The 72089-nt window shown below is 45.2% G+C and overlaps 1 protein-coding gene, 1 long non-coding RNA gene and 2 pseudogenes across 3 annotated transcripts; all 4 read left to right on the forward strand.

Annotated features, from left to right (window-relative positions):
- LOC120653480 overlaps window positions 1–3622 on the forward strand; it is a 4010-nt pseudogene extending 388 nt beyond the window's left edge.
- Window positions 3623–29328: 25706 nt separating this feature from the next.
- Window positions 29329–34722, forward strand: LOC120655718 (MACPF domain-containing protein At4g24290-like). Its single transcript, XM_039933678.1, has 7 exons — window positions 29329–29802; window positions 31862–32100; window positions 32586–32778; window positions 32866–32946; window positions 33036–33219; window positions 33354–33520; window positions 33718–34722. Exons 1-7 carry the CDS (start codon window positions 29563–29565, stop codon window positions 34456–34458), a joined length of 1845 nt encoding a protein of 614 aa, XP_039789612.1. The 5' UTR covers window positions 29329–29562; the 3' UTR covers window positions 34459–34722.
- A 316-nt stretch (window positions 34723–35038) lies between these two features.
- On the forward strand, window positions 35039–38482 carry LOC120655719. The gene is made up of 4 exons (XR_005667700.1): window positions 35039–35634; window positions 35967–36413; window positions 36639–36692; window positions 38295–38482. It is a non-coding gene; the product is annotated as an uncharacterized LOC120655719 (long non-coding RNA).
- A 5352-nt stretch (window positions 38483–43834) lies between these two features.
- LOC120653482 lies at window positions 43835–48109 on the forward strand (annotated as a pseudogene). Its single transcript, XR_005666839.1, has 6 exons — window positions 43835–44160; window positions 45889–46311; window positions 46408–46503; window positions 46634–46941; window positions 47053–47300; window positions 47415–48109. The product of XR_005666839.1 is annotated as a probable sodium/metabolite cotransporter BASS3, chloroplastic (transcript).
- Window positions 48110–72089: the final 23980 nt, after the last annotated feature.

The following is a 72089-nucleotide window of genomic DNA, read 5'->3' on the forward strand; positions in this document are numbered from 1 at the left end:
AATCCGACGACATATCATCTGGGCACCCATCGTGGGTCAACAGGAATAAACTCCGCTGGTCGACGTGGACGCAGCACGTTAACTTTCACGCGCTGAACCACTGAAAGGAAGGACCAGTGCGACGAGTCTATGACTCCGTCAAGTAGAACTGACGTATCTTCGGCCATACCTAACACAAAAAAAATAATAAATTTTCTGCATTTTCTACAATTTATCTGAAATTTTCATAAACTTTTCTAGCATTTTCTAGCATTTCCTACAATTTTTGTACAATACTTTTTTATAAATATATTTTTCTAACATTTTCTAAATTTTTCTGCATTTTCTACAATTTATCTTAATGTTTCATATATACTTTTCTAGCATTTTCTACAATTTCTGACTATTTTTCCAATTTTTTCTCGTATTAAACAACTAATCAATACCACAAAATTGGTTGGTAAACCTAATTGGTTTTTCTAAAAACTAATCTTAATTCTACCTAAATTATATTAAAAACATTACCTAAATCGCTAAAATATCATTAATGATGCATACACTAATTATAGAATTAAACATACAAAAAATATAGATTGAGAAAGTTGAGAAATATTTATTACCTGCGGTTCGGATCCCAAATCCGGCAGGGTTTCGCCATTACAACTCCCTCCCTCACCCCACCTCTCTTCATCCCCCTCTCTGGATGTCGTGGGAAAAATGAGGGGGGAGGGGGAGAGAAGCCTTTTATACTGTGCGGGGGAGCCTGCCGCCCCCTGCCGGGCGGCAGGGGGGCTGCCGCCCATCAGGGGGGCGGCAGGCTCCCGCCAAGGGCCTCCGCGCAAATAAAAATTATTTTTATTTACATATAAGTCCGGGCGGCAGGCCCCCTGCCGGGCGGTAGGGTATAAAACTGTAAATTGTGAAATCGAAAATATATTTCTGTAAAAATTATTTTTGAAAAAAATAAAAATAAAAAAGACACGTGCACGGGCTGCTACTTCCGGGCCGCAAGGGGCATGGGGCTGTTCTAGCCTTCTTCACCCCAAATATGTAAATCTATATCGCTGGAAGAAAGCGAGAGCATCCAGCGCCTCTGCGCTGCAAGCTCGCCGTGTGGCTTCCGCGCCGTCGTGGCCGCGTATCCGGCCGTTCTACAGGCACGTCAGTCGTACGCCGCTGGTGGCAGAAGAGAGGCCCACACGTCAGACCTGCGCGTCGTCCTTGTGCGTGGACCAAATCATGTCCACCTCATTCATCGCATCTTAGCCTCGCCTCGCTGCTGTCGCCTCGCACGCCGTCGCCTCCTCCATCTGGCAGTCGCAGCGCCGTCGCCGGCCCTTCGGCACGATCCCGGGCCCCTCCTCCCCTGTTGGCACAGCAAGCCGGAGGACGCCCCCAACGCCGCAGCCGAGGGCACCCAGCCCGCGCCCCCCGAGGGATCCGCCGACACCGCCCCGCCGGCCTCAGGCACGAAGGCCGCGGAGGCGCTGCTCCCATCGCTCACCATCTGGCCGCCGTCGCAGCGCACGCGCGACGCCATCGTGCGCCACATCGTGCAAACGCTCGCAGCGCCCAGCGTCCTCTCCCAGCGCTACGGAGCCGTCCCGGAGGCCGAGGCCAAGCGCACCGCCGCCGCCGTCCAGGCCGAGGCCTTCGCCGTCGCCTCTGAGTCCGCCGCCGGCGCGTCCCCAGCCTCTGTCAAGGAGGGGATAGAGGTCCTCCAGGCGTAGTACTCCAAGGAGGTCAGCCGCCGCCTCCTCGAGCTCGCCAAGTCCCGGTCCGCCGCCGCCGCCGCGCCGACCGCCGAGGCCAGCGCGCAGGGGACGGAGGAATCGTCGGCGACCGTCTCCGGCGCCTGACCGTCGCCTAAAGGTGACGGCTGACGGCGCCGACTCGCGCATGGGCAGCGGCGGCTGCGATGGCCTCCAAGGCGGCGCATTCGTGCAGCCGTGGGGAGGCCCTCCTATGCGCGAGCCAGCTGGCGCGGCGCCTCCTCTTCCGTTTTGATCCCGTCGTACTTACCACGCCCGAGGACATCTAGCGCTTCCTGCCTCGACGTGGCGATGCTGACGACGCCAAAATGACATCCGCGAGGGCCATCATCAAGGTCGTTGAGGCATCCTGCCAGCTGCTGGCAGGCAGGAGGAAGTTGCCGCTGCCCTGCTTCCTGCTCTGTGCTTGCCGCACGTCAATCTGGCCACGCTTGCGGCTGGCCACGCCAGAGGTAGCACTTTGCCTTCCACCAGTGCTGCCACTCAAGGTATTTGATGAAATGCCAGTTCAAGTTCAAGCTAATAAATTCAGTGCACCTTCTTCCAGTATGTACCATATCGCTGAACCAAAAGTATATTGTAGATTGCTTTACTGAATAATCCTTTTCCAAGGATCAAATTATATTTTGTTTCAGGTGAACACATACCAATAGGGAATTGTAGAATTTGCTTTGCTTTTATCAGCGTTCACCCAGTCACCCATACCGCTATCGTTGGATCAGCTAGGTTAGATAAAAAAAAACTCTCATTATCTCATAGTTTGTATTCTCATGCCCAGAACATGGATACCTCTGCAGTTTGTATTCATAACTTAATTCACTTCAGGTATTTATCAGTTGATAAGAATTTACCATTCTGTTTACTTGTGTTCAACGGCACTGCAAAAAAGATTGGAAGAGTTGTTTCAAACCCTTGCACTCTTACAGGTCTCTTAAAGATGAATTTCATTCTATTTCCGTGACCATCAAAAAAAAAATTCCGTGAGCATTTTCTTTTGTCATTGCTCGGAAATTGGGAGATTGGTAAGAGGAATGAGCTGCTAGCTACTACAAGGCAAAATCTGTTCTTTCACATGAAGGCACACGATGTACAGATGAGAGATATAGGATCATTCAGAATATGTTTCAACGTATCAAAAATACATGTTCAGGTTCGAAATGTACTAATGTTACTGCATAGATTTATATATTAATTTGGCTCAAGATCTATGCTAGGTTCTATGAATTCAAACTTACATGCGGACATGCTTGGTAAAATATGCTAATATATTAATCTTAGACTATATATAATCGAACACAAATATAATTGATCACTCATGCCAGTTCCTTCAATTTACATGTATAGGAAAGTTGAGTCTATAAGCATTTACACTACTGTTTTTATGGTATGCCAAACCTGAACTTCTTGAGGCTGCTGCCCTGTAGGATGGGCATGTTCCATTTGGTTGCTTTCCATGGCCAACGCCTACTTACGCTCCCTTATAAATCATTGGTCTGACCTCTTTGAGACTTCTTTTCTACATTATCAGTTGTGTTGCGAGAGTAGCTAATCCAGCATGGTATGGTCCAATGCCACCACAAAATGATGTGATTTCCAAGTTGCAGACCTACCTAAACTTGACAACCCACATAGGTAACTGACATCTCTATACCTGAAGACCAATGAACAGGTGGGAGGTGTTTGCGTTTGCATGGCTTGGTCTCAAACTGCCTGATGTGGTTAACTTTTTGTGATGAAGACTCATACTGATCTACTGTGCTACCCGGTCCTTTCTCTACCACACCAATATGCCAGCAATTGCCCGAGGACACTTCTAATATGTAAATTGTATATCACATATAAAATATGTTGTCAGTATGTCTTGATTGCTATGACAGTCAGATCCGGTTCATGCTTTCACTGACTGCGATTTGCACTACGCTATTACCAATTTGCTTCGTTGTCCGAGGCTGCAAGCCAACGTTAGAAGCGCAAAAGCAGCCACTTCGGCAGCATATTGTGGTCTGCTGCGTTCCCCAACTGCTCGCGCAGCGAAGCGCGCCAATCATCCTAGTGTTTCAGTGCATGGAAGGGAACTGAAAGTGCTGCAGAGTAAACGAACTGTTCCGTGTTGCTTTTCGCCTCGAATAAAACTTCCCTTCAAATCTCTTGCTGCCCTTTCGGGAAAAAAAAAAGACATGGAGACACCTCTGGAACTCTGCACCGGCCGGTGGGCAGCTGAAATTTCTCGACGGCCAGTTTAGCATCCAAACGCTGCACACTAGTCCCCCCCTGGTCGGCTGGTCCTGCAGGTTGATCATGGTCACCGTACACTTCTGGTTCATAAAGAAAAAAAAGCAAGAGGAAAAAAAACGTACTCTCCGTTCCAAAATGTATTCGTTATAGATTGCTCATAATCATAAAATTTACTTCATATACAACAAAGTCTTTCGAACATGAATATAATAATGGTACTAAATTTGTACACTAAATAGCTGTTCAACGGATGCAAATAAAGAAGTTTGGAAGGAGTATGGTATTCCGAAATGAAGGATGGTACTAAATCATAATAATGATTTATTTAACAAGAGATTGGATGGAAAAGATGATAAATAAAATAGTCGTCAAAGCTGTACTGTAGATATGTTACTCTGTTCCTCGATCTTCTAGTTATTGACAGTCAGGTCCCCGTTGTCTTATCTGGGAGATATTTAGAGATATTTTTCCCAACGTCCTAAGTGATTGCTAGTCCACGTTCCATCTCTGTCAGGCTACTGTCACATTTTGACTCGGTCAGGTTGCATCGGGGTTTCTGTCTCTACGCCGGCGCCCGAGTGGCAATGGGCCAATGGTGTTGGGAGAAAAAAAAATGTTCAAAAGGCCGGATGTAAAGAAAACGGAATTTTTATGAGCAAAATGTTTTTTTCACGCTTTGATCGGAGGTGCAACCAACTCATTGTTTCGGCCCTAGATTGGCTAATACCACAATAAAAAAAGATTGTTCCGGCTTCTTTTGGATCTACCAAAACCTTAATCAAAACTACCACGCAACCCACATCGTCACTCGATTTCTAGCAGCGCTGGAGCCATCTTAAGAGGCTCGCTGTTTCAGCGTCACTGTCCCTGGGCAAACAAAGTGGAGGCCCGAACAATGTTGTATTCATCTACAACACCGACGATGGTCCCCTGCTCCAAGCCTCCAACTTAGATGGTCGGATATGGATCTGCAATCTCCGCTAGTTGTTATTTCATTCCATTTCTAAGCTATGCTTCCGTTTTAGATGTTAAGATCCAGTTTATTTTAAGTTTTTACAATGTTTAATAATACTAGCATATGTCCATATGAGTAATATAAATTTTGCTTAGATATACATGACATCGTCAATTTTGTGCTCCTTCACTCCGTGTGCAAACTGTGTTGCGACCGTACAAGATATTGATTGTCCAAATTAATATTGAAATTTCGATTGTCCGGGTTCCTTTAATTTATGTTTAAAGGATTAAAAAGATTTGAGTCATATCTTGTGTACGTGTCTGGACGGAGGGACTGTGGCCTGTGAGGGTACGTCCTCATTTTAATTTTTTTCTAGCCTTACACTCTCCAAGTCCCGTGAAACTTCATTCCTTTGGTACCCACAATTAGTCTAAATATAGATTGGAATTTGGCTTATAGATGGAAATAGCCTGTGGGATCGATGGTACATCCTGTTTTCCACGTGTCCCAATTAAAGAAGAAATAAGGCCACTGTACTTTACATTCAATTAACCACAACATTTTGTATTTGGATAAATCAGAATATGTATGGATAATCAATATAGAACACATGAGCACCATACAGAACACATGTCATGTTTAGAGAATTTTAAAGCCGTTTAGCCAATTAAAACGGAGAAGTGAATTGGAAATAAGGAAATTAAATAACAAGAGAGAGATAAAAACCTCTGATTGACACTACACTATTTTCTCTTTCCTCTGTTTTGCTCCCGCATGCCGGCAGTTGCACAAGCTTCCTGACGCGTGGCTTGTGGCGTGTCAGCTCATCATCTTCCCTTTCCACTGTAACTATCTCTTTGACTTTATCCCTTTATTTTCTTGTTCCATTGACTGAGCTGGCCCCTCCTATTTATCAGTCACTCCTTTTTATTTGCGAACGGAATGGGATTATATTGCATAAAAATACACAGTACAAACCCAGTTTACAGAAACACCCCTTAGCTTAAAGGAAAAAACAAACAGCACACACAGGAGAGCTTCCGCTTCTGTCTTCTAAAGCTCCGGCATCGACCGCCGCCGCACATTGCGTCGTCCACGGAAGACGACGAGATGAGAAGCAGCAGACCCGGACCAAGATCCACAAGTCACATCTGAACCGCAGCTCCAGTCGACTCCCTCACGAACGCTGAACGACCGTCGGCGCTGCCGGTCCAGAGATGACAAGGGATAGAGGAAGCCAGCACCACCATCAACGAAGAAAGTTTGCCGTTCCCCAATCCGCCGTCGACTCCAATGAAGAAGACAACCCGGAAGAAAAGTTCCCATCCGAACGCAAATCGAAAGGGAAATACAGAGCAGCAACTGGCTGGGAAACAGCTCCGCCAACCAGATTCCTCCATTAATAGTGGAACAGAGTTATCCCTCTCATTCCTCTAGATCCATTTGGATCATTCTTGCTGCAAAACTTTCCACAGGGTTGGCTTGATTGGAGCCACAATTTTTGTAGTGCGAACACAAGGTTGATATGTGCCTTTAGTTTGAGCCTGATGCTGAGTGATTGTCAACGGACTGGCGTTTCGGGTTGAGTTTGAGAACTAACAGTGGCGTGAGTCGTGTTGTGCGACGTGAGTCGTGTTGTGCGACGTGGCTCTTGGCTTGTGGTGCGCAGGTGTGGAAGTCGGAGGCGGTGGTCGACGGAGAAGGTGAAGGTCAGGCTCGTCCGTGCTAACGGACTGGGAGCAGTTTAGGACGGATGCTGGGCTTGTACCAAGAGACCAGGAGGCCGGACAACTAGTTGCGATGACTGACATCTGGGGACATCGACATGCGCAAGAGTACACGGAGTGATCGTGTTGACCAAGTCAAGACAGAAGTTGACGGTGGGTGAGTACCGCTAGCAATGATTCGTTGGAACCCCCGTTTAAAGATTCGGCAGGGGTGTAACACGCAGCAAAAGCTTTCTTGCGGAAGGGTTGAGACAGTGGCTTGTAGACTGGTTCAGGCTTCCCTGGGGCGTAACACCCTACGTCCTGTGAGTTGTGATTGGTTCGCTTATCGGTGTTCTGGATCCAATCCCCTTACAAGTCATGTGATCTTTCTATTTATAGACTACAAATCTCTTCTCTGCTTCCCTCTAACTGTGTGCATGCCCCCCTCGCGTGGTGGGCGTCGTCTTTTCCATATTATCCTGTCCCTTGTCAGTCAAGCAGGCGGCTTGTTGGCCCCATCATAGCATGCTCGGAGGGAGCCCGACGACGTCCCGGGGCACACCGATGTAAGCCCTGGGGCATCCCGGGGTGTCCTGGGGTGGCCTCGGGTGCGCCCTGTAGGCCCCCATGACCCGGGGTGATCCCGGGGGCACACCCTGGGGTGTCCCGAGGTGGTTTCGAGGTGGACTTGGATGCATCCTGCGGGCCTCTATAACCCGGGGTGACCTCGGGATAATCCCGGGAAGACGGCTCGGGCTACCCTGGATTTACCTCGACGGGGCGTGCATGACGTGGGTCCTGGCCATCGCCCATTTACAGTCCGACGGGACGTAGCTCAGAGGTAAGCTATCCAGCCGCGCATCCTCTTATCATCTGAGTGCACGGCTCTCCCGTAATCATGATGTTTTACAGGGAAGACACGCTCCTCCTCAGGATCCGTACCGAGCTCGGCGGTGTGGCGCCGTGGTCCCCTAGGATTCTCGCCCGGTAAAAATCGTTTTACTGGGCGGGTATCTTCGTGGGGAAGGAAAAGGACTTCCCCGGGCTTCCTGCGGCAGGTCGAGCCCCAGCCTGCTCTTGTGGGCGTCCATTCCCATGGGTGGGTAGTCCGGGCTAGTGCCCCCAGATCCGCTCCGGCTGACGTCGCTGGCTGGTGGGCCATCTACCCTTAATCAAACTTTTGTTCGAGGTTATGGGTACCCATGTTCCCATTACGCTGAAAGTAGCCCCCGGGCCCACCGTCAACCCAAGAGGTGGGTTGGTGGTGGGGCCAAGAGCTTCTTCAATGGCCGTTTTCCCACGTCGCCATTGTGGGAGGTCGTGCCAAATCCGTCGGGGTAGACGAGGCATTGCCGTAGCTGATCCCCTTATCGATTTGCCTCTTCCCCTCCCATAGGTATATAAGCAGAGGGGGGCACAGCTGGCCGCCACGCTCCCTTGTTGCCCTCAGCCCTCTTCTCTCATCTTCATCACCGGCTTCCTCCTTCCTCTTTTCTCCCGCCATGGCTCGTCGGGGCGCGCAGGTGAGCGGCCCCCATGTTCTGGACTTCGGGCCATCCGTCGTCGTCGACGGTGTGTGGAGGTGGCCCGGAAGATGGTGCCGATGGGCACCGTGCTGCGCTAGGGCGGAGACATCCCCGCGCCCCGTAATGCCCGGGAGGTGGTGGTCTTCCTCTCCTTCCTGGTGGTGGGGCTAGCTCCGCCATTCTCGCCGTTCATGGTGGCAGTGCTGGAGGAGTTCGCCCTCCACCTGATGCACCTCACCCCCAACGCTGTCCTCATGCTGGCACTGTTCTCACACACCTACGAGATGTTCATGGGGGTGCAGTCGTTGGTGGAGCTATTTCGGCATTTCTTCGCTCCCTGCTGGTCTAGCTCCCTCTCTCCAGGCCCCGGCGCCGTCTGCCAACTCCGCACCGTCGGTGGGGTCTTCTTTAGGTGGCGTGGTGCTGGCATCCTTCCCATGGCTCGGCGGGATAAGTGGGAGAACTGGGAGCTGCATTGGTTGTACCTCGAGGTGGAAAACCCTTCCCCTCTTCTTCGTCTTCCTCAAGGTCCTCCGGCGGGAAACTCCCGGTGGACCGAAGCGCCGGCGCTGGGTGCGGTGTGGGCGCCGGTGCTGGGGCGATTCGACTCGCTCCGGCAGGTGGACCTTACTGCAACCATGGTGGCCGCCGACTTCTTCTGCCGATGCTTGGCTCCACTGCAGGCCCACCCTTACCCGGCGTCGTTTTACACTAGTGATGATGACGTAGGTCGTCTGGCGCGCTGCCCGGAGTTCAGCCCCAATGCCACAACGGTGGCGCAGCGGCTATATTTGGCGATGGAGGAGAAGAATCCCGCGGTGGCCTTCCTCCCCGAGGGGGTGACCCACCCTGTGCGAGGTTCGGGAGGTGGAGGCCATGCTCCGCCGTTACCCGGTGGTGGACGAGCAGGGTCTGGCCCAGCTACCGCCACCCCCTCCTCCCGGCGGCGATGGTCGTAGCCAGGTGCTCGGAGGAGGCGTCCTTCCCGGAGCGGGGGTGGACGCGCCGGAGTCGAGCCAGGGGGGATCAAGCGTCCGCGCTCAGTTTCCCCCATCCTGGTGGACTCCCCGTCGGCATCGCCCTCGCCCCCGCCGCTGGCAGGAAGCGTGCTTCTGGGGTGCCTTTCTTCCACCACCACCCCTCCGGCCGCCTCGGGGCAAGCGCCTGCACTGAAGCGGCCGACGATCATATCTCCGCGGTGGCGGCAGAGACCTTTCTCGAGCGCCAAGTACGTCCCCGGGTTCATGCTTCCTTTTTGTCTGTTTTCCTTTTCGTGGGTCGACATCTAAATTGTCTTCCCTGGTGGTGCCCGGGCGGTCGAGAACAGTGGTGACACGCATCGAGGATCGGAAGATCGGTGGTCTGCAGTAAGTTTCGTCAACGCCCATCAAGTGTTTGTAGAAATGCTGCACATGGTCTTCCTCTACCAAAGTTAGCATCTTTGTTAATGTTTAATTTTATTTAGTGTTTAGACTAGCTTGTCTTTGTGCCCTGTCAGTAGTTCTTTCTCTTGATCTAGTTAGTTTTGCTTTTTAGCGCCTTGTGTTAATTAGCACTTGTTAGGCCTAAGTAAAAATAAAATAAAATTTGTTTATTTTGTGTTAGTGCTAATTAGATTTATTTTTGGTTTTTCTAGCTATTTGTTTTACATGTGCTCTAACCCTTTTGCTCGAGCTCTTAAAGGTGTTTTCTCTTCGATGGCTTTTCTCTTAAGGTAGCAACATTCTATATCATCTCTCTCCCTTTTTCAGATTTGAGAATAAAAATCCACACCCGATCCCAGATACTTGCCATGCCATTTTAGAACTGGACCTTCATCTTTCAAGATCGTGGAGCATATTTTTCATAATATGTCAAGTATCAAACAATAGTATATCCATGTATACGGGAAGTACCGTGGCGACATGAGAATAGGGGGAGAAGTAATATTAGGATGACCCTCTACTTAAGGATATAAAAAGTCAGGGACTAGGATTTGGACTAGGATTTGAGAATTCTTTTATAGATGCTTTTATTTTCTATTTTTAGATACATATACATGTTATATACTATGTGTATAGTTTTTTTGCTAAAAAATTTAGGTATTCAAATGAACACCCATAAATACATTACAGGCCCACCCCTAACCACCACCAGCCACGAAGATGAGGGACGGCCGCCGCCATCACCGCTCGCCAAGCTCGGTGGCCATGCTGGCGCGAATGGTTACCTAGCGCTAGGTAGCGCTAGGAACTGTAGCTAACTTTGACCGCTAATTACGGTGTCAAACTAAATTAGTTTACAAAACTAACTCTTATTGACGCAAATCTCGGTCAACACACGATAGCACTCAAGCGTGCGAGTCGCAAACAGACCGAAGGGCAGCGAGGCCGCATAGACCGGTTAAACCAGTTGAGCAAACCGGTCGGACCGGTTTCTAGGGTTTTGCCGGAATCGGTCGTAACGAGGGATAACTATCACACTTGCGTGGTGAAGAATGGCAAGGTTTACGAGCAAACCAGTAAAGGATAACCAACGTGCTTACATGACGAAGAGCGACTAGTTTACGAGCAAACTAGCAAAGGCCGTTGAAGCTCTCGCCTGGGAGGGACCCCGTCGGGGCGTGAACGTCGCCAGATGTGCCCTAGGTTGACCAGCAAGCCTTAGAACGCCATCTCTGGTCATGAAGATCAGAAGATGAACAACATGGAGAGGTTGGAAGAGGATTAGGGTTTGGAAAAGTAAAGAATAGTAAACTGATTCGATTGGATGTGTATCAATCGGTTGTAACCCTTTATATTTATAGGGTGGGGTGGTCTGTACCTATTAGGAGTCGAAACACTTACAAATTCCGTATCAAAATACAACTCCTAACTCGGATTGGACTTTTCGGACCGGTCTGACCGGTCTCCGAACCGATCTGACCGCCCTGGACCGGTCAGACCGGGTTGCAGATCTTCCGGGAGGCATAATTTTCTCATCTGGAGTCCAAATTGGACGTTCTATATATGCATTTCGATGAGATCTACGCAATGGTGAATTCCAATTGACAATTTGATAAGGTTGTCCCGACCGGTCTGATCGGTTTATACAACAGGTCTGACTGGTCTGCTCAGAATGTCCAGCAAATCTTAATTGTGGCAATTTTGGGTGCCAACATATGCCCCCCTGTTTCTTGGTAAAGCTTGCATATCAAGAAACATTTTCCAAAGCCAAAATTACACTAAAAAATGAAAAGCACCTGTGCACCAATCATATCTTGTCTTCGACGATGAAGGAATTCAATCAGCCATATACCTTGATATGGCTCAACAATAGTTTCACCTTGCTGCTCATGTTCCTGCATCTTCAGTAAGATGAAAAGCATGAGTACACATCACCTCCGCTGTAAGTATTTGAAATATTGTTTAATATCATTCTCACATCCTCAAATGACCATGGATGCACAAATTGACCAATTTATGATCAATAGTAATTTGATCCTTTCAATGTCTTCCAGAATTAAGATTGGGATCATATAAGGACTAAAGATAGTATCCACCAATCTCACATCCATGAATCAAAAAACTCTAGCCAAAATAAAAGAAACTTGTTCGGCTTGCTTATTAGTGCAAAATATTGCAATCGGTCTTATAAATGAATATGCCACAATGACAGTATAAATGACCAAGATTGGCAAGAAATGCAGGAAAAACGGTTAGACCAGTCTTACAAGCGGTCAGACTGGTCTTGGAATCCAGTCAGACTGGTCTCCTGAGCCGGTTGGACCGGTCTATCCAGAGAACATACTTTGGCATCCACAAACATCGACCTTTTGATATGAACTTGATCTTTTCTAATCATATAGCCAGATGTTTGATTTGCCAAAATATAAGCTCCATTATTGACATGTCCAGATGTATTATAAATGATGAATTCATCAAAGTAAGATATCACATCTAGACAGTCTCATAATAAGAATTTAGTGATCCAAATAAGCATTACTTTAACTTAGGTACTTGCTGAACCTATTAATATTGAACCACAAAATATTTTTGGATATTTCACACCTATGGATCTCAAGATTTCTAGCTCGAACACAAAATTTCATATTCGGCCTAATTATTGGTGTAAAAGTATTTAAATCGGCTATGCTTCTCAAATAGCATCACTCGACGAAATAAAACAGAACTAATGCCTTGAGATTTCTTTCAAGCTGATTCAGCAAAGTATAAAATCCATAGGAAAAAATACACAACTTAGAAACATCTTACCGCCCGAGCATCAAAGCAACTAAGTAATCTCTGATCAAGAAGCTTACTGCTTTAGGACGATGATAAAAGACATTCATCGGCCGTATATGTTGCCAAAGACGATATAAATTATCGCCCGTAGTGAATTCATCCATAATAAATATATATATATATATAGCCGAAATAAAGTGTAGAGAGATATATGAATTCAAGAATTAAAATCATCTCTAGGAACTAAATATTTCGGCTTTTGAAATTAATCAATATGCATAACAGTTTGGTGATAACCCTCCATGATATAAAGACCCATATGGCATCCGAGGACCAAAATTAAAACATAAGGGGTAACCAAACATATTATAGGATGAATTCCAAGACATAGGCGCATATGACACTTGTAGATCAGATGGATGATGCACTAACCAATAATTTTGACAATTTGGTGCAAACCTCATATTTGAAGATCGTCTCTTGAACCTTCTTTTTTCCTTCAATTGTGTTGCACCCTTTATGTGAACATCATCCTTGTCTTGAGTTTGAATACTCCCTTTAGGAACCCACGCCATATCTTTTTCTTTCAGCTCTTAGGCACTAAGTCTCTGGAGTTTCTTCTTTTGCCATCTTGATGAACTGAGTAAGCACCTCGGTTGTACTTCAATTTTTGACAGTGGCACCTCATTCTTGATTTTTGGCCCTTTCAACTTACTTTGTTCAGATTCGACACTAGGGATATCAACACTCAATTTTTTCTTCCCTTGGCCACCAATTGCCGAAGTATTTAACACATTAATCAGCTTTTCATCAATTGCATTCAGATCTGAACACTTATCTTTGCGGCCATCCTTTTTCACCACATAAATCTGCTTGACAACCTTTTTCTTGTTCTGAACTCTAGACCAATCCTTAGGCTTGAAACGGTCATTATCAACATATGGTTTACCTGCACGTATTGATTTTCTTGGAGCTGCATACTCTACATGATATGTCCTAAGATACAAAGGAGTATGTGCCCATGAATCGTCCCACCCCGAAGATGAATATGGATGAAGACTAGTGGGATGTGGAGCATATGGAATTGGCATTGATGGTCCCAAAGGAAAATATGATGCTGCTGGATGGAAGTTTTTCCTTTGCGAATTCCAACTCCTGGAATTATGTTTAGGAGGCACTCTTGATGATTTAACATCATTTGACCGATTAGCACGTTTGGCCACATTCCCTTTTAGATTTTTATCCAGAAGTTCATCAAAACTGAGCTTCGGCTTTCTGCTCTAGTGTTTATTATGGTCTCCACCTCCATTTATCTTAGGACTCTCTAATTTCAATTTTCCTGAGTGTCCTTGATCAGAACCAGTCTGACCGATTTGGGCAACCGGTCTGACCTGTTTGGTACCGGTTTGATCGGTTGAGCAAACCGGTATGACCAGTTCTGCCGGTACAGCAGGAGTAACCAGTTCTTGTTTCGATTGTGAATATCCTGGTTGCCCCCCAGTGCCCCCTAGAATTTTACTAAGCTCATCGTGCTTGAGAATATCCTCAACTTGCAACTCATGGACGATGTTCTCATTATTCAAGAAGTTAGAATCCTCCTCTTCACCAATATTTTCATTGTTACATGAACTGGCCGATGCTGGCCAATTTTGTAACTTCTTGTCATCAAGACCAATTGATTTCAACTGGTCATTCTCTTGTGCATGAGCAAATTTCAATCGTCCAGAATTAATGGCCAATTGTATAATTTGGCGAAATATATTGCAATTCTGAGTACTATGATTAAATGAATCATGCAACTTGCAATAATCTTGCTCCTTTGCATCAAGAGATGACATCAAGTCTTTGTGATCAAAAGGTTTAATAAAATTCTGTTCAAGCAAGATATCAAATAATTCATCACACAAAATCAAATCAAAAGTATATTTTATTTTCTCTAACCGATGCTTTTGTGGAGAAGGTTTTAAGGCTGAGCAAATGAACGGTTCAGATTTCTCGTTGATCCATTCGGCTATACCTTTCTTTGTGCTTCTCATATCCGATGCTTTAGAGCTTACCACTATATCACCATCGGATTTCACAATGCTTTTCGGTCTTGGTTTCTTGCTTTTAATTCCAGAATGACCGCAAGTAAACCACTTAGAGAAAAATCTCGGCAATGATGATGGAGCAAATTTAAATGCCAAAATATTACTATTATCGGCCTTTCTAATTTTCACAATGCATTGGCCAATACTACCTGAAATTATTTTACTGTCTGCAAGTAAATTACCTTCCTCAATCGATCTTCTAGGATTGCTCACAATCATATCACTAGTAGATGTATTGACTGAAACCATATGACCTGATTTGGAATTGAGTAAATTACTTGCAGAGCATACCTTGTCGAATATATTGGAGAGGCGTGGAACTTTGATGTGGATGATATCATGCTTCTCCTCTTGATGGCAGCCCGCAGTCGTATCCTCCATTGACCGGCCAGAACGGTTTATAGAGCCAGTCAGACTGGTCTTTCCAGAATTACTGGAAATTACCTTCTGTTCACATGCCAATGTTCCTTTCTTGCCTCCATTGTCATATTCTTCGACAATACAATGTTCTTCACTGCTCATACTTTTCTCATCCAGAACATGTTGCTCAATAGCGTGATAATCACTATTAAAATGCACAACACATTCGGCTTTAGAAAAATTAAGTATAGCTATTTTGCTGGATTTGCCATCATTTTGTACAGCTAGACTTGTTTCTTGTGATACGGTTAATTAGGAACAATCTTTATTTGATTCGGTTTCCAACATAACCGAATTATTATACATATCCAAATTATTTCTTTTTTTTCTCATCATCCAATGTATTAGATTCACACTCAACATGTGTACTGGACTCATGAATTTTATAACATTCTTTGGCTCTCTTAAATTTGTTCTCTTGGAGCAAAGCTCGAATGTGAAGTTGACTAATGTAAGGATCATCATAACCTTCAAATTTTTCTTTAAAATGAGAACATAAACCGCCTATAGCCAATCTAGCCAAGTCTCTTTCATAAATTGACAAATTAAAACATTGGTCTTTAACATCTTTAAATCTTATGAAGTAATCATCAACAGACTCATCTCTGCCTTGCTTAACCGGTGTTAAAACTGTCAAGGTAGCTTTGTTACCTCCACTATAAAAGTGATTGTTATATCTATGTTCTAATTCATTTCAAGTGTGGACCAAATTTGGAGGCAAAATATTTGCTGCACTAGCGAATGAAGGTGCATGTGAGGTTGCTGAATTTTCATTAATTCGGCTTGGGTTAAAAATAACACTTGATGCCGAATCATTAGAATTCAAACCTGCATGTGGTTCTGAAATTGTAGATGCAACTTCTGCTCTAGTAACATGTTGTGCAGCATATGAAGTTTGAGAATAATTGGCCGGATAGCTAAAATCAGCTTGGCCAATTTTCTCATTCATCGGCATACTCTGAGATAGAGGCAAATATTGTGAATTTGTTGCCGATGAATTAATATATGAAACACCTTGCTGAATTGTACTAAAATTATTAGCATATGGTGCCTCATAAAGATTGGCCGAACTCACCACATTAGCTTGGCCTCGATAATTGCTCATAGGCATATGAACTTGTTCCCCTGCCGATGTATGAAAAGGTGTATGTTGTATGTTGCTAGTAGCATGAAAATTCAAAGTGTGCATATTATTTGTCATGGGCTGTTGCACGTAATTTTCAGAATTATAACCAGCATAATTAAACTCATCTGAATAATTACTAGCCGATGCAATATGCACACTGTTATTATATCTAGCAACATCAACATGAGAATTTGTGATACTAGCACAATAATTATTATGTGATGTATTTGTATGTTGTACCTCAGGCGTGGTGTGGGGCATAAGAATAACCCGCCATTTATGCTTCTTAGTAGGTCTTGATGCTTCTAGTCTTGTGATCAATAAATCAAGATATTCTTGATAATCCAAGCAATCAATGACTAACCCTTTGCTTCTCTTTTGATCTTCGATGTGCAACAGTAAGCAAAGTAGAATGCAATCGACTTGAGCAGCCTGATGCAATACCACAAGTATGTAGATGCGATCGGTCTAAAAGACCAGATGCAAAATAATGGCAAACCAAAAATAGTGGATCAATTCGGTAATTGGCTAGGGCAAGATAGAACGGTTAGACCAACCAGATCATTCTTCCCCAGCGGAGTCGCCAAAATTGTGTTGACGCAAATCTCGGTCAACACACGAGAGCACTCGAGCGTGCGAGTCGCAAACGGACCGAAGGGCAGCGAGGCCGCACAGACCGGTTAAACCGGTTGAGCAAACCAGTCGGACCAGTTTCTAGGGTTTTGCCGGAATCAGTCGTCACGAGGGATAACTATCACACTTGCATGCTTATGTGACGAAGAACGACTAGCTTACGAGCAAACTAGCAAAGGCCGTCGAAACTCTCGCCCGGGAGGGACCTCGTCGGGGCGTGAACGTTGCCAGACGTGTCCTAGATTGACCAGCAAGCCTTAGAACGCCATCTCTGGTCGTGGAGATCAGAAGACGAACAGCATGGAGAGGTTGGAAGAGGATTAGGGTTTGGAAAAGTAAAGAATAGTAGATTGATTCGATTGGATGTGTATCAATCAGCCGTAACCATTTCTATTTATAGAGTGGGGTGGTGTGTATCCATTAGGAGTCGAAACCCTTACAAATTCCGCATCCAAATACAACTCCAAACTCGAATTGAACTTTCGGACTGGTCTGACCGGTCTCTGAACCGGTCTGACCGCCCTGGACCGATCTGACCAGTCTGCTCAGAATGTCCAGCAAATCTTAAGTGTGGCAATTTTGGGTGCCAACAACTCCAGAACCCCTGCGCTAGGAACCCTGAAGAATCTAATGAGACCTTTGACCATGTGATTAGATAATGGTTACTGTAGCATCATTATAGTCAATCATTGATTAATTACCGTCATTAGATTCGTCGTGAAAAGTTACACACATTTTTGAAGAGATTTTGCAAATAGACTTTATTTAGTACTCAATACATGCGAGATTTTTTTCATGGCTTGTGGGCGTTAAGAAATAGTGCAAAACATGGCCAAATCGAGAAAGGGAGAGGGATGGCGGAGCGGTGGGGGGTGGACACGATGGACGATGCAGGCGCAGCACTGACAAGAAGAAGCGGAACAGATGTGGAAAAGAAGCTCCGAGTTTGACGGACCAGGTCCACTTGTACTTGACCCAAGCCAAACCAAATCAAAAAATATGGTCGAAATCTTATTCACTTTAGGAATAAAACTAAACTATAATACCCATGTATTACAATGGATAAAGTTGGTATAAGTATCAGATACATATAGTCGTTTGTGTATTAATTTATAGAGGTCTACATGATCGAGTCGTGGATAAAGGATTTATCTGACTCGCATATGAGATGGACTAAGACCTACATATAATGACACAAGACAGACCAAATAAAAAATTTAGGTGAAAATTTTACTCGTTTCAGAAATAAGTAATAGATAAATAAATATATACACACACTAGGAAATTACAATCGGGTGTTGCTACGGACAAAGTCAGTATAAGTATTAGATACGTATTGGTGCCGTGCATTAATTTATAGGGATCTACGTGATCGGATTGTGAATGGAGGGGTGGTCCAACTCGCATACGCGATGGACTAAGACCTACTCATCAATAATATGAGTTGGATCAAATCAAAAGTTTAGATAAAAATATTAATCGCTTTAGAAATAGATACAAATATAAATATAGATTCCTACAAATGGCATCACCCGTCGTCGCCGCCGCCGCCAGCGGTGGTCGCAGATCCGTTTGGAGTCCTCGCACGCACACAATTACAGACATGGCACGCGCTCGTCGTCACTGCCGTTTCGGTCAACATGTGCCGAAGATCGATAGCGCCCTGGCCTCCTTGACCTGCTAGCAGCCGTGACAGATGACAGAATGCGACTTGGGGTGTGTTTAGTTCCACCCCGTAAATGTAAAAAAGTCGTAAACGCATTAAAGTGAAAAGGAATTTTGCTAATTTGAAGTACTAAATGAAATCTATTTATAAAAATTATTGCATGGATGGACTGTAAATCGCGAGACGAATCTAATGAGCCTACTTAATTCATAATTTGCAACAGCGGTGCTACAGTAACCATCCGCTGATTATTGATTAATCATAAATTAATTAGCATCATTAGGTTCGTCTCGCGATTTATAACTCATCTGTGCAAAAAGTTTTGTAAATAGACTTCATTTAGTGCTTCAAATTGGAAAGATTCGAAATGCAAATTTTTTTTACATTTCCAGCCTACCGAACTAAACACGGCCTTGCTTGTGTGTGGGTGGCTCCCATCAAGGAAAGGAACTAGGCGAACATGCAAGTAAAAGTCACCTGCTCGCTCGCTTAGCGTTTAATTCCGGCGAGGTCTTCATTGTTTTCTTTTTTTTTTGAACGAACAGGTCTTCATTGTTTTCGTACAAGTGATTGCCATCAGCATTCGGGCCGTGTTTAGTTTCACGCGAAATTTTTTTGCTTTGGAATCTTATTAATTTGAAGTACTAAATGAAGTTTATTTATAAAACTTTTTGTACATATGGGTTGTAAATCGCGAGACGAATCTAATGATGCTAATTAATCCATAATTAGTGGAAGGTTACTGTAGCATCACTGTTTCAAATCATGGATTAAGTAGGCTCATTAGATTCGTCTCGCAATTTACAGCCCATCCATGCAAAAAAAATTATAAATAGATTTTATTTAGTACTCTATACATGTGTCGAAATATTCGATGTGATGTTTTTTTCGTTTACAGAGTTTATGGGGTGTGATCTAAATAGGAGAGAGATACTAGTCATACATGAGTCCACACGGCAAGCCGATGGTCAGCGAATTGATTAGGGGTCGCTGTCATAGTTTGCTTGCGCTGCTCGAGAAGAGTGTGACCCTCACCCACACCCAAACCAACTTTGTCCGGCCTAGTCAGGACTCAGGTGCGCCGCGCCAAGCGCCATCTGACGCGATAGCATTGGAAGTCCATCCAGGCATGTTCTCCCTAGCGCTAACCGCACTCCGCCGTCAGCACCGCATCAGTTTTGTTTTTTCAGCCAACTCGGTGCTCGTCCAAACCACCACCAGTTCAGCAAATTGGGCTTTGGTTTCAGTTCAAGTCTTCCCGAGTCTACGCGTCATCGTGCAAGTCAGCTACCTAATGATCCTTCAGTCCCATCTTAGCTGAAAACTTTATTAGTGCGATTCCAGCTTAGCAGTAGATATCAATTAGCATGCCTAGCGTTCATACTGTTAATGGATGTCTGCTAGTAGATTCTATGGTAGTAGTAAATGCAGTCAATCTTCGTCTATTTTATTTAAAGGAAAAGTCCAGTTGACACCTTTAATTTGTTACAAAAGTTCGGCTTCAATTTTTAACTACAAAATCAAATAACAGAGTCCATTCAACTATCTGACACTGGGCAAATTGGACCCTTAGGGTGGTTTCAAAGATAATTTTTCGTTTCAAATTTAAACTAAAAATTTCATAAGCAATTCATTTCAAATCAGAAAAATATGAAACTAGTATTAAAACTTTTGTAAAAATATAACCAATCTATTAGCACTCTACTTCTCAGTTATTGGTATCCAATTTTCTCATATTCCTAGTATTTGTTTCTTGTAGTTATGGCTATTATTTTTAATAAACCAAATTTAAATAGATCTATAACAATAGCTAGGTTACAGTTTTAGAAAACTTTGGACACCTATTTCATATTTTTATAATTTAAAATAAATTCATTTTGATTTTTTAATCTAATTAGAATATTTAAAAAATGCAAAACCATCTTAGAAATCATCATAAGGCCAAACTTGTCCAGTTTCGACAGTTGATAGCTCTCGCTATCTGGTTTATAGTTGAAGGTTAAAATCAAATTTTTATGATAGTTTAAGAGTGAAAATTAATTTTTTTTTCTTTATTTGGTTACCTCTCTGATGATGTGCGTGTCAAGCTTCTCATAAAGTCCACCCCTTTCGTTTTCAGCAACATTCTGTGGCGCTAAAAGCCCTAGCCACTCCAGGACAGGCTCTGTTGCTCTGCTTGACCAGAGCATCTCTGCTCCTTCCGAGCGTTCATACAATTGTCCCTCAAAGTCCAACATGGTTGGTTACAACGAAGACATCCACTGTCTCGTCGCGGGCTCTAAGACATGGTTGGTTCAGACAATTTTCATCTGTCTAGAAAGTCGTTAGGACTCAACTTAATATTTTGAATCCAAATGCTAATATAAAAAAATCTAAACTTTAGCACTAGTCTATTGGAACAGAAGTGTTAATAGGAGGGCATTTTAGATAAGACTAAAAAAATAGCAAAGGTACGAGTGCTAATATGCACTAAAGCTTAGCACCCAACTTTAACCCTTTCAAATTTGGTCTTATTATGCCAGTCTCATAGGAAGTGTCATCGTAATTACCAAGACTATGAACTACGTAACCGAGTGAGAGTGTCATAGTGATGACACTCTCCTCTCACATCCCAGAACACTCCTCATTCTCTCTCTTCTGCCATATCAGCAAATTTAATGCTCATGATACTTCTATTAAAATTGGTCTTAAGCCAGTCTCAGTGGGAATTTCATGGGCACAGTTACCTGAACTGGGAACTAGGTAACTGCGCCAGATGGGTTTCATAGTGATGAAACTCTCCTCACATCCTTTGAAACTTCATCCTTCTCTCTCATTATCATATCAGCAAAATTGATGATATTTAATACTATGAAATCCTTTATAAAACTCTCATTGAAATTGACCTTAGTGTTACAGTACTGCTATCTGAAACAAAACATTTAATTTCCAGAAAGATTGCTTTAATATATATGTACCTCTTTATGCCGAAGAAAAGGGAGCAAGGCAATGACTCTACAGTTTTAACCAGTACTTTAACCATACCGGCTAAGGACACGTCACATGTGTGCCACTGTGGGCCTGACCGTCACGCGGCCAATTCACGTTTTGCTATTTTCATGGACCATCTTGGGCTTCAGTATCAGGCGTGCCGCGTGCGCTGCGTCGGTGCATCGCCAATATTTTGCCTTGCCCTCACTCGCTAGCGGATACCCCTACTAATCCGTATTATACCCAACCCCTTCTAAAGTTAATATAATTATGTATCCAACCCCACCATATACAAATATTTAATTTCTCAACCCTAATAAACCCACCCATTAGGTAACCCATAGAAACTCATAGCTTCTACTACATATCAGCATGCTAATGGTAATGGGGGCTAAACCCACCTCACCCCAATATTTGTGCAAATCAAATGCCAATCCACCCCAACCTAAAAGCTCAACTAAATAATCCTCCCTACCCCGCCCATTTGATTCTTTAAACCTTGGGTATGGCTATACCTATTAGTTAGAATCCGCAACCAATACTTAACTATATATATATATATTGGCTCTGCTCTTGATGTAGGGCCCATGTGTAGGTCTAGCCATACTGTTTTGCATTGAGTAGCTGCCAATTATATTAAATCATCTCCAACAAATTACAGTCAATTTCAATAAAATTTTATAGTGTGAATGCAAGAATTTATTTTCAAGGCCTGGCTGATGTGGGATCATATGTACTCCTAGCCATACTACACTGCACAGAGTAGCTACCAGTTATACTTAGTCATCTCCACATTTTTTTCTAGATCATCTCAAATTTCTATCAATTTTGATAAAATTTTATAGTGTAAACGCGAAGTATATTTTCAAGGTCCGGCTCTTGAAGTGGGGCCCACATATACTTCTAGCCACACTGCTTTGCGTAAAGTAGTTGTTAGTCAAACTAAGTCATTTCAACCCATCCCATCATGTATTTACATAGAACCCGCTGCACTTCGTCCCATTACCTAATACAACCTATTTTCTGCTCTCCATTATTAGATCACTGATATAAATATTATTATATCTTTTTTGTCTTGTGACTTGTGAGCAATGATTTTTTTTCTGCTCTCCATTAATCAGCGCACTCTATAAGAGAATTAGGAAAAGATTGCATATTCTGCTATAAATGAGTTCTGTCATTGTAAAGGTTAACATTTTTGGCTGCTTTTGTTTTGTTAAGAAAATAGTAGTATGTGTAAATTGCAAACCGTGGTATCTCAGTAGTCTGTGCTACGAAGAGTGTTCCTCTCTGCGCGATGACTTTGTAGGCTTAACGATCCCATCCAGCTTCCAAACTTGACATGCATTATTTATTAAACCAGGATCTTCTTTTCCTTCATTGCTAAGACGGTCTCACTTTTTGCTGCATTATTTACATTACAAAACACTTGAAATCTTAATGCATGTATAAATTGATATGCTTAAGATGCTTCCTACGCTGACCATGAGCGCCCACCCCCTTACGGGCGCGGCGAAGCGCGCTGCTCTTCCTAGTACTACTAGCTCCTGACGGATTAGTTATAATATAATCTTGTGTCTGAAACCATTGTACACGTACATATGTCAAGATTTCCTTTACTACCAACAATTCTTTACCGGCATAAAGCAGCCAAAAAAAATTGACATGTTGTGAAATCCTAGTTAATCTTCCAAAGATAAGATTTCGTGCTGTAGCAAACAAAAAATGGTAAAAATTTAATACTTACACTTTTGACAACCCTCCTAATTATTGAAAACTGAAGGGGAAGCAACTAGCAAATTGAGACAATTCACATATCTGAGTAGATTGTAAACGAAGATTAAGGAGACAACTTGTGGTATTGCTTGTACCTGCAGGAAACCTTTCTGTATTTCTATTTGATTAAAAAGTCCCTCTTCAACGAGGAAAGATCATCCTCGATCCTCCAGCTTTTAGTTTAGTATATCAACTTGTAAAGAATGGAAATGTTTACTAAGAACGTCCAGCGAATGGCCAGGATTAGTATACGAAGAATACTAATCTTTTCACAACTTGCATGATTAGTCAAACTATAAATAATATCGCATATATCAACTGAAAAGTCTACTACTCGTGTATTACCACCACATTTCTAGGTCACCAACTGTTCATTTGATCATTATTACTAACAAGCTGCATAAACCTGTCAACTAGAGTGAATATTCCAATCAAACCTCACAGAAATAGAATAGGTTAAAATGATTCGACATGATCTCAGCTGAGCTCGTAAGTAGTAATGTTTAAAATCAATACAAAAGTCAGTACACAAATCCATCTAATTCTTCCAATAGTTTAGTGAGCTTTGCGGTGCCTACCAATAAGCATTTTAGTCTACTCTTCATCCGATCGTGGGATGCACGACCTTTGAGTAATTTATTAGTGTTTAGGATTAGAAATAATTTTTTCCTTTAATACGACACAGAGACTGACTAGGATGGATGGAGGGGCCTGGGGGTGTTCGGGTTCAGCTTAGAAATAGTTGACCAGTAATAGTTCTTTAGGTTTTGGACTCGTCCGGAGACTTTGGCGATCACAACCCGTAAACCCCATAAACGAAAAAAAACATCACATCAAATGTTTGGACACATGCATGGAGTACTAAATGAAGTCTATTTATAAAACTTTTTGCATGGATGGCCTGTAAATCGCGAGACGAATCTAATGAGCCTACTTAATCCATGATTTCTAACAGTGATGCTACAGTAACCATCCGCTAATTATGAATCAATTAGCATCATTAGATTCGTCTCGCGATTTACAACCCCTCTGTGCAAAAAGTTTTGTAAATAGACTTCATTTAGTACTTCAAATTAGTAAGATTTCATCGCAAAAAAATTGTGTTTCATCTAAACACGCCCTTTGTCCAACAACTATTGCATGGAACGGTAGAATCGCTCTGGACACAGAATGGAACGGTGAAACGCCAACACCAAACATTGGACTGCAGAGTTGTAATGCAAAATTCATCACCTGTAAAACATACTAGCTGCATCCTCATTGTTCAGAAAATAGATGGATGGTGGCTGCACCTAGCTAGGTAGTAATAAGCTCCGATGGAGCTGTAGCCACTCTAGACCGGCCGGGAGCTAGCGGCTAACATTGGCTAGGTTCATGCGTCTTTTTTTCCTTTTTTTGTTGAGACCTTGCATTGAGTTTCCGTTGCTCCGTTCCAACTCCAGAGAGGCACGTGCACGTCCATGTTCATCACCAGCTGATCCGTTTCAGTTCGCCATCGGCCGTTGCCAGCAGCAGGGCCACCTCTGTGCTTTGTATCGACGAGCCCGGCGATGGTACAGTACGGTTGGTTGGTTGGATCTGCTAATCAGGGCGCGCGCGGGACAGGGCACGCACGCGCGTGCGCGCATGTGACGCGACGCGAGGCCATTGGCATGTCGACTGCGGCCACGCGTTGAAGCGGTCGCCTTTGGCGGGAGCCAGCCGGCCAGCACGCGGCGGCGGCTGCCCCGGCCGCGGCCGGCCAGCTCTCGCTCGGCCCGACGCCCCGCTGCGGCGCAGCCGTCGCGTGATTACCGTTGACCACGCCGGACCCGACGCCGACCGCCCCGTGGGGTTGGGTCAACCCGCGACGCGCGGGTCAGCCACAGCCGCCGCCCGCCCCGCCTAGTCTTCGGCGACCCGACCAGCCGGCGTCTCGCGCGGAAGCTGCTCTCCCCATCTCTCTTGAGCCATCTGACGACGATGGCAGGCAGACGCGTCGGCAGGCGGCGTCGCCCGCCGACGTGGCTAGGAATGTCGAGTGCGCCGGGCCCGTGTGGCACCGGGAGAAACTGCGTGCACTTGTGTGCTGCCGTGAGTAGTTCCGCGCACAAATCAAGACAATGCAGACATTTAGAACCTCGGATTCTCAACTTCTTGCAGCAGCTTGAGGTTGTGATGACGTGGAGATCGTTTTTTCTACCATTACTCCAAAAATCCAAATTTACAAGTCATCTAGATACTTTGGAAGTAGATTCTGATGACGTGGAGGTCATTGATTAGCGTGCGATCAGGAAACCTCTTACCAGACAGTACGATGCTCTTGATCTTCAATTGAGCTAGCTAGCTATATGTTCTGATTTTATTGACTGTTTTTATATGTATTGAAGGTCAAAGTTTTTCTTTGATTTGAATTTTGTGGAAGTTTCTATCTAAACGGTCTGATTTTTCATGTTGAAGATTCACTGTTTCGTTTTGTTGAAACTGTAATGAAGTCCCGGGGGCTAGAATATTTTACTCGAGGAAAGGAGGTAATCATTGGGTAAGAAGAACCAGCACTAGTAAACCAAAGCATATCAATTATTGGTGACGTGTTCCGGTCTAATTGGCGGCAGGTTTATCCTCCGATAGTCGTTGATCACCGTGTTAGGTTCTATCTGACATCAAGACTTGACGACTAGCAGTATCTTTTCTTGATTAATAGATGCGGGGGCATAAATGCTTTTATAAAAATCAGGAGGTGTTTGAGTTGAGGAATCGGGTAGGGGGTCATTAATTTGTCGAGAATGGTAAAAGTTGATAGAGTGCTATTTAGAGATTCATTTGTCAAAGCTGGTGCTGTTTTATGAATTGACTTGTTTGTAGTGTTATTCTCGAATACAACAAGTGCTATTATGTGAAGTACTGAAGTTCCTCTCCCTCCTAGTCCTAAGCATATGGTTAGTTCAACAATGACCAATTGGTTACCCCACCAATAAATATTGGATGATCCCCTGATAAACCATTTCATTCTAAATGAGGTAATTTTCATACCAACACACCCCACTAAAGTATTAGCACACAATTCCAAATGCTCATAGATATGCCTTTAATTTGATTAAGAGCCTATTTGGATGAGCTAAAGCAGTTTAACACGTATTAGCATTCATACACACTAGTCTATCAACCCGTGCTCCCGCACGGGCTAATTAGAATTAATATAAAAATAAGATCAATAATTATAATTATCTATCTCACGCCCTTTTCATCTATTAAATATTCTAACACATACTCTAAAATATATTTTTATCATTATTTAGTTACAATAGATTTTATTTTGTGCGCATCCATATGTATTCAATATATGTTTAGTTGAACTATGTGTGTGTGAATTGGTATTCTTATCTCTTGCATCATGCATGAATATATGGTGATATATATCGTAGGTAGTATTTTAATATAAATAATATAATAATAATGAAAGAAATAGTAATTTTAGAATTGTATATTGGTGCACTTTAATACTCCCTCCATTCTCTATTGATAGTCATATTTCACCTTGACACAATGACCAAGGAAAAATAATCTTGCTTATCATCTCATTAATGTAACACAAGACTTTTTGCTAGTCCTCCAATGTCTTTGGTAGAAGCTCCTCGTTACTGATGCTATTTATTGCCATGATCCTTATCAATAGCAAATAGAACTATCATTTGTGAATATTTGAATTTTGGAAATAAGACTATCAAAAGAGAATGGAGAGAGAGTATACTATTATAATTATATAATTTAGATTCAGATTTATGAGTATTTAACTTGTAATAATAATGACATAATTGGATAATTTATATACAAATTTAGAGGGATATTTGCATTATTTTTATAATGGCATAGGTGGGTAATTTTCACAAAGATTAGAGGGTTACTTTAGATTTTTTTTATAATGACAGAGGTGGGTAATTTAGATACATGTGTAGGGGTTACTTTAGTCTATTTTTATAATGGCAGAGGTGGGTAATTTATTAGGAAAGATAACAGATTCGATGATTATTATAATTAGAGTTGTTGAATTGATGACTGAATGTTTCTAATTTTTGTGAGAATTTATAGAATTTCTCTATTTTTCCAGAGTGTCCACCTAGAATCCTAAGTGGCTTCACGTGGAGGCTCCAATTAGTAATAGGCCCTGTTTGGTTACAAAAAGTTTGTAGGCTACTTTTAGTCCCTGGGCTAAAACGTTTAGTCCCTATCTGTTTGGTTCCATGGATTAGAGGGACTAGAAGTTATTAAATGAAGTGAACAAAGTACCCTACTACCCCTATTCTGCATGCATGCAGCCAGCCATGGTGTAGCTAGAGGAGGGGGGACCACGGGGGTAGGGAGGAATTGTAGGCTAAAAGTCCCAAAAAGCTCCTCAAGAGGGACTTCTCATTTTTTAGCCTCTAACCTACTTTTAGCTCCAAAAAGTCTCTCATGTTTGGTTCTTTAGCCCCATAAGTCCTAGGGACTTATACAAAAGTCTCATGAACCAAACAGGGTCATAGTAAGATGCTAGAATTTTTAAGTCTTAACTAAGGTTAGCAGTTAGCACCTCGTGTACACAGCCCCTCTTGACTAAAGTTGATGTCATTATAACTAGACGTTGTTTGTCTAAATCTCGAGACCCAACATGTAAATAAAAAAGAAAACTTGAAGATTAAAACATCATACCTGGTTTGGGTGTGCACATTAAGAACAATATATGTACGCAGCTCCTCTCGTTTAATTTACGCTGGATATCATCGGCGATTGAAGGTGATGCAACTGTAGCGACAACTGTTTGCATGTATGGCACACGTACCATTACTAGGAATAATACACTAGGAACATTACGTCATGCAATCATTTCACATGTCTAAATGCGCAGACTTTAGACCTCTTCCAATGGCCGGCGATGTCGTCGCGACGCCTTCCTCGCCCAGCGACAAGCCTGTTCTCCTCGCAGGCACACACTCGAGGTCTACTTACAACTATGCCGCCCCAGCGAAATTGCCCACGCTAGTTGTAACCAATGGAGGAGGCCTTATATATGGTTCCCATCAAGCACGGTGAAAAAACACTACTAATTTCGATACCTCAATCTAGACTATCGAATCTGTAAATCAAATTCTTTCGATAACAAAAGAAAACTCGAAGATTCTACCTACGAGTATATGTAAGTACAACTACAGGTAGCCCTCAACCAAGCAGGCAAATCCATCCTTTCCGCGCTGGACCGACCGCAGGAGCCGGCGAGCCGCTGACGACCTCGCGGCTGGGCGGCAAAAACAGCGCAAAGCAGCCAAACGGCGGACCACCGATCCGTCCGCCCCGCGCGTTGCCTTTTTATTTGGCAAAATCAGCGTTTTGTCCTTTGTTTAGTTCTCTTCAAAATTCTAAAATTTTATAAAAATCCACATCACATCGAATCTTTGAACGCATACATAAAGTATTAAATATAGTTAAACAAAATAATTAATTACACAGTTTGTCTATAATTTGCGAGATGAATCTTTTAAGCCTAGTTAACCCATGATCGAACAATAATTACCAAATACAAACGAAAGTGCTATAATACTTTACAGCTTTCCTTTTACGCATCTAAACAAGGGGTTGATCCGTCCGCCCCGCGTGTTGCCTTTTACTATTTGGTAAAATAAGCGTTTTGGTACATTAACTTTGATTTGAGGGTTAAATTCTTCTCTCAACTTTCAGATAGATCAATATAAACTCTTAATTTTTTTAAGTCAAACTTATACTTGTGCTATATTGTACTCCATAATAATCTGAGATTTATGCACAAGTTCTCTTTACCTTTGTCTTCTTTTCTTTTCTAAATTTCTTAACACTTTATTATTACTAAAAAAATATTTAGCTTGCAAGCAAATCATGTGTGGTGGTATGAGAATTACTGTATGTAGCAGCCGAACATCACAAGTTTTAAATTCGAAATATTTAATTTTATTTATTCATGCATCGTATTGTATTGCCTGTGTTTGAAGGTGCAAATTGAGGAGGGAAAGAAGAAACCAACGATGGAAAAACTATTTTTTATTATCTTATAATATTATGGAGTATAATTAGAGGGCATAGTCGTAAAATAAAATTTACGGAATTATATTGACCAAATAGAAAATTAAGAAATAAATTTAATTACAGTTAAAGGAGCAAAATAGCTATTTTTCCTTTTTATTTCATCCCCGGCCGAGCAGTCGAGCACAGTTGCATTGCATTGCATTCTCCCCTAGCCTTCCTTCCCGCTTCCCCACTACCCTCGCGGGCCCCACGTGCTGCATTCCCACCAAACCCCCCTTCCCTTCCTCCCGACCTTTCCATAGTCAAACCTTCCTTGTTCATCTTCTCCTCGTCCTCCTCGGCTCCTCCTCCCCTGGTCCATTGAAGAGAGGCATGCGCGCGGGCGGTGGCTGCGCGCTCCGCCACCGTCGTCCGTAGCAGCCGCGACCGCGAGGTGTTTCCTCGAAGAAGAGGAGGAGCAGGCGCGGGACGGCCGGCCGGCGGGAAGGATGGAGGTCGGAGAGGAGGCGGTGCGGGCGCTGGGCGCGGGGTTCGACCTCACGTCCGACTTCCGCCTGCGCTTCGCCAAGGCCAGCGCGGGGCGGCGCCTCGTGGAGCTCGGCGGCGAGACCCGAGACGTGCCGCTCCCGGGCGGCGCCGGGGCCACGCTCCGCGGCGTGCCGCTCGACGTCGGCGTCGACAAGGGCGACCGCATCCGCTTCCGCTCCGACGTGCTCGAGTTCAACCAGGTACGGACTAGCCACGCCCTCCTCTACCGCCTCCCCCCTGCTCGGTGTCCCGGGGGGCGACGCCGGCGGCGCCGCGGCCATCCCCTGTTCGCCGTCGACGAGGGCGATGCCGTACTGACAGGGGTTGGAATTGGATTCATGCGTTTGGTCCCTCGTTCTTGGCCCGTTGCGTCGGCGAAGACTGCGACCCTGGGGCGCGGTCGGATTGGCCAACTTGGACAAATCGTGCCGTGTCCACCTTCTCGCGGTCGCGGCTCGGCTCCGTCGGATCGCGCCCGTTTCTTGTTCTTTGTTTCATTGCTTCAGAAACTACCCGTTTTGCTGTGCAGTCCTCCAACTCTTCCGTTTCCTTTTTCTTGCAAAAGAAATTAGCATCCCATGGCCGACGACGCGGATCGAATGACAGTTCGGAGCAAGGATTCATTCCGTATCATCTTTTCTCGTCCGCGAGATCGGTCAGTCAAAACCAATCCCAGTCATTCTTGTGCTTAAAGTCGAATCACCATCACAGCAGCACAGTTGAAGAAGCGACACCTCGCTCCTTTTCCGTTGCGTGGGGGCACAAATTCGATCCCTTCTGCCGCATTCCATTTCCGACGGGGTCGCCGGTCAGTAGGTAGCTCCCACCAACCGCGTAAACTTTCCTTGCCGGCATCAGCAGGCACTGGGAGAATGTCCAGCGTCCGTCCTGGAGTGATCATCCCATCCCATCCCATCCCTTTTGCTGCGCGGCTGATGCCTACGGGCTACCGGAGTTGAGCGGGCACCTGCATCGGGGTGGATATTTGTATTGCCTTGCCTGACTGACTGACCTCCTTCATCATGGCGCCTTGATCTGGCAGCATTTAATTCCTGCGCTAATCGTTCAACGATCCGGTCTGGTGTGCGTTACATCGTGCAGATGTGCGATTAGGACTCCGGGCCGTGCCATTCCAAGGCTGAGGCTAATACTGGTACTACCCTTGGCTCCTGGTGGGGTTTTCAGCCTTTCTTGGTTGGCACAAGACCACAAGTACAACTCTGTATCATTATTGATAAATTGATATCCTGGGATTTTCAGCTGTAGGATTATGCTTTATGCGCCGCCTGCGATGTATGATGTATCAGTGAGATCTTTTGGACAAAATTTGCACAAAATATGAAAGCCACTCCTGCGAGAAATCACGTGTTCTTTTTTTTTAAAAAAAAATTGTGTTCTTTTAATTAGTGCGCTGGATAGGTTGCCCTGCTTGAAGTTCAGCAAGATAGCAAATGATGCGCTACCCCGTGGCAGAAGAAAAGTTAGCAGCCCTGTCATGGAAGCTGGTACATACTATGATATAAAAGCATCGTGGGCCTTTTGGAGGTGGTTTCAGACAACAACTGGTCTTGATGTATTTCCAATGCACTACTGCAGTACTGCAGCATGCCATTGGACCATGTGGCCCGTTAAAATGTGTAGAACCTTCTTGCTTGTCAAGGTGAAAAGCAGCTTTAGTTGACGGCTTAGTTGCCTTGCGTCATTCGCTTAAGAGTCAAGACCACAACCAGCAAAGAATCAAGATGGACATCAAACTTTGGATTGATGCGGGGGCTCGGTGTTAGGGTTGCTTAAAACGAGAATAGTAGCTAGATGGTTGGCCCCATAGGGCACTCTCTCTCTTGTGACGGTTGCTTCTTACATTGTAACCGGGATGATGTAAAAATGCTTTCTTCTTAATACAATGATACGCAGCTCTCCTGCGTATTCGAGAAAAAAAAACAACTAGGATATAATCTCTCTGCTTAGGGCTTTAACATTTGTTGCCTTTTTTCTGATAATTCTGACTCTGAAGTGTTCGTCTTGTATTTGGTGCTGTTCAACAATGTACTCTGTTTATGCTAATTTGACGTTGCCTTTTTATTTTCCCTTGTAAAAGGGTTATGGTATTGAAAATCTGCTCCTCTTAGTTTTTGGGCTCAAAAAAGGTTGACAGTGAAAGACATCTGCTGTTATTTCTACATTATGACTGCAGCTGTTGAACTCCATCTGCAAATGTTTTACAATCTATGCTGATCACATTCTAATTTTCTTGACTAGATGTCAGAACTACTTAATCAGAAATCTTCAGTCCAAGGGAAAGTTCCTTCAGGCTATTTTAATGCTCTTTATGAACTAAGTGGAGCATGGTTGACTGATGCCAGAGAAACTAAGCACCTAGCATTTGATGGATATTTCATTTCCTTGTACAACCTGCACCTAAAAGCTTCTCCGTTTGTTCTTCGGGATGAAGTCAAAAAGGCTGTTCCATCCAAGTGGGATCCTGTTGCATTAGCCTGGTAAGACAATCTGTTCGCTGACTCATAATTGATTAGATCTTTTACTAAAAGCTAATTAGATCTTCTTTGATGCATTCCAATGATATGATTGACAGATGTTCCTATCATTCCAATCTGAGATTTTCCCTTTCATTTTCATTAGTATGATAATGTACTTCTAGATCATTGTGGTACTCTTAAATTCAGTCTTATCCATTCACAGTGCTTTGATTTTTTATATATTACAAGTAAATAATTGCTACATGCTGGAGATGCTCACTTATATATAATTTCAGATCGGATTTTATTTCCTGAACTTCATGGTTCTTTGTTTAATTGCATTGTATTGTCTGTTGTTATGATTTGGTTACACCAACCATGGACCATGGGCCACATACTGACTGATACAGGTTACTTTTATATAATTTCAGATCGGATTTAACTATAGATTACTTTTATGGCACCTTTTGCTTTCTAACAATTTAGCGCGATCTGGTAAATGTCAGGTTCATCAAAACTTATGGGACACATATAATTGTTGAAATGGCAATCGGAGGTCAGGATGTTATATGTGTTAAACAAAATCATTCTTCAACCGTTTCAGCTGCTGATTTAAAGCTGCATATGGAGGATCTTGGTGATTTTTTATTTTCTGATGGGAAGAGCCATTCCCCAATACATCGCAAAACAAAGAGCAAGGTACAAATGCTTCTACCTTGAGTCCATGTTGACGTGTTCTTATGTATTGGAAAAAAAAAATAGCTAATCTGATTCATTTCAATACAGGTGCCTGATGTTTTTGTCAGGATAGTGCAACAACCTAATAACCTGCACCTTTCTACCTACTCTGAAACATCAACCAAGGATGTAAGTATTTCTTATAACTTAGTGTCAATTTGCTGCCTCTTGATATCGAGACTGAGACATAAGTTATATATATCTGATATTCCAAACAGGGCCTGACAGTTACATGTTCTAAGAGGGGAGGAGAAGTATACATACAAAACCACTCCAAATGGCTGCAAACAGTTCCAAGGAAACCTGATGCTATTATGTTCAAATTTGTCCCTATCACTTCTCTTCTTACTGGTATTCCTGGTAGTGGTTACCTCAGCCATGCCATCAATTTATATCTTCGCTGTAAGTCCTGAAAACAAATCTTTTTCATAGAACTATGTTACACGCTGTTTACTTTCTTAACTGTCTTTTAAACGGAACATCTTGGTTAGGATGCTATTTAGCTGATCAAGTTATTTTGCGGCTTGTTCTCCCAGATAAACCTGATCTTCAAGACTTGCAGTATTTCTTGGAGTTTCAAGTGCCTCTACAATGGGCACCTATGTTCAATGAGCTTGTCCTTGGACCTCAAAAGAGAAAAGGTTCCTACCCTTCCATGCAGTTCAGATTTCTCGGTCCCAAACTCCATGTTAGCACCTCCCAGGTATCGGCAATGTTATTATGCATTTCAGATTTAAAGGTCTCTTTATGATTGATCTTTTATTCATCGTTGCTAATTAAACTGAAAAATTTCATCTGAGGAATAACCATTTTTCTTGCAAAAGAATTTCTTCTGTTCAGTGACGTCACAGTTTCCATCTATTGACATGCATGTTTCTACTCTCTTTTGTTTCATTCAAGGTATCTAGTTCTCAGAAACCCATAGTTGGCCTACGGCTATACCTGGAAGGCAGGAAGTGCAACCGGCTGGCCATCCATGTCCAGCACCTGTCAAGTGCCCCAAGCATGCTGGCTGACTCCATGGCGTCCTCAATGTCCGAGTGGCGCGAGTCCGAAGACACCGACCCGGGCTACATCGAGGCCATCCAGTGGAAGAACTACTCGTGCGTCTGCACCTCCGCCGTCAAGTACAACCCCGAGTGGCACAAGCGAGCCCCGGGCGGCGTCTTCGTCGTCACCGGCGCCCAGCTGGTGACCAAGGGGACCTGGTCCAAGAAGGTCCTCCACCTCCGCCTCCTCTACACCCACATCCCCAACTGCAGCATCCAGAGGACCGAGTGGACGAGCGCTCCCGCGGCGTCCCAGAAGGGGAGCTTCCTGACGGCCATCAGCACGACGCTGAGCTCCCCCTTCACGCAGCGCGACGCCCACCAGCAGCACGCGCCGAGGCACGAGCCGGCGCAGCTCAACTCCGGCGTCTACCCCGACGGGCCGCCGGTGCCGCTCCGGTCCCGGAAGCTCCTCAAGTTCGTGGACATGTCGGAGGTGGTCAAGGGGCCGCACGACGTCCCGGGCCACTGGCTGGTGATCGCCGCGAAGCTCGTCAAGGAGGGAGGGAAGATAGGGCTCCACGTCAAGTTCGCGCTGCTGGGCTACGATGGGCAGCAGTCGCAGGGTGACAGTGACAGCTTCGCAAGCTGAGCTGAGCTGATGATCTGATCTTCGTACATAACAACAGTGGCTGATCATTGTACATTGCAGGGTTTTGGGAGAAGCCAGCAGCATTAGGACAATGGATTTTTTGTTGATTTTTTCCCCATTTTGGTCGATAGGAAGTGTACAGAGGCAGATAATAAACCAATCAGCGCTGTGTTGACAAGCTCCATGGATTTTCGTGCTTTGTAACTAGGGTCGGTAGTTGTAAATTACTATGAGAGAAAAAATCAATACCTGTTGAGCCATGCATGTGCCCTCTTTGTTACAATCACTACTACAGAATACATCATTGCCAACGCTCCATCACCGCCGGTTTGTTTCGAACCGGTGGTGATAGTCTATCACCGCCGGTTCCAAATAGACCCAGCGGTGATGCTTACGTATCACCGCTGGTTCGTAATACGACCCGGCGGTGATGCTCTCGACAACATCACCGCCGGGTCGTATTACGAATCGGCGGTGATACGTAAGCATCACCGCCGGATTGTAATATAACCCGGCGGTGATGTGTTCTCCACCTATTTTTTTTTCATTCTCCCCTCCCTCTCTCTCTCCGGTATTTTTTTCCTCCACCCCTTGGTGTCCGCCTACAGCCCTCCCTCCCTCGTGGCGCCGCCCTCCGCCCATTCCTCCTCCCGCGCCCTCCCATGGCGGCGGCGCCCTAGCAGCTCCATCCTCCTCCCCTCCCTTCAGCCTCTCAGATCCACTCGGGCGGCGCAGCCCTCCTGCAGGGAATTTTTTTCCCGGCGCAGCCAGTCGTCGCAGCACCCTCCCACCCCAACGGTGCTGAGGGCGAGCTCCGACGGGCGGGTGCCGGGGCCAAGTTCCAGCGGCGCGCCCAAGGGCGGGCATTGAGGGCGAGCTTCGGGCGGGTGCCGGGGTCAAGCTCCGGCGGCGCACCCAAGGGCGGGCATTGACGACGAGCTCCGACGGGCAGGTGCTGGGGTCAAGCTCCGGCGGCGCGCCCAAGGGTCGTGCAGTCTGTTAAGATCCAGCAGGTGTGCCCCCGGCGGCTTCAGCTGCGGCCTCTCCTTGGGACTGCGAGGGCTCAAGGCCTGCGGGTGTGCAGGTGCTCTCACCCTCCGCGTCAGGCAGCACGCGAGGCTCCGAGAATGGAGATCTCCTCTTCTGGATCTAGCGCCCCACCCTCAACGAGTCCAGGTACTTGTGTTTTCAGTGCCTCGAGAATGGCTAGCATGCATGAATGTTCCTATTAGTTCAAGATCTCCCATAATCAAGACGAAATGTTCAGAATAAACTTGAAGTGCTGGCTTAAATGTTTTTATCAATATTGACATGGATTTGAGAGAAAGGGAAATACCAATGGAAAGATTAATCTATGGAGATGTGAGGTTTGGCAAACGGAAGTCACAATGTCACTAGAGTAGCAAAGAAATAATTCAGCGTATAGTAGACTTGCTTATTCTAACAACCGGATACATGCTTATTCAAGACATGGTGGTAAACTTTTTTTTTCCTGCAAGCACCAACAGTTTCTGTCCATCGATGTCAAGTCTGAAGCGTGCTCATCAGACTGCAGGTTCCAGTTCGAATCCATATAAGGAGTGTTGATTAGGTCAGGCATCAGTTACTCTTTAGTCCTTATCTATTTTGAATTAGAAAAGAATGTTTGGATGATGCAGAAGAGATGAACGATTCCTGACCAAAGATGGTAATTCTATCTCTCTTGGTTTCTCTGTCAACTACCTTTCCTCTGAGTTTGTGAGTGATAAATTATATCTTCAACCTTAAGTGATAAACTACATTTCCTCTTGCTGTCTTTTCAGTATCATATTGACACTGATCTCACAATCTTCTTTAATTTTGCTTTCAGATGTAGTAGTAGATTTATGAGTTCTGAAGATCAATTCAGGCTATGGTTGTGCTGGGACCAACGTCCTTGGAGGGGGCTTTGGCCATACTGCTAAACCTTTTGCAAGGTGAGAATTGTCATCCATGGCTTCAAGGCAAAGAGGATCAACACGATGTCCAGATACTTTGAGCTCTTTTCCTTCATTGTCAAATGATGCAACACTACTTTTATTTGAAACATAGCTATCGTCCTTCAATGTATAGACTATTTTCGTGACAGTTTTAGCTATTTTTGTGACTATTTCTAGCTCTCATGAAATCTCTGTTTTCTGGTAACACGTTGCAAACTGCAGTTCTTCTCCGGCTAGCTACATCAAATATCTGTGGATCTTCTTCAAGCCTCAAAGGTTAATAACTCAATTCTCCCGCGCCCTCCGCCCATGTGTGGGATTAGTAATGTTTACTGTTCAACTGCCATGTTTGCAAGCAGCACCTAGTGTTTTTGCGTGTAATAGGACCAAATGCCTTGTCCAAAGTAGAGTTTGCTCAGTGTAAGGAACATGGCACCATTTATGCCATTTCAAGTGATTTTGGTGATCAAATGACAACACAACACTTGGACTAATATGATTGTTAAGATGACCATTCTCAGGCTTTTAGGTTCAAGTGATGACAAAGAGAAAGAGAAGATAGGCATAGCAAGGCCCGAAGGGCTGCCCCTACGCCAGGGCATCGGAGTATCCGGTGGTAATCGGAAGAACCGACGCCATGACACTTTGGTGCAGAAGGGAATCGAAGCCAAGTCAGCCTTTAGGCACCGGTTGAACCGACGGTCCAAGAAAAGGGCATCGGTGCATTGGCAGTCCTTTGTACCAGAGACGATGTCAAGTGCCCAGAAGAAGTTACTTCAGCACCGGTTCAACCGACGGTGCATCGGTGCATACCACCGGTGTAATAACGCCAGCGTCCAGGAGAAGATTCCTTCAGCACCGGTTGAACCGGTGAAGCATCGGTGCAAAGCATCGGTTCAACCGGTGGTCACTGCGTCAGCCGTCAGGAGTCCAACGGCTACTTCGTGTTATGAGTGACCGGATGAACCGACGCTACCCCGCCAAGAGGCATCGGTTCTTCCGGTGGTACGCAGATTTTCAGCTAACCGTTGGAGCAACGGCTACAAGACTTGGTGGCCTATATATACACCTCACCCCGGCCATTTGAAGTGTGCTGGAGTTGCTGGACATCCCACACACACCCAAGAACATCTCCAACCACCATAGAGCTTCATTGTACATCATATAGGCTTAAGCACACTTGTGAGAGTGCTTAGTGCTTGTAATAGGGATTAGTTCTTGCGAGAGCTCCCTTGAGAGAAGTCTTGCTGCGGCAAGCAACTTGTGATCCGTCGTGTGACCCTCCGTCTTGGTGTGGAGTGGCAACGACACTTTGTGCGGGGGAAGAGGAGGCCCCCCTCCTTGGTGGAGAAGCTCCGTAGTGGATTACGGCCGGGTGACCGAGAGAGACGGTGGCGGTGCACGAGACTTGGTGTCTTAGGGGCACTTGCCTTTGCTTGCCGGCATCGCCTTGGCGGCGTAGTGCAAGACGGTGATCGGAAGAGCCTCGGTGTCCCGTGGACGTAGGCGTTTGTGCCGAACCACGTTACATGACCGTGTCTACTCGGGAGTTTGCATCCCTCTTGCACTTACCTCTTTACTTACCGCTTTACGTTTCCGCATTTACTCTATCTTGCGTACCTTTACTTTCCTAGTTAGTTTGATTAGGATTGACTAGGTTGCAAGTCCTTTAGGGGTAAGTAGAGAGTAGCATAGATAAACTTTAGTCATAACTAGCATGTATAGGACGTGTTAGGTTTATCTTATGCAAGTAGTTTGAGCCCTAGGTTAAAAAGCGATTAGCGACCCTATTCACCCCCTCCCCCTCTAGGGTCGGACACCCCGGTGATCCTTACACTCAGGCGTGTAACTAAGTGGACTTCCCCTGTTATTGAACAGCTGATGCGCTGGTGTCGACAGGACTGGCTGAATTGGGCTACAACTATTTAAATATTGGTATACCACTTGGCTCAATTCAGCAGATTGTTGCATCAAGGCAAGGGACTTTTGTCTAGAAAAAAATAATCATACTCTTGTTTATTGCTCGCTTCCACAATGATGCAATATTATTATATGAAAATATTTTTTTGATGGGAAAAAGGTCTTCACCGCCGGTTCGTGTCTTCAACCGGCGGTGTTGATGTCCCCATCACCAACGGTTCCAGATACGAACCGGCGGTGTTGATGTCCCCATCACCAACGACTTAAATCCAACGGTACCCAAAACCGTTGGTGGTGTACTTTTAGAACCGGCGGTGATAGGGGTGGCTGTAGTAGTGAATGTCAAGAGCTTCGTCATCCAATCAAGGAAAATGACCATCTCCAAGAGGGCACTTTTACTCTCGTATACTCGTATAGCACATTTGTTCCATATTAAATCTTGGCTTGTTAGAAATGCTATATAGGAGCAGGGGAAAACAACATAGAATGCAATAATCTTTCTTAACTCAATGCACGTTTATGAAAGTTTTTTCTTAGAAAATGGAAATAATTCTGGCCTTTGAAAACGGCGCACACCCAAAAAAATTTAGCACAGTTTGAAATTATAATGATATTCATAGAGATCGTCCGCGATACATAAATTAGGATTACATATTCTTGATAGTCCCTGTATTTCAAGAGCTATCAGCCATCTAACTTTCTCATTTGCCACCTATATTTTCCTCATTTTTGGCCTCTAAACTTCCTCATTTGGCATATCTTTCCTTCTCGCATAAGTGACAACATGGTCCAACAACTTGCCAACGCCGTTGGCTCGCCGAGATGTGGGCCTGAATTTAAGGTGCGTACAACTTACACTTTAAATTTAACCTAGCAACGTTGATGGCCTGGCCCGGCAATGCCAAAAATGTTATTCCCTCCATCAATTGTAGTTATTAGCTCCCCTCTCAAAAAAAAAATCAATTGTAGTTAGCTTTAGATTTGTTAACTAGTCAAACTTCTCTAAGAGCATGGCTAATAAATTTCGCCGGCTCCCGGCCGTAAACCGGGCACGTGGGTGGCGGATCCTGCAGCTATTTAATGTGTTGCTTGTTGTTGAGCCAATAGCACGACGCCAGCCTGAGCGGGCGTTTTGCGAGCCGCCGGCTTCCTCTCTCTTCTGCTCCCGTCGAACTCCGCCCGCTCCGCGCTGGCCATTATACTTGGTCCAACTAGGACTAAATTTTTGGGAAAATATATTAATATCTATAATACAAAATAAATATACTATACATATATTTCATACTGGATCTAAGTATCTAATTGGATATTTCTATCAACTGTTCGTCAAAGTTAGAAAATTTTGACATGGGGTAAATCTAAAAAAATATAATTTAGAACAGGAAGTAGAGAACAATAGTATATCAGAAGAGTCGAGCTCAAGATGGATGTTAAGATCTTTGCTTTCCACCTTACAGACAAAACAATGGACTGGGATGCCAGTGGGCACCCATCCCCTCTCCTCGACAGATATCAATCGGCTAGGGGACTTTCTCACCCTATAGAGATAAACAGGAGGCTCCAGAGCAAGGCTTCGCCTCCTATGTTTCTTTAATATAAGAATTTCTATATAGAGTATTTTTTTTTGCGAAATAGGGAAGGATTGTGTCGTGGTGCTGCAAACCACAGCCGGGTGGCGGAAGGCACCCGCCCTAGCCCAGAGGGTGTGTACTCGGGGGTTAGCTAGTCTTAGATCGATCTCACACAAGAACACGATGAACACAGCAAGATTTAGAGTGGTTCGGGCCGCCGGAGCGTAATACCCTACGTCCACTGTGTGTTGTATTGCCTTCCCACGAGAGTGAGAAGGTGCGAGAGCTTGAGTCTGGATTGTGGAGATGATGTGTGAACCTGTGTTCTAGCGGGCGTGCTCTCCCTTTTATATGTCCAAGGGGAGCACGTACACTGAGCGGGGCCCCGACATGTGGACCCGACGATGTATTATAAACTACACTTTGGCCTTCAATGGCTCAGATCCGGAGATCTTGTCGTCGGCTTCTGTGCGTAGTTTCTGACCAGGGATGGTCTTGAGTTGTCCTGTCAGAGTAGAGTCTAGCCTTTGCAGTCGCGCGTCGAGGTCACGATGAAGCGCCGAACTACTGACTCAGTCCACTGTAGCAGCGTGCACTGTTGCTTCAGTCAGTAGCTGGTCATCATGACTCGTCGCTCATGCGCGCAGCGCTGAGTCTTTAATGCTTGTCTCGGTATCTGGCGATCCACAGTGTGGACTGACAAAAGCTGCCCCGTGCCCAGAGGCAGCAGATCCCGCCTCAACCACTCGCACTTAATGCGGGTGGGTGAGGGAGTTTCCAGCGGAAGGCTGGCGCCCGCGCCCGCGTCTGCGTGACACGTGGCGGCTCCGGACCCCACCCGAGCAGCTTGCTGAGCCGAGAGCTCACGGGGGTCCGGATAGGCACGTGGAGGTCCCGGACCCGCCTGCGGGAGTCCGGATGGCACGTGGAAGTCCCGGACCCGCCTGCGGGGGTCCGGGTCCGCGGCCACAGGTGCTGAGCATTTCCACCTCTGGGACACGTGGTGACACCGGACCCGTCCCCAAACAGGAAGCGGGTCCGGGACCGTTGGTCCGGTGAGATGGAGTCGGAACCTAGGAGTCCGGCTGCTCAGCTCCTTAGGGCGTAGTTACGGATAACTACGCGAGTCTTGGCACAGTAGGAGTGGGTACCCCAGTTGTAGGGTACCGACAGTGGCCCCCGGGCCCGCCTCGGGAGAGGCAACGAACCCGCAGGTGGGGCCACTACTGTGAGCAACTTGGCTGCTTCTGGCACCCAGCGGTGCGCGCCGCAAGGGTCTTGCCCTGCATCGTCCATCCTTTGGGTCACCTGCTGCATCATCACGTTTGGACCTGCACATGACTCAAGGTAGATGCTTAGTAGCGTGCCCACGGGTCCCAAATCCTGTTGGCTGTAATCCTTTGAGATGGATAGCTAGGTTCAGTGAACGAAGCTCAAGGGGCCGGCCTTTAGGTTAAGAGAAAGTCCGGACCTCCAGGTTCCCAGTCCTAGGTACTACGGCACTCATTCACAGGAGGTGGTGCGTGCAGGCTTAGGGTACGGAACCAGGCTAAGCGGCTACACGGCTCCGGACCTCCCCGGAGAATGAGTGCGCTTCCCTGAACCTGCAGGTTCCCAGGGGTCCGAACCCCTCTCTTCCATGAGGGGTCTCGAGCTAAGTCACTAACTAGCCAACTCAATTCGGACCACAATCACCGCACAAGAGTAAGAAGCCACGTGGGGGTTAGCGCAAACAGAATGCGTAGATTGAAATTGGAATCTAACATCCTTAGAGGCGAACTAAGAATAAACTTTTCCTTTATAACTAGATGTACATGAGATGTGCGATGTAAGCCAGAACACGGGTTTATGAGGCCGGAGCTGTTCGGACCACCGGGCCCCCAGTCTTAGGTACTACGGTACTCGTCCTAGGGAGGTAGAGCATGCAGGCTTAGGGTACGGAACCAGGCTAAGCGGCTACATGGCTCCGGACCTCCCCGGAGGGTGAGTACGCTTCCCTGAACCTGGTTCGCAGAGGTCCGGACCCCTCCACGGGGGAGGCTCACCGGACTGGACCACACGGAAGTACTACCTAGTTACAAAGGAAAATGTTTTATTCCCTGCTGGGCCTCTAAGTGCAGGACTTACAGAGATGTAGAGTCGGGGGTGCGACCGGAGTCGGCTTTCCGCCGGAGAGAGCCACCAGAGTCGGCTTTCCGCCGGAGCGGGCTTGGTGCGACCGGAGTCGGCTTTCCGCCGGAGCGGGCTTGGTGCGACTGGAGTCGGCTTTCCGCCGGAGCGGGCTTGGTGCGACCGGAGTCGGCAGTCCGCCGGAGCGGGCTTGGTGCTACCGGAGTCGGCTTTCCGCCGGAGCGGCTTCCTCTCATGAGTGAGGTATGCTGTGAGCTGGGATTTGTCGCTCCGCCGCTCGCAGCTTGTGAGGGGGCCCTTGACGGGTGCCCTGACTCTTGCCGGCGGGCGGCGCGCGCCGCCGCCAACGGTGGCTGCTCCACAGGCACAGTTGCCCCTGGAGCAGGAACGCGAGAGGCATGTGGCGTGGAGGACGCCACCCCCTCCGTCATCTCCACGTCGTCCACGCGAACCATGGGGACGAAGAAGATGATGAAATGCGACCAGCTAGCCCCCCTACCTGGCGCGCCAAATGTCGTGGTGCTGCAAACCACAGCCGGGTGGCGGAAGGCACCCGCCCTAGCCCAGAGGGTGTGTACTCGGGGGTTAGCTAGTCTTAGATCGATCTCACACAAGAACACGATGAATACAGCAAGATTTAGAGTGGTTCGGGCCGCCGGAGCGTAATACCCTACGTCCACTGTGTGTTGTATTGCCTTCCCACGAGAGTGAGAAGGTGCGAGAGCTTGAGTCTGGATTGTGGAGATGATGTGTGAACCTGTGTTCTAGCGGGCGTGCTCTCCCTTTTATATGTCCAAGGGGAGCACGTACACTGAGCGGGGCCCCGACATGTGGACCCGACGATGTATTATAAACTACACTTTGGCCTTCAATGGCTCAGATCCGGAGATCTTGTCGTCGGCTTCTGTGCGTAGTTTCTGACCAGAGATGGTCTTGAGTTGTCCTGTCAGAGTAGAGTCTAGCCTTTGCAGTCGCGCGTCGAGGTCACGATGAAGCGCCGAACTACTGACTCAGTCCACTGTAGCAGCGTGCACTGTTGCTTCAGTCAGTAGCTGGTCATCATGACTCGTCGCTCATGCGCGCAGCGCTGAGTCTTTAATGCTTGTCTCGGTATCTGGCGATCCACAGTGTGGACTGACAAAAGCTGCCCCGTGCCCAGAGGCAGCAGATCCCGCCTCAACCACTCGCACTTAATGCGGGTGGGTGAGGGAGTTTCCAGCGGAAGGCTGGCGCCCGCGCCCGCGTCTGCGTGACACGTGGCGGCTCCGGACCCCACCCGAGCAGCTTGCTGAGCCGAGAGCTCACGGGGGTCCGGATAGGCACGTGGAGGTCCCGGACCCGCCTGCGGGAGTCCGGATGGCACGTGGAAGTCCCGGACCCGCCTGCGGGGGTCCGGGTCCGCGGCCACAGGTGCTGAGCATTTCCACCTCTGGGACACGTGGTGACATCGGACCCGTCCCCAAACGGGAAGCGGGTCCGGGACCGTTGGTCCGGTGAGATGGAGTCGGAACCCAGGAGTCCGGCTGCTCAGCTCCTTAGGGCGTAGTTACGGATAACTACGCGAGTCTTGGCACAGTAGGAGTGGGTACCCCAGTTGTAGGGTACCGACAGATTGTATTATAGCACAGTACAAACAGTACATCGCCCCTTGCAGAAAGGACCCCAACAGAAAAGAAAATTACAAACCGAAACACCAAGTCCCTTCTACTGTTCTTCTTCCCCATTTGCCTGAGCAACTCGCCGGACCGCGCTGTCGCGACTTGCTTTGTCGTACCGCCGACTTCCTCTTCCTTCCAGATGCAGAAGGCGACTCCAAACATTGGTATACCGCATGAAATCCGTGAGAAGAGACCATCGGCCGTCCACCCTCCAAATCTGGCCATCCTCTTACCGCACGCCCCCAAAGAGCTCAACACCGACGAAGCAAAGCACGGCAACAACAGCAACAGCAACAGCAAGAACCCCAAAGCAAGAGGAAACCAACCCACCAAACCAACATTGGCGAGACTGGAATCGAAGATCGAAACTAGAAACCCGAAAGCAAATCCGCCGCCGACATCGAAGATGCCGACCCAGAAGGGAGAGCCCACGGGGGAGCACAAAAGATCCTTCCCCAACGCAAAGTGGAAGATCACAACCAGAGTACTTTTTTGGACTAAAGGATTTGAACTCCATGAAACTCATGTGATTTCCTTTTGGGTTGCACGAATTTATAGGAGGTACTGGAGGAATTCTAACACAGAAAGATTCCTCGATGACTATAGTTCTTTTCGAGTTTCTATGGTTTTCCTGTGTTCACTTTCATCAATAGTTGCAAAAACTTTTCCTCTAAAAGGGTTGCCGTGCATGCAACTTACTCTTCTTTCTATGCCTAGGATTTGACTATCTTATATTATTTCCAGTGCATTGCTGCCGGATTTGAAGAGACTTTCCAATAAATTATTAACAAAATATGTAATAACTTTTAGATCAACTATGGAGAGCATGTAGTATTACAAAAAAGCACTTAGATTGAGCTTATTGAAAAACATGGAATTGTAGATTATTCGAATAAAAGAAAATATGTCTAGGGGGCTAATGAACACATGGAGATTTTTTTTTTGGCAGAAACACATGGAGAAATTTAATACAAAATAGAATTGGTATTCACATAAAATAGATAAAAATATTTACATAAAAAAGATAAATCTTGCTTAAGGCATATAGTGGTAGTTTTGGCTTAGAGATGTAATCATAATGGTAGCTGACACACATGCGTCAACATTCATATTGTTGTTTAGTTGCTCGTGTAAATGATGCACTTGTAGAGATTACGTTAAAAATCATATCAGCGATCTCTTGGATGAAAATAATAGAACTTTTAGATACTCTTTGGTTAATTAATGAATGGAGAAGGAAGAAACCAAAGAAACCCATCTAATTGATAGAAGATGTCCACGAAGTTAATATGACAGTTAGGATAATCAAGATGACGTGGCTGATTGAAAGAAGAGAGTGTTATATTGTGATCCAAATTCTGTACAATAAAAAGACCAACTTCCGACGGAGCGGAGCGGAGGCCCGTCGCCGGGAGGCTTGGGTCGGAGCGCAGCGGAGGAGGAAGTGGCCCATCGCAGAAGCCCAAGCCAGGGGCGCCGGGGTTGGGGGGGAGCCCCCCACGGTACGACACATATACCCTTGATTAGAGTTTGCTTCACAGTTCATTATTCCTCTTGTAAGCCGCCGCTAGGCGTTGTAAAACACACACCCGATATAGTGAAATTCTTGCTGGCTGGTGCCCATGGTTTTACCCTTCGCATTGGAGGGGTTTTCCACGTTAAATCCTCCTGTCTTTTGTGATTTGATCTTTCTGTTCTTCGTCGTTTTCTCGCCGTCGCTCCTAACAGAGAGAAGTAGAAATAAATGCTTTTTAGTGGGTGGCATCTATATAGTATATATAGATATATTAAGAGGCCTTAAAATAAAAATTGCGCCATTACTTCTCTCTATATGATTTTGAAATCATTTAGGGTTTAGGATTGTTTATAAGAAATCCCTCCAAAACATGCTAGCCTCCAAAATGACTTATAAGAAATTTGTTTTCTTTTGCTCCATTGTTGATTTTAAACATCCATGAAAAAAGAAGTATAGGCTGGAAGCAAGTGGACGCCTGCCTGATGCTTGGAAGTTGGAACCTTCCAGCCTTTCCACCTTCGATCGTTCGATGCCGACGGAGCGCTACACCTGGCCGACCTGTTTGAAAAAAAAAACCCTAAAAGTATCTGAAATATCTGTAAAGCGAAAAATAGGAACATTAACCCAAATAAAACTAATTTAAATCGAGAAACACATGTTTAATCACTCCCCATTAGTAACGGCGCCCCATTTTATCTCTTCCCATCTCCAGCTCCCCCACCGCCCATTCCCACGCGCCATCGCCGCCACGGCCACGGCCATGGCCGCCGCCGCCTCGTGCTCCCACCCGCCCTTCAGCCCCGCCGCTGCGGCTTCTCCCCGCTGCCGTGGCCGCCGCCGCCGCCGCGCGCGCTCCTCTGGCGGCGGCCGCGGCGGCTGGCGCCCACCACGTTCTGCTCCGCGCCGTCGCTGCCTCGCCTGGGACGCGTCGGCTGGCCGCGCAGGGAGGGGAACGCCTGGCTGCTCTCGTTCCGCGGCGACACCGCCGCGGCGCCGGACCCCGCACTGGGGGACCCCTCGAAGGCGCTCTCCGCGCTGCTCCCGCTTGTCGTCGCCGCCACCGCCGTCGCGGCGCTCGGGAACCCCGCCACCTTCTCCTGGTACGGCACCTGGCCGCCTCAAGAAGGTTCTTGGTCTCTTGGACAATCTTAGACAACTAACACATGGGGGCTGATTAGTTTATGATTATTTCGTAGGGTCTCAAAGGATTACTACGCGCCGGCGCTCGGGGGCATCATGCTGTCCATTGGCATCAAGCTCTCCGTCGACGACTTCGCTCTCGCCTTCAAGAGGTTCTTCTCTTTTTTTTTTCTTTTCCCCCCCTTTTTTGTGTGCTCCTTCTCCAAATGTGAAGGCAATATGCCAATATGGTGTAGAATAGCTTCTCGAAGCTGATTTTTTTTCTGTTCCTGTGTCGTCCAGGCCTGTGCCACTCTCCATTGGTTATGCCGCACAGTACGTGCTCAAGCCACTACTGGGCGTGATGGTTGCAAAGGTATTCAGGATGCCATCAGCATTCTTCGCAGGCTTCATGCTTACTTGCTGCGTCTCAGGCGCTCAGCTCTCAAGCTATGCTAGCTTCCTCAGCAAAGGGGATGTGGCCTTGAGCATTTTATTGACAAGTTACTCAACAAATATCTTCGGTGGTCGTGACACCTGTTCTCACCGGATTGTTAATCGGTTCAGTGGTCCCGGTTGATGGAATTGCGATGGCAAAATCTATTCTTCAGGTAGTGAATTGGTTAGTGATCAAGAAATGTATTTTGTGGTGCATGATCTTCATGTACCCTGTCTTTGATTCTTTGTTTAATCATGTGACCCTGCAATTTCCTGTTTGACAGGTGGTGCTTGTTCCTGTGACGCTAGGCCTTCTCCTGAATACCTATGCGAAGGGAGTGGTGAATGTAATACAACCAGCAATGCCATTTGTTGCTATGGTGTGCACATCTCTCTGTATTGGCAGCCCTCTTGCTATCAATAGGAGCAAGATCCTCTCTCCAGAAGGATTCTTCTTACTTCTCCCCATAGTTGCTTTCCACATTGTTTCATTCGTTGCGGGTTACTGGGTCTCCAAGTTGCCACAATGGAGGTGATTCTTAAATCTTGATATCAATTTTTAGTCTTTTTAAATTTTTATCTTGTAATTTTGCTAATTTGTAAGTGTCTTGGTGCTCTTTTGCTAATTATTTTACATTATCTGCAGGCAAGAAGAGCCTGTTTGCAGGACAATTTCCGTTTGTACTGGGATGCAAAGTTCCACCCTTGCTGGACTTCTCGCAACACAATTTCTTGGAACCAGTCAGGCAGTTCCTGCAGCATGTTCTGTTGTCATCATGGCCATTTTTGGTTTGACTCTTGCATCATACTGGGGTAGTGGCTTGCGAATAAGAGATGTCGCTGGGGGTTTTTTACCACAAGCTACAGCAGCTCTGAGCCCGTGACAGGCAGCAGGATGCCGCATGGTGATTTTTCCATGGATCCCCTTGAGAGTTGAGAGACCAATTCCAGAAATTCATTTGCCAAATGAGACTGGAGCTACGAGAAAGTCGTCCTTCAGCACAATTTTGCATGAGGTACGCCATGGCTGCAAAAGAGAACTACAAATTGTGGGCTTTATGATGATAAGGATCAAGGCGACCAAACTTATGACAAGAACCACTTGTACAAGATGCTGAGTTTGCAGTAATACTCACATATAATACGGTATATTGTAGATTAGGTTAGTTGTCTCTTACCAGCTCCTTGTAGATATAGATACCACTAGACACGATCCAGGATGCTTATATATTGGAGGTGCAGTGCTATACATATTTCTGCGATATCATTGGCGCTCACGGCCCATTGTTCTCAAAATGAAAAATGAAACCCGCTATCAGATTTTATTTTTCTTTTTCGCAATGCTCTTTCTTTGCTGCCCAATGAACTCTGGACTCTTAAACAGCAAGCATTGGAGCATTATATCATGGCTAGAGCTTCAGTTTCTGCTTGAAACTGACATGTTTGCGCAGCCTCCATGATATGACATCTGGCGGATAGTACTTTGGCTGGATTAGAAAAAAAAAGTTGCATCTACATTTATGTTTCTGTAGAAAAATAAAATGAAATTTAGTTTGTATAGTTCTTGAAATATCTGTATGAAAAAAAAGTAAAGGAGAAATATCAGACTTGCTGCATCGTGTCCACCAGTCGCCATTTGTTGGGCATCAGCTACGGGGGCCCAATGACTGTTCGAATTCTTCTATGCTGATGGAGATGTCACAGTTGTCTGTTACGGATCTCTTCTCAGGTCCGTCTCACTCTGTCGTTTTTAGAAGGTCCAAGTCCATTTTTTCCATCCTGTTGCTGAATCTGGCTCGTGCTGGCGCGCGGACGACTACGGCCGATATGGATGGGAGATATTTGGGTGGTGTTTGGTTCATCCAATTTGCTGCGGGAACAGATTACAGTGCAGATGGATAACGTTGCTTCGTGTAGTTCAAAAAGTGCATCACTAAAAAATGGAATAAACATCTACCACAATTTTATAAGAACAGTGCCCAACGATAATTTAAACGGTCTATTCCGTACATATTCACAGCAATTTTACAAGGAACAATGCGCAACGACAGGTTTAACCCACAACGGCAGCAAGCTATTAACACCAGTGGTTAGCACGGAAGAAAGAAGACTGGCAGATGGACTTCCAAATCATCGAGTGGGTGCTGTTGCTCTTCTGCACCATGACGTAGAAGTTGAAACTTGAAAGTGGCAGGAAATAGGGGCCCCGGCTAGCACGCGGGCGTACAGGCCCGACCCCACACATCGGTGGGGGAGTACCGCAGGTGAATCCCGTCCAGAGTTGGTGTAGTACCATCACTATATGTAAATTCTATAGAAAAATGTATATGGAGTAACGAAAAAAAATAAAAGAACAGAAGAGATATTGTCTCAACGAGTTTATATTTCTATTCATGTACTTCTCCCGTTGTAAATTATTAGTCATTTTAGTTTTTAACGTATATAAATTTTGCTATACATTTAGACAACATATATCTAGATATGTATATGCACTAAAAAAGCTTAAACAACTATTAATTTAAAAAGGAGTGATTATTGTTTGCTAATACCATGGCTCAACGCATCTCACAAAAAAAAATGTATATGCATGTCCCAAAGAATGAGGATGTCCACCTCATACTTCGGGCAACATAGGTCGAGGACTCGAGGAGATTATTATAAAACGAAAACTGTGGAAGGTCCCAGAGGAAACTTGTTTGTTTAGCTTCACGCTGCCATATTTTCTATGCTACTCCCCCGTTTTCATTTACATATATCACATTTGCTTTGTTCTAAGTTAAAATTGTTCAACTTTGATCAAGTTTGTAGAAAAATATAATTACATCTATTATACTAAATTTATTTTATTAAATCCACCATGAAATATATTTTGATAATGCATGTATTTGATAGTATAGATGTTGTATTCTTCTATAAATGGGTAAAAGATGAATAAATTTAACTTAGCACAAAATAATGTGATATGTAAAAGAAATAAGAGGGAGTACTTCCTATCGTATTCCACCCTCCATTCATATTTTCTACACGTTGTTAACGGCTATTATTTCATATTTTGATTGGCAACTTCTCATGAATAAATTGAGCTTTACACCATGTTCTATATATATTTTACTTATTTTTAATAAATTTTATAAATTTTGGATGAGTTGTGCTTGCACGAGATTGTGTACCAAAAATAAGCCAAAAAGAGCACATAGTGGTCCGCAGACAGAGCTGATTTCCCACGGTGGGTCGTATGCCCATGTGATTATCGTCTAGTGGCCAGTCTTATCCTTTCCTTTTATCCGATTCCTCTCGTCTTCCTCTCTCTTCTTTTGAAGCTGAATGCTGACTCCCAATTCCTTTCGTCTCTCTCTCTCTCTCCTCTTTTGCTACTGGATCCTGAGTCCCGAGCTTCCGGCGACAATCTTTTTTAGGGAGCAATCAGGCGCATAGCTCCCCAAGAGAGAGGGCGTGCTCCCTCGCCGAGGCACCTGGAACTCCCACGATGGCGAGGGCGCAACCCAAGGGTCCGACGATGCCGGCGTCTATGATGAATGATGATGGAGCGCAACACGGTCTGGAGGAACTGCGGCCAGCGCCTGGCTGACAAGTGGGGCGGTAGCACCTCATGGAGCGTGGATCCGAGGCGGGCCAGTAAATTTTTTGTTTCCCCTGCCTTTTCCCTTTTCTTTGTTTTTTGGTTTTCCAAAAGTTTGTTTTGAAATTTACGTCCCAAACTAGGTGTCGGTGCTTTACTGGCAAGACTACTTAGGAATACCCTTAGTTAGTATTTTATTCAAAGGGGATCGGCGAGATCAGGAACATGATGATGCAAGCAACACGAGGGTTTAGACAAATTCGGATCATAAGTTGCGTAATACTCTACGTCCTTTGTGGTGGTTTGCATTGCTTGAGGGGAATAGAATGCGTTGGAGGGATCCTGCCCACCCTTATATAGGCTAGAGGAGCAGGATTACATGGAACCCTAGGTCGGTGTGGCGCCCAGAGTCCTTCCCGAGTACTACTTAGATTGTTTCTATCTATATCGACTAGTACAAGATTGATACGAGTAGTTACATGACGTATGCATACATGACATGCCCTACCCTATATCTCGTATTTGAGTGCATTTGGGATCATTTTATTGTCAACAAAACTCGGTGCAAAAGTTCGTGCCACGAGTCACGTCGGAATTCACCGCAACGAACGCACACGATCCACCTCTTTAGACTCTAAACTCATGTTTTGGCGTGTGTCGTACTATTTGGGTGCATTTGGGACCGTTTGGTTGGCTTACGAAATTCGGTGCAAAACGGGCCGAACTAGTGCAAAAGTTCGTGTCATGAAGTCGCGTCGGATTTTTTCGCAACGAAAGCACCTGATCCACCCCATTGGACCCTAAACTCATATTTTGGCGCGTTTCGTACTATTTGGTGCATTTGTGACCATTTGGTTGCCTTATGAAATTCGGTGCAAAACGGGCCGAACTAGTGCAAAAGTTCGTTCCACGAAATCGCATCATAATATTTCGCAACGAACGCACCCAATCCACCCCATTGGACCCTAAACTCATGTTTGGAGCATTTCGTACTATTTGGGTGCATTTGGGACCATTTAGTTGCCTTACAAAAGTCGGTGCAAAATGAGCCGAACTAGTGCAAAAGTTTTTGCCACGAAGTCGCGTCGGAATTCTCCGCAACGAACGTACCTGATTCACCTCATTGGATCCTAAACTCATCTTTTGGTGCGTTTTGTACTATTTGTGTGCATTGCAACGAACGCACCCGATCCACCACATTGGACCCTAAACTCATGTTTTGGCGCGTGTCGTTGTAGGGTCGAGATGGCGAACTAGAGGGGGGTGAATAGTCCTTTATAAAACTTAAAACGTTGCCGGCTAACCGAAACAAATGCGGAATTAAACTAATCGGTATAGCCAAGACTACACCCCTGTATCTATAACTTGCACCTTACAAAAAGATCTTAATGGAGCAACTAAGGTGTTAGGCTAGGTAAAGCTCACCTAAGAAAAACTAGTTTGCAAGGTCACACAAAACTAAGCACTAGTACTCAAGCAAAGAGGGAACTCCTACTCATATTAGTATGCAAAGCACACAAAGCCTAAGCACAACTAGTAGTGCTCAAGAGCAAGGCTACACAAGCCAAAATAGAGAGCTCAAAATTACTTAGCTACACAAACTAAGCAAAGTGACTAACAAGACTACTCAAGTCAATTAGTCACGCAAGAGTGCTACTTCTATGCTACACAAGCAAACTAGCACAAGAGAGAAAAACTAGCCAACTACACAAGCACACTAGTTACACAAGAGCAACTAAAACAAACTAGCACAAGTATATGAGCAAGTAAATACAAGATAGTGAATGTCTAGAAAACCCAGTACCACTGGTTTTGCAAATCTAGTGCCACCGGTTTTGCCCGGGTAGTGAACTCCCAAACTGAAGAGTGAGGCTAGAGAGCTCCGAATAAAGCTAAACTTGGAGATGATGATCGAATTGACTTCCTCAAATATATCTCCAAGTTCCTGCACTCAAAACACAAGCACCACAATATCGAGCAACTTCACTACAAATGTAAATTATGCATAAAGAAAATCAAACCAGCCGGGAGACACAAAATTTTATCCCGAGGTTCACTTGGTTCCCACCAAGCTAGTCCCCGTTGAGACAAGCTCCAATGTTGCCGCCGGTCCTCTTGCTAGTGGTGACTCTCAAGTCACACTCTCCCACGTGGAGTGCTCTCACAAGCTCTAGTACTTGACCCGACCGGACCACCTGTTGCTCTTCACGTCTTGCTCAACTAGAGTTGCTCTTTGCGACTCCCGCGGGGTGAGCACAATACCCCTCACAATCACTTTTCTGGAGCACCGCACAATCTTCTTGCGGGCTTCACAACGGAGACACACCACAAAGCCGCCTAGGAGGTGGAAACCTCCAAGAGTAACAAGCACCACCGGCTTGCAACTTGATCACCTAGTGCCAAACTCTTGCAATCTCTCAATGCAACGCACTAGAATCATTCACAATCGGATCACACTCTTTGCAAATACAAGTGAGTTAGAGGGCTCTCAAGTACTCTCACACAAGGACACCAAGTCCCCAAGGTGCTCAACCTCTCAAATGGCCGGCCACCACCTCTATTTACAGACGGAAACCCCAAACTAGCCGTTACACTCAAATTCCATGAAAATAGAGTTTTCGCGGACAGTCTGCCCCACAGGGCCCGAACGGTCCGCCATTTCAAACCCAACGGCTATATCCTCAATAAATGCTTCTCCGAGTCGACCGTTACAGCTCGGGCAGACGGTCCGCCTCACAAATGGCGGACGGTCCGCAGTTCATTTGAACACCCAAAACAGAAAGATCAAGTTTTTGCGCCCGTTTCAGGTTTTAAAGGTGGACCGTCCGCCCCTAGGGACCTGACGGTCCGCAGTTAACTTTGGACCACCATCCAGAGCCAAAATCAATTCTGTTCGAGCTCAAACGATACAACGGCGGACTGTCCGCCCTTCAGAAGCAGACCGTCCGCAGGTACAATTCCAGCAGAAACGAATCTCGATAAAACGGCCATAACTCTTAGCTCCGACATCCAAATTAGGTGATCTTGGACTCTAAGCAGACTACACAACCCAACTGAATATTTGATCCAAAACACATTGGATCAAAGCATTATTCCACTCCAAGAGGCAACCTAGTTTCTGGAGAACACCGAAAAACCTTTATTGCTTCCCCAAGTTGATCAACATCAACTCCAACACCTTCTCCTTTGCAAATGTACCAACAGCACCAAGTGAACAACACCATGTGCATGTGTTAGCACTTTCACAATCATTTTCAAAGGATTTTCACTTGATCTCACCACGCCACTCGATCCTAGCAACATCGCAATATTAGATCGCTCAAGTGGTACTAGATGACCGATATGCAAACAAGTTTGCCCCTCTTGATAGTACGGCCATCTATCCTAAATCCGGTCATGCACTTCTCTACACAACCTTTGACCGGTGAAATGAAATGCCCTACAAGTCATATCTTTGCCTTGCGTATTCCATTTCATCTTCCCAAATGTTGATGCCACACAAGCACCAATCTCCATCAAGCCTTTTGATCATCATTTTTGTCAACACTTGGCTTGATCTTCCTTGAATGATATGATCCACTCCATATCATCACATGACCTCTATGGTCCATCGATCTTGACTTTGCTCGCTCTTCACCATCGCCTCGGTCCATCGGTGCCAAGTCTTGCTCAAGCTTCACCGCCTCGCGGTCCCTCGCTTCAAAGCCTTGACTTGCCCTTCACCATTGCAACCGGTCCATCAAGCCTCTTCTCCACTTTGGTCACATGACTCCATGTCATGTCTCTTATATGCAATGAGTTCCTTCAGCACACTATATGAGCATAGCTTCAACACTTAGCCATTTCTTCTTCATGGCGCATGTTGCTCATACTAGTGTCTTTGTGTGGACTAATCACCTGTGTATCTCAACATAAACACTTATTAGTCCACCTAAGTTGTCACTCAATTACCAAAAATAAACAGGGGCCTTTCAATCTCCCCTTTTTTGGTAATTGATGACAACACTATAAAAATATGGAAATTAAGCATATTCCAAGCTAGCACTTCACACACGTGTAAATAGCTAACTTGGATTGGATTTTATGTTGCTTGTCCACCATTAAGACCACTTGTGAAAGATTGGATAAGCACCATAAAAATCCGACTTGGTAGTGATAACTCCCCCTACATGTGTGCTCAAGAGATTTGGTTTTAAACTCACACACATGCATAAATATGAACTTTGTGGGATTGTTAACACTACTAAGTGATGTAAGGTATATAGGATAAACCTTTGAAGCTTGATACCAATCGGAGTCTCATCTTTGAAGTTCATTCCTTAGCATCAATGAGTAACTAGACATGCATAAAAAACTCAAGATACCTCATGAGATCAACATTATTAGCAAGGCTCTTGATTCACTTGTAAAAATAACATGTCTAGCTACAATCTATGCACGCTAGTTATCAAATCATTAATCAAGTTCTATGACTAGCATACATCACACACAAGCATTGCATATATAACTTTTAAAACTTATGCAAATGCAAGCAAGCACATGAGTATGCACATATCAAATGCAAACAACCAAGTTCATGAGCTTGCTCCCCCTACTTGTGTGCTCCTCTTGTCCAAGAATGTTGATCCTCCTCAATATTGCTCCCTCTTGATCCATATCATGTTATTGCTCCCTCTTGATCCATGTCATGTCCATGCTTGCACTCTCATCTCCCTTATATTTTTCCAAATATTTTATATCTTTGTCCAAATTTCTCCATCTTTGTCATCAATGACCATAAAAGGCCCAACACCGTATGAAATTTGTGCCATGTAAAGATCAATGAATACCACTTAAAGATTGTATCATGAGAATCTCTTGTGGCTTGATGCAAAGAGTTAGACTAGGGTAGATGGTTGAATTTTGAATTTTTATTTTTGATGGACACTACCAATTGATTGGAATTGACACCACTTGTAACTACCACATGTGGAAGCATGAAGACCACCTTGAAATGCCACATGTAGGTCACTTGTAGGATCCTTGACCTAGATACCTTGTAGTGGGGCTCCTCCTATGTCAAAACATATGTCAATCTACTTGAAACTTGAGTTTTTGTTAGTGAGGGTAGCTTTCCTGATTTGAATTGATCACTTAAAGTTGAGGATCACTTGTGGAATCACCTTTTGATAGACAAGGTACTACTTGAATGAAATACCACGTGTAGGAATGACACCACGTGAAAGAGAATGAGAATCTAGCCATGTCTTGCAAGGTTGATATCGTTTCTTGATTTCGACATTTATAACTAATTCTTGAACCAGATTATTTCCATGAGCTTCTTTCTCTTTGGCTTGATCTAGATTACTTGCTCAAATGATCTAACTCGGTTTGAACCAATGACAAGCTTCTTCACGCCTCATCCTAAGGGTTATCTTGACAATGTTGAGTTAAACATTTGAAAGCTCATTTGGGTTTACTAGCTCATGAACATGTCATATGTTACCACTAGATCATATCAAGCATAGAAGCAATAGTGGCACCATATAAACATTTAAAATCATTTTATTTTTCATGAATGATCACAATATATGACTATATGCACTAATCATGTCCTTAGCAATGTATATATGCATATGTCAATCAATTTCACCTTTGCTATCTTGGAGTAGAGGATAGTTATTTGATTCCAACTCATTACTCCAATAGCAATGTGAATTCCAATACCAAATTAATAGTTTTGTGAAGACCAATGAATACGAATTTTGAAATCCAATCTTCACCCATAAGAAATGAGAACCACTTATAATCAAGTGCATTTTTTTTTGTAGTGGTTGGCTTGCTTCTTCCATTGTTTCAATTTGTTAGAGAACAATTAAGATGCCAATATGAAACTCTTCTCCAATGCTTGCCTCTGTTTTGGATCGTTGCTTGCTCTAGTTTCATCCATCCTTTTAATTGGCTTCAACTTAGATACCCCTTGATGTCCTTTAGATAACCACTTTTGTTATGTGAAGGAGAAATGAACACATGCATAAAAACCTTTGGCTACCTGGATTCACTGAAATCCCACTCGTGCGGACCGTCCGCGATCCCGTAGCGGACCGTCCACGGGTGCCCTGCTGGCACCTTTTGTTCCACATCGGTGTAACCGAGACCGATCGGTTTAACTGACGCCATGCAGACTGTCCGCTGCTTCTGGGCAGACGGTCCGCCTTACATGAATATTCTCTGCAGAGTCTCTGATGGAAATTTTCAAACCTCCTACGGACCGTCCGCCTCATACCTGCGGACTGTCTGCTCTGAACTGTCCAGACTATCCAGAAAACTAGTGAAAATCCTCAATTTGAATTTTGAAGTTGGGATCATAGCTCATAATTTATTTCCAAACCAGTATGAAACCCTTGAATTCCTTAAGTCCTTTTCTTTCTACCAAATGATCTCCAATTATCTCTTTGACTTAAACTTCATTTATCTTTGAGTTTGATCTTGATCTTTTACTTGGAGTACCAAAATGTCTGCCAAAACACTTCACAATCGAATGACCTTGTACCCCTTCATGTCATGTTTCTTTCTCAATTCAAAACCAAACTTATGACTCTCCACCGCTTGTAAACATATTTCCAATTTGAAAGCCTTTCAATCATAGTGACTTCTCATAATTCTAGTGTTTGTCACATTTCTTGCTGATTATGTACTTCTGAATATAAAATCCATAACTCCCAAAGTACAGATCCAATGACCATGAAATTTGATAGAGATGTGTACCACTAAGTCATCTTGATGCTATAAAAATTTGAGCTTCACTGGACTTCTAGATTGTTACCAGATTTCACAACTTTCCACACTATTATGTGATGAAAACTGCTGCACTATAGTTAACAAGTTCCACTCCAAAACTGAAGTATCTCTTGTCCAATGATCATCAAATTTCTACAGCAGCTAGTATCATAAGTGCAGAGCATGTATGCAAAATTTCAGGCCAATACAATAGGTTTTGATCACTCAAACATGGCTATCATGACAATTCAACACAGATTTTCAATATTTGGACAGATATCCATATTTGAGCTATTCTTCCTTGAATTGAACCAAACTTGAACTCAATTTGTAAGAACACTCTCACAAGACATATATACATTCAAATCACTTACTAAAAGATGTATCATGAATGTATCCAATACAAATCAATCCAAACTTGATTACTTAATCATTTAATCTATTCAAACATCTCCTAGCAAGCAACATATGTATATTTCCAATTCAATCAACTCATATACACCCAACTAAGATTGATCGACACATTATCATACTATGATAGCTCATGATCATCCAAAGGCAAGATTCATCTTAAATATTTGCAAACCATTAAATATTTCCAATAAATCACCACAACTAGAATAAGACACTTATATGTTGTAGCACTTGGACTTCATTGTTTTGACTTGGCATTGGAATGAGAATAGCACTAGGCTTTAATTACTTGACTCAACCACATGATGAACAAGATAAAACCAATTGAATCAAGCCTCCAATGCCATGGTACCTAGACACAATCATCCACTTTTTGATGGTACCCAAAAAAGTTTGGATCCTCTCAAGTTAGGAGCAACATACTTAGGCAATGTCTTAGTATGAATAGCGGGATATTTTGCAATAGCAACCAATGAGGTACCATTACCATCCTTTCTAAGCATAATATTTGTATCAATTGAAATAGGCTTAGAATTGTTACCTAAGGGACATGAATAAGCCATGTGTCCCCTTTTCCGGCATAAGTAGCATCTTCTCTTTTGTTGAGCCTTTTCTTCCTTGCTCATTTGATGCTTCTCATTGTTTGCTTGAGTCTTCTTCTCAATCTTGTTTGGGCAACCCGAAGTTAGGTGGCCCAATATTGCACAACTATGGCACTCGATGTGAGCAACCTCCTTCATCTTCTCTTGAATCTTGTTCTTGCTCATCATCTTGACATCTTGAATATGCATTGAATGCCTTGCTCTTTTTCCACCCCATCTTGTTCTCTTCTTCTTCATCTTCAAGTCATCAACTTGATTTTCATGGTTGATCTTGACTTGATCTTGGGGTGCCTTATTTTGCTCAACTTGTGGCTTTGGTTGAAGCTTCTCTTGTTGTTTCACCAATTGTTTGGTTGGGCACATTAAGGTGAGGTGAGCCCAAGTGCGGCACTTGAAGCATTTGACATATTTAACCTTCTCTTCTTCCTTCTTCAACTTGAGTTTTTCTTTATTGGGGCAACCATTTGCAAGATGTCTCATCTTATGGCATTGAAAGCACATGAAATGAGAGAGCTTTATTTCTTCTTGCTTCTTCATCTTTTTATTATATTTATTTTTGTCTCATTTCTTGCCTTTGACTTTGCTATTGTTGGAACTAATGTCACTCATGTCACCGAAGTTTCTTTGATTTTTTATTAAGCTTTCAAGAGTGACTTTTGATTTTGTCCACCTCTCTATCTTGTTGCTCAAATATTTCACTTCATTTTTAAGCTCATTGTTCTCCTTCAAAAGGTTAGTGTCACAAGACATAGAAGTAGAACAAGCACCTAATTGAGAAGAAAATGGCATAGACAATAAACTATCATAAGAGGTGGATACATGCTTCTTGGCTACATCACAAGGGTTAGCAACATTTTATAATTGATCCTTTAACCCATGTGATGAGCTCTCACTAGTTTTAATTCCTTTATTAGACAGCTTGTTAGTGAGTAAAGCATGGTTTAGTACCAAGTTGTCATGAGCAATACTAAGCTCCTCATGAGTCAATTTTAGCTCCTCATGTTGACATAAAGTAGATGCTTTTATTGTTTACATGTGTCTTTGAGAAAAGAGTTTTCTTTTTCCAATTTGGTAGTTTTAGCTAACACTTTTTCAAATAATTTGGTCATGCTAGTATATCTACTCAAGAGCTCCTCATATGAATTAAGATTAATTATATTCCAATTTGATACCTTTGTGTCACCATATGATATGAAGCAATGTGGTGATGGAGATGAGCTTGAAGTAGCAATATCATCCATGCATGAACCAACTTGATCATCAAGTGTGCTTGGAGTAGAATCATCATTTGCAACACTTGAATCATCACCATCAATCTTGTCAAGTGAGATTGTTGTAGATTGATCATCATCATCTTCATTTGACCATGAGGTGGAGCAATCTTCCACAACCATCATGTCGTGGATGTGCTCATCATCCTCATGCACTTCCTTCTTAGGCTTATCATCATCATCATCATCATCGGATGCCGCCCCATATTTCTCATTGAGATAACTCCAAATCTCGTGGGCGCTTTTCATGTCCATGTCCTCTGTAAGCATCTAGGCCCTCAAGGTATGTTTCGGTGATTAATGACAACCATTATTGTGACTAATGAGTTTGTGCAGCTTAATAGATCATTATCGCTCATTTGGTCATATGTCAAAAGATGCCCCTCAATTTCATTATTCAAAAAGGCGATCTCGGTATTCAACTCAATTTTATGTCAAGACTAAGGATCTTTCTAGTCCTAAGTGTCATAAGGTTGAGAAGGACACTTAGGTTAGTATAGGTTTTATAGTTTTGTAGTGATCGCACTATTAAGAGGGGTTAAGGCTAAGTAACTTGAGCATGGACATGATCATTTGAAAATGGATGCACACTATGGTCACTCAGGTTTCTAGAAGTTCAAATAAGTGGTTCTCAAACTACATCTCAAGAATATTTGGATTTCATTCAAGACTCAAATCAGAAAAGACAAAATCAGAAAAAGTCTATACACCGGTTTAACCGACGCTCTCAATTTTCTATACGTCGGTTAAACGAAGTCAGCAGAGTCTGGACAAATTCAATACACCGGTTAAACCGACGTGTTTGAATTTAACGTCGGTGCATTAGTCCAGAGTTGGTTTTTCCAGGGAAATTCAAGTTCTATTCACCGGATTAACCGACGCTGTTTGAATCAAGACGTCGGTGCAATTGACCAGTGAGATGGTTTTTCAGGGGAATTTAAAAGTTGTACTCACCGGTTAAACCGACGATAGGTTTGAGTTAACGTCGGTGCAGTTGTCCAGAGACTTGGTTTTTCAGTGGTTCAGTGGACAACTACACTCACCGGTTAAACCGATGCTACGTCGGTTAATCTGCCCCAGTTGTAACGGCTAGTTTTCAGAAGAGGCAGTTTACATTCACCGGTTAAATCGACGATGACAAATGGAGGGACGTCGGATTAACCGGCGCTACGCAGTTTTCTGGCAGCTTTTCTCCAACGGCTCTATTTGTGTGAGCTGCCTATATATACCCCTCCAATGGGTCATTTCGCCCACTCTTGACACCAGGCAACATCCATACACTCATACTATAGTCAAGAGCCACTTTGAGCTTCATCATTCACATACTTGTGTTTTCAATCAATCAAGAAGCAAGATTAAGGACTTGAGTAGAGAGAAGCTAATGTGCATTCGTTCTTGGTGATCGGTTCTTGCTCAAGTGAAGGCCTTAGCTTGTTACTCTTGCTGATTGGCATCACCTAGGCGATCTTGGTGATCGGGGTGTTTCTCGCGGAGCTTGCCAAGGATTGTGGGAGCCCGGAGAAGAAGATTGTACGTGGCTTGATCTCCACCACGCCGGGATGGTGAACGGAGACTCTTAGTGAGCGCCCTCGTCTCGGTGACTTGGGAGGTGACAAGACTCTTTGAGAGTGTCACAACGTGGATTAGGGGTGTGTGCCAACACATCGATACCACGGGAAAAAATCCGGTCGCCTCTTGTCCACTCTCTTTATTCAAGCATTTTCTTTCTTGCAATCTACTCATGTGCTTGACTTAGAGATCATAACTTAGCTCTACCTTGCTAGGCTTTACTTTGTTTTTATCTCTCTTAGCTTGTGTAGGTAGCTTAGTTATCCGGTTGGTGAATTGGTGCCCTACTAGCTTTGCATAGGTTAAGGTTGCTTTACTTTGTTTTAGAAATTGAAAAAGGCCCAATTCACCCCCCTCTTGGTCCATCGATCCTTACAATTGGTATCAGAGCCTCGTTGCTCATTTGGATCATTAGGCTTCACCGCCTAGAGCTATGGCCAAGATGGGTGGTTCGCCGCCCCACTTCGAGGGCAAGAACTTTGCTTATTGGAAAGTTCGCATGGCCGCATATCTTGATGCGATTGCCCCCGAATTGTGGTTGGCCACTAAGACCGGATTCACCGGAACTCCCACCGCCGAACAATTAAAATGGAATGCCAAGGCTAGAAATGCAATTTTCGAAGCCATTAGTGAGAAAGTCTTTGCTAGAGTTAATGGCATGGACTTAGCATGTGATATTTGGAAGGAGCTCATTGAAATTCATGAAGGCTCCACTAAAGTTCGTGAGCAAAAATATCACTTGTTTAGAGCTAAGTATGATTCTTTTAAAATGCTAGCTCATGAAAATTGCAATGATATGTACTCTCGCTTGAATGTCATTGTCAAGGACATTAATGCACTTGAAATATCCAAAATTGACAGTGCCTCCATCAATCGCAAGATTCTCATGCTCCTCCCGAAGCCCAAGTATAACATCATCAATGCTATGCTTCAAAAGGAGAATCTTGACACAATGGAAGTAGGAGAACTTGTGGGCGAAATTCGCGCTCATGAGATGAGTATCCTTGGTATGTCCGAAGAGCCAACTTCAAGCAAATCAATTGCTCTAAAGACCAAGGCAAACAAAGCCCGCAAGCTCAAGATGATCAAGCAAGATTCAAGCTCAAGCAATGAAGAAGATGATCATCATGAAAGCTCATCCGATGTTGAAGATGATGGAGAGCTTGCTCTCATGATGAGGAAGTTCACCCGCTTGAATGACAAGATCAACAAGAAGGGGTTCAACTTTGACTCTAAAAAGGGAATGTTCCGGCCAATGGATGTCAAGAACAAAATTTGCTACAATTGTGGAGAAAAAGGTCACATCCGTCCAAATTGCCCCAAGCCGGACAAAAGAAACAAGGATCACAAGAGCAAGCATCGCCATGATTCAAGCGATGATGAAGAAGAAGAAAGGAAGAACAAAAACAAGAGACTTGGGAAGAAAAAGAGCCATGACAAGAAGACCAAGCTCTTCCCAAAGAAGAAAGGGCACACCAAGAGAAGCTTCTTGGTGGAAAAACAAGAGTGGGTGACGGATGTCTCATCAAGCGAAGATTCAAGTGATGAAGAAGACATAGTCACCATCGCCCTCACAAATGAAGAACCATCACTACCTCCACCTCCAATGTGCCTCATGGCCAAAGGTAACTCTAAGGTATGTGAGAGTGAAGATGATAGTGATGATGAGCTTGACCCTAATGAGTTTGCTAACCTCATTAATGAGTATACATCCGTCATCAAGAGGGAAAAGGGCAAAGTCAAGGTTCTTGAAAGCACTCATGCCAAGTTAGAGCTTGCCCACTCCGATTTGCTTGGCAAGTACAATGACTTGCTCAAAAAGCACAATGAGTCACTTGTACTTGCTAAGCAAGTTGAAGAGAGCCACAAAAAGCTTAAACAAGAGCATAGGGAGTTGGCTCACAAGTATCAAGAACTTGAATTTGCCTATGAAGCAATTGACCCAAGTCTTGAGAACTTTGCTCATGAAACTATTGAGAAGGTCAATGCTTCTACTTCATGTGATGACCTACTCATTAATGCAAATGCTACTAATGCTTTGCCCGAGCTTGCACCTTCTAGGGAAAAGGAATTGATGGATCAAGTTGCAAGCCTCAAGAGTAGTGTGGAGAAGCTCTCAAGAGGAGAATACATCCACAAGGAAATTCTCTTCAACAATGCACGTGACTATGGCAAGAGAGGTCTTGGTTCATTTCCGGAGCCAAATCAAGGCACTACTCCTTCTCCGGAGATCAAGATAAGCTTCATCAAGGAAGTTGGTTCATATTGCCAACATTGCCAAGTCACCGGGCACCACACTAGGGAGTGCACTTTACCATCACGTCCTCTTCCTAAATTACCCAAGAATTACTCTTCAATGTTTCAAAATAACCATTTTCTCTTGAGTAAAGTGAAGGGCAAGGTGAAGGCCAAATTCATTGGCAAACTCACTAAGGAGTCAAAGAAGAAGCTCCCCAAGCAACTTTGGGTCCCAAAAGCTCTTGTCACACATGTGCAAGGCCCAAAGCTTGTTTGGGTTCCTAAAACTCAAAAGTGAATTCTCATGTGTGTAGGTGAACTACAAAGCCGGTGGAAAACATTGGATACTAGATAGCGGTTGCTCTCAACATATGACCGGCAATGATAGCATGTTCACCTCCCTTGAAGACCCCGACGATCATGAACATGTCACCTATGGTGATAACTCAAGGGGAAAAGTTTTAGGTTTGGGTAGAATAGCTATCTCTAAAGATTTATCCATTTCTAATGTCTTGTTTGTAGAAGCACTTAGTTTTAATCTTATTTCTATTGCTCAATTGTGTGATCTTGGACTAACGTGTACCTTTGACAAGAATGGTGTTGTAGTAACTCTTGAAGAAGACAAGTCAATGGTATTCACGGGGTTTAGGCATGGCAACATCTATTTAGTGGACTTCTCTTCAAAGCAAACAAGTACCATGACATGCCTCTTCACCAAGTCTTCTCTTGGGTGGCTTTGGCATAGAAGAATTGCTCATATTGGCATGAGCAACCTCAAGAAAGCCCACAAGAGAGGGATGATCACCGGCTTGAAGGATGTCACGTTTGACAAGAACAAGCTATGTAAAGCATGTCAAGCCGGGAAGCAAGTTGCAACACATCATCCCATCAAGACGATGTTGTCTACCTCCAAGCCGCTCGAGCTACTTCACATGGATCTCTTTGGTCCAACTACATACAAGAGCATTGGTGGTAACCTCTATTGCCTAGTAATTGTTGATGATTTTTCATGTTACACTTGGGTTATGTTTCTAGGCGATAAGGGTGAAACTCCGGAAATCTTCAAGACCTTTGCAAGAAGAGCTCAAAGGGAGTACAACTCCCCAATTGTGAAGATCCGGAGTGACAACGGCACCGAGTTCAAGAACATGAAGATTGAAGAATGGTGCGATGAAGAGGGCATCAAGCATGAGTTTTCCGCCACCTACACGCCTCAACAAAATGGAGTGGTGGAAAGAAAGAACAAGACTCTCATCACCCTAGCAAGAGCAATGTTGGATGATTATGGCACGTCCGAAAAATTTTGGGCGGAAGCAATCAACACGGCGTGTCATGCATCCAACCGAGTGTATCCTCACCGACTCCTCAAGAAAACTCCATATGAGCTCATCACCGGGAAGAAACCAAATATATCATACTTTCGAGTCTTTGGTTGCAAATGCTTCATCTACAAGAAGAAAAGGCTCGGTAAGTTTGAAAGTAGATGTGATGAAGGTTTCTTTCTTGGTTATGCATCAAACTCCAAAGCATATAGAGTATTCAATCAAACCTCCGGGTTAGTTGAAGAAACATGTGATGTGGAGTTTGATGAATCTAATGGCTCCCAAGAGGAGGTTGTTGGCTATGAAAATGTAGGTGATGAGGAGATTGATGAAGCTTTGAAGAAGATGTCCATTGGGGATATCAAGCTGGAAGAGGTGCATGAAGGCAATGATCAAGGGGGAGGACCTTCCTCATCTACACCAAGCACCTCCACGGCGCCCCAAATGGATGAAGATCAAGAAAAAGATGATACACAACCTCAAGAAGATGTGCCAACGCCAACACCCCAAGTTCAAGAACAAGAAGAGCAAAGTGTTCCACCACAAGCACAAGTCACACATGATCCACCCCAACAAGCATCCACGCAAGTACCGCTAGTGAAGCATGGTCGCATCTCCAAGGATCATCCAATTGGTCAAATCATTGGTAGTCCATCAAAGGGAGTAAGAACTCGCTCTAAACATGCTTCATTTTGCGAATATCACTCGTTTGTTTCTTGTATTGAACCCACTAGCATAGAGGAAGCGCTTGAGGACTCGGATTGGGTGATGGCCATGCAAGATGAGTTGAACAACTTCACCCGCAATGAAGTTTGGGTCCTCGAAGCTCCTCCGAAAGACAAGAACATCATCGGCACCAAGTGGGTCTTTCGAAACAAGCAAGATGAACATGGGGTGGTGATACGCAACAAAGCAAGACTTGTGGCAAAAGGGTTTTCTCAAGTCGAAGGTTTGGATTTTGGTGAAACTTTTGCTCCGGTCGCAAGACTTGAAGCTATCCGTATCCTTCTTGCTTACTCTTCACATCATAACATTAAGTTGTATCAAATGGATGTGAAAAGTGCATTCTTAAATGGCGTTATTAACGAACTTGTTTATGTTGAGCAACCTCCCGGGTTTGAAGATCCGAGGAATCCTAACCATGTTTATAGGTTGCACAAGGCACTCTATGGGCTCAAACAAGCTCCAAGGGCTTGGTATGAGAGGCTTCGTGACTTCCTAATCATGCAAGGCTTCAAGATCGGGAGGGTGGACACCACGTTGTTCACAAAAAACGTCAACGGGGATCTTTTCATTTGTCAAATTTATGTTGACGATATTATCTTTGGCTCAACTAATGATTTACTAAGCCATGAGTTTGCTACCATGATGTCTAGGGAATTCGAGATGTCCATGATTGGCGAATTGACCTTCTTCCTTGGTTTTCAAGTCAAACAAATGAAGGAAGGGACATTCATCCATCAAGAAAAGTATACTAAAGATATCTTGAAGAAGTTCAAGATGGATGAGTGCAAGCCAATCAAGACACCCATGGCAACCAATGGGCATCTCGACTTGGATGTGGACGGTAAACCGGTTGATCAATCCCTCTATCGTTCTATGATAGGGTCCTTGCTTTACCTTACCGCATCTAGGCCCGATATAATGTTTAGTGTGTGCTTGTGTGCCCGCTTTCAAGCTAACCCAAAGGAGTCACACCTTTCGGCTGTGAATAGGATCCTTCGGTATCTCAAGCACACCCCTAGCATAGGCTTGTGGTACCCCAAAGGCGCTAGTTTAGATCTCTTGGGATACTCGGATTCGGATTTTGCCGGAAGCCGTGTGGATCGCAAGAGTACCTCCGGGGGTTGCCACTTGCTTGGGCGTTCTCTAGTTTCTTGGTCGAGTAAGAAGCAAAATTCCGTGGCTTTGTCCACCGCGGAAGCGGAATATATAGCGGCCGGTGCATGTTGTGCCCAAATCCTATATATGAAGCAAACCCTTTTGGACTTTGGTGTGAAACTAGATAGGATCCCACTCCTTTGTGACAATGAAAGTGCCGTAAAAATTGCCAAGAATCCGGTTCAATACTCTCGCACAAAGCACATTGATATTCGCCATCACTTCTTGCGTGATCACGAAGCCAAAGGAGACATATCTCTTCAAGGTGTGAGATCCGAGGAGCAATTGGCGGATATCTTCACAAAACCATTAGACGAGAGTACCTTTGTTAGGCTAAGGAATGAGCTTAATGTGTTAGATGCTGCAAACGTCATGTAAGTTGCCATGTCATATAGAAAAATGCATACATATAGGACACTTGTCTAACCATGGTAAGATAGTGATGAGCAAGGGTTTAGCTAGAGGTGGTGGTCCACTTGTTTTCCTCTAGGCTTGTAGAAAGGCTCATCATGAAGAAGCTTCCCGTGGGTTCAAACTTGACAAGTAGATCTTAATTTCTTGTTATGCATTTCTTGTCATATAGATGTGCACTTCATGTTTATTTTACTTTCGCATGTGGTTGTAGTTTGCATCATCATTGCATGCGTAAGGGTCACAAAGGAGATCACTTGATGAAAATGAGACTTGTTTTCATATACAAGATCTTAATTCATGAAAAGTGAAAAGAGCAAAGTGTTAGGTGCGTTATTGCCTAGTGAGCATTGTCATGATGAGTTTGAAGCTTTCTATCTTCAATATTCCTATGACATGGCTCATACATTTTATTTGGCGCTTTGTCTCTCTTGCGGCTTTTCCTTGTGTTTGAAAAGAAATTTATTTAAGCAAGTGTGCTATCCTATTTATTTTGAGGGGTAAAGTCGCCTATGCAAGTCCATTAACTTGAGTTTATTTGAATCTTATAAGTTTATTGGACTCAGCATAGAAGAGTGAGCTGAGTGTGGGGTTTTTGCCTTCACCGGTTAAACCGACGTTCAAAGGATCTATACCCATCGGATTAACCGGCGTTACTAAAGTTTCTCTCAGCTCAGTCAAGTTTCAGGCGTTCAACCGGCGTATACAAAAGTCAGAGCATCGGATCAACCGGTGATAGTAAATGCAGATCAGACCTAGCAATCAACCGGCGTTTTGATCAATCAACCGACGAGTTCACTTTTGACAGCATCGGTTCAACCGGCGTTCAGTTTTAGATCTGGGGAAGTCTCGGTTAAACTGCACCGACGCAATCAACCGGCGCTCAAACCTTAGGCGTCGGATCGACTGGCGTTAAGAAAAATCGCGGGCCCACCTGTCATATATGTCTCTTGCCCGCGCTGCCAGACCCTGTTTCTTTCACCTCTCACGCCGAGCCGCCGCCGCCCGACTCGTTCGCCTCCGCGCCGCCACCTCTCGCCGCCGCTCGCCTGCACACAGCGCCGCCGTTCCAAGCCGCCGCCGCGCACCCTCGCGCTCGCCCAACGCCGCCCGTGCGCACCTGCACCGTTCTGCGCCGCCTGCGCTCGCCGCCGCCGCCGCTTGCTTTTCTCCCCAGCGCCGCCCGCACAAGCCTCCATCGCCAAAGCGCCGCCGTGCTCCACGCCGCAGCCCCACGACGCAGCCGCAGCCCCACGCCGCAGCCGCACCCGCAGCATCTTCTCGCCAGGCGCTCGCCAGGTGCTCGACGATTTGCCTGAGCTGCTTCTTTCGCGCCGCGTTCGTGTTCCGCACACCGTCAGTCGAGATGGGTCGCGAGAAGAGGAAGGGGAAGGAAGTTGTGGTCGAGAAGCCCGCTCGCAAGCGGACTCGTGCAGAGAAGGAGGCCGAGAGGGCCGAGATGGTGGCCAAGGCCGCCGAGGAGCAGGCATCAGGCCGTGCTCGTCCGTTCCAGATCAGGGAGGACTCCAGAGGCAGAGGCAGAGGCAGAGGTAGGGGCATGGGTAGAGTGAGAGGTGCCAGGGCCACCAGAGCCGCGACGGCAGCAGCAGCAGAGTCAGATCAGTCAGATACAGCTGCAGATTCTGACTCAGAGGCAGCACAGTCAGAGGGGCAGAGTTCTCCATAGCAGTCGTCTGAGAGAGGTTCCCTGGCTGCGACAGAGCGTCGCACTGGACCGAGGACTCGGGGAGGACACCAGCCACAGGAGCCCCGCAGGTCAGCAGCAGCAGCAGCAGCAGCTCGCAGAGCCGAGGCCCTAGAGGCCGAGCGCGCAGTGTTCCGTATGGACACTGTTGTGCGTCTGGAGCCAGGTGTGATGCTCCAGAACTTGACCCGAGCCAATGCGGCCAAGGTCAAGAGGCTCAGGTGGAGTGTTGACGAGGAGGTCTGGTTCCCAGTGACCCGAGACAGCAGAGTCGACAGGAGGTTCTGGACTTTGCTACAGGCCAGCTTCTACGAGACTTTCCAGCGGAGGGGCCACCGGATCTTTCAGCACAGGGTTCTTGACTGGGTCTCACTGAGGACAGCCGCAGGGGGAGCAGATGTGAGAGCACACTTTGCTCACTTCAGAGGTCTGCCCAGACTGCTAGAGATGGAGCAGAACCGTTATATCGAGGACTGGGTCAGAGTGTTCTACGCTACAGCTTGGATAGCCCCCGAGCGCAGAGCCGTGCACTTCATGTTTGGAGGGCAGGACTTTGGTTTGTCGAGGGCGACCATTACTGGTATTCTTGGAGTTGACCTGGTCGACGTCTCGCTGCACGAGAGGGTTTACGGGGACTCAGATCCACCCCGCAGGGCGATGGTTGGCGGGATTGCTCCTTCTCACGAGGCGATCACTCAGTGCTTCCGCCAGCCGTTCCCAGCCTCTTACGCCAGAGTGCCGAGCTTGCTGACCCCAGAGGCTTACGCTGTTCACATGGCACTCCGGAGGACTCTGTTACCGAGGAGTGGCTACCCAGAGGGGTTCACAGGTTTGCAGCAGCTCTTGCTCCTACACATTCTCACTCACGAGCCATTTGATATAGTTGACTTTATTCTGGCTGAGATCGAGGATGTGATCACTGATGGGATGGGTGTGGTACGACAGTTTCCCTATGCGCACTGGATCAGTTACATTTGCTCTATGATAGTGCCAGCAGAGTCACCCATCAGTGCCCCTTACCGTCACGACGAGGCTCCCAGGTTCCCTGTCTACCGACCCACAGCTCCACAGGACAGGAGGAGGGGCAGACACGCAGATAGAGCAGCGATGGCTCGACTGTCACCGGAGGTTCAGGCACGAGTGGCAGAGGAGGATGAGGCACTCCTAGCAGCAGAGGCACAGATTCCTGGGGGAGATGATGAGATTCACTGGTCTGAGCTTGAGTCAGACTCCTCCGACGACGTTGAGTACTTTCCTTCAGCTGCCCCAGCCAGTCACGATCACGAGGCAGGAGGTTCAGGAGAGCCAGCTCCTCCGACTTCAGCAGCTGCTACAGTCTCTGAGTCTCAGGTGACTCAGCCGTCCGAGCTCACTTCACTACTACAGCAGCTCGTGACCCAGCAGAGGGAGGACAGACTTGCTCAGGAGGAGGCTAGGAGAGCCCATGAGGCTCAGATTGCAGCTATACAGAGAGAGGCAGCCCGAGAGCGTGCAGCGATAGAGGAGCGTTTTGTCGGCCTCATTGACAGAGTTTCACAGAGGACAGACGCTCAGTTCCAGCAGATGCAGCAGGGCATGATGGCGATGTTCGGGATGATCTGACAGCTTTACTCTCACACCGGACTCGCCCCGCAGCAGCCAGGACAGCCAGGCCTTCAGGGTGTTGGAGCACCTCAGCTTGCCGTTACACCAGCTCCAGCCCCTACTGCAGCTCCAGCTACCTCAGCGACACCGGAGACCACGTTCTCGATGTCCGCATTACTTGGGTCTGCTGGTCGTCCACTGTTCTCTCCACTGCCAGCGACCACACTCTTTCAGGACTCACCGTCAGCGGTTCAGTCGGTCGCCCTCCCTTCCTCACTTCAGGCAGCACCTTCAGGGGGAGGAGCAGTAGAGGAGTCCCTGCTTCCACAGTCGACGCAGCCGGTAGCTTCAGCGGTCACTTCTTCGGATATTGATACTTCTTCCGCTGGCCCGGTTACGACTTCTACGGATCCTCTACCAGGCAGTGCCAGCACGAGAGCCTCCACGACAGTTACTCCCCCAGTGAGCTCAGACCCAGACCAGCAGCTTCCGTCTGTCACCGAGGGTGAGAGTTCTCCGTCCGACGACGACGACCCGGACCGCTTCGTCGCCGTACCACGACAGCACGACCCGTAGCTCGCCTTTTGGTGCTTTGATGCCAAAGGGGGAGAGGTGTTAGGGGGAGCACCAGAGTTAGGGGGAGGGTAGAGCTAGAGAGAGCTCGTAGTTATCAGGACTTTGATTCTTTGTATCACATTTGGTGTTAGTTCATGGATATGTACATTTGTCGCTTGAGTATGCCGTTCTTTGAGACATATCTATGGATTTCATTTGAGCCGTTGAGCTCTTTGGTCCTGCTTTCGAGTTTGCTTGTGTTTATCTTGTTTTATCTTTCTCGCTCTCTCGTTATTTATGGTTGTGTTGTCATCAATCACCAAAAAGGGGGAGATTGTAAGCATCTAGGCCCTCAAAGTATGTTTCGGTGATTAATGACAACCATTATTGTGACTAATGAGTTTGTGCAGCTTAATAGATCATTATCGCTCATTTGGTCATATGTCAAAAGATGCCCCTCAATTTCATTATTCAAAAAGGCGATCTCGGTATTCAACTCAATTTTATGTCAAGACTAAGGATCTTTCTAGTCCTAAGTGTCATAAGGTTGAGAAGGACACTTAGGTTAGTATAGGTTTTATAGTTTTGTAGTGATCGCACTATTAAGAGGGGTTAAGGCTAAGTAACTTGAGCATGGACATGATCATTTGAAAATGGATGCACACTATGGTCACTCAGGTTTCTAGAAGTTCAAATAAGTGGTTCTCAAACTACATCTCAAGAATATTTGGATTTCATTCAAGACTCAAATCAGAAAAGACAAAATCAGAAAAAGTCTATACACCGGTTTAACCGACGCTCTCAATTTTCTATACGTCGGTTAAACGAAGTCAGCAGAGTCTGGACAAATTCAATACACCGGTTAAACCGACGTGTTTGAATTTAACGTCGGTGCATTAGTCCAGAGTTGGTTTTTCCAGGGAAATTCAAGTTCTATTCACCGGATTAACCGACGCTATTTGAATCAAGACGTCGGTGCAATTGACCAGTGAGATGGTTTTTCAGGGGAATTTAAAAGTTGTACTCACCGGTTAAACCGACGATAGGTTTGAGTTAACGTCGGTGCAGTTGTCCAGAGACTTGGTTTTTCAGTGGTTCAGTGGACAACTACACTCACCGGTTAAACCGATGCTACGTCGGTTAATCTGCCCCAGTTGTAACGGCTAGTTTTCAGAAGAGGCAGTTTACATTCACCGGTTAAACCGACGATGACAAATGGAGGGACGTCGGATTAACCGGCGCTACGCAGTTTTCTGGCAGCTTTTCTCCAATGGCTCTATTTGTGTGAGCTGCCTATATATACCCCTCCAATGGGTCATTTCGCCCACTCTTGACACCAGGCAACATCCATACACTCATACTATAGTCAAGAGCCACTTTGAGCTTCATCATTCACATACTTGTGTTTTCAATCAATCAAGAAGCAAGAT

This window comes from Panicum virgatum, chromosome 1N, assembly GCF_016808335.1.
Source record: "Panicum virgatum strain AP13 chromosome 1N, P.virgatum_v5, whole genome shotgun sequence".
Lineage (NCBI taxonomy): Eukaryota > Viridiplantae > Streptophyta > Magnoliopsida > Poales > Poaceae > Panicum > Panicum virgatum.

What these genes read in the sequence shown, in the direction of transcription:
- LOC120655718 (XM_039933678.1), top strand. Translation starts at nt 29,563, where the DNA reads ATGGAGGTCGGAGAGGAGGCGGTGCGGGCGCTGGGCGCGGGGTTCGAC. An exon ending in GATCCTGTTGCATTAGCCTG is followed by an intron (nt 32,101 to 32,585) that starts GTAAGACAATCT and finishes GGTAAATGTCAG; the next exon opens with GTTCATCAAAACTTATGGGA. An exon ending in CTGAAACATCAACCAAGGAT is followed by an intron (nt 32,947 to 33,035) that starts GTAAGTATTTCT and finishes TATTCCAAACAG; the next exon opens with GGCCTGACAGTTACATGTTC.